Raw genomic sequence first — 71,456 nt, forward strand, 5'->3', positions numbered from 1 at the left:
TTTTAGGCCTCCGCGAAGTTCCATATGATAGATCGATTGAGTAATTTCCACTGGTATATGTGTCTCGAACGGGCAATGTCCTCCCCCCATCCTTCTACTCGAGGTTGTCAGAATCGCGGTTCTACCTAAAATCGGTCGAAAGTCGTGAAATCGTAAATCGTAAGATTTTACATGTAAATAAAAAATAATATATATATATATACGTATTATACTTTACTGAGCGCGTGCGCATTACTTAAATTCGGTAGCACCTTTTTCTTTTATTGGGGAAGTTCAAGACACAAAAAAGCTTTTCATTGAACCACTATTTTTTTTTTTGGCTGTCGATGGTGTCCTGCGCCGTAACAATCGACTAGTCTACCAGGCAGTGTATTGTATGGCCTGAGACCCGCCAATTAAACCCCAAATGCCGACCCCAAGAGAATCGAACCCAAAACCTGACCTACTATTTATTGTCAGTTTACTAGCGGGTCCAACCCCTAGTTGGTAACCACTATTCTTCTCTTGATTGATCACAACTGAGCTACTTGCCTTCCCAATGTTCCCAAAGGAAGCCCTCTTCGTGTCAGGATCCTAGGCTCCTTTACTGTTGCTGTCGGCACAGTCTCACCGGGCTTTTGAGGCTCCTCCACGGGAGCACGGGCACTAGCATCCTGAGGCAAGGGAGACTGAATGACAACCTTGAAACCTTCCCCTGCCTTCCTCTTCATCCCAGGCGAAACCCTCTTTCGTGTCCCTATCCTGCGGGACCTTACTGTAGTCATTGGCACAGTTTCCTCTGGCTTTTGAGGCTCCTCTGCAGGAGCATCCTGAGCAAGGGACACTCAATAAAAACCTCGGAACCTTCCCTTGCCTTCGTTTTCATCCCAGGAGAAGCCCTCTTCCGAGTCCTGATCCTGTGCTGCCTTAGTGTCGGGGTCGGCACAGTCTCCTTTGGCTTCCCAGGCTCCTATGTAGGAGCACGTGGAGCATCATCCTGGGGCAAGGGAGACTTGATAACAACCTCAAGACCTTCCCTTGCCTTCCTCTTCTTCCCTATCTCACTGTCCCTTTCGAAATGCTCCGGCCTCTTGCAGAAGTAGGATGCCTCCTTCTTGAGGAAGCTCGAGGAAACTCGAAGAAGTCGGAATAAAGCACGAAGAAGTAAACAATCGGAGGTTAGGGCAAAGAGTGAGTCGATTGAACTGAAGAACAACAGTAAGAAGAGAGTCCACTGAAGACTTCAGCCTGAAGTGAAGAAGAAGGGGAAAAAAATAAAAAATAAAAAGGGTTGGGTTGGGCTGCTCTGGGCTAGGCTTTGGCCCGACTTTGGGCTGAATCAAGCCCGGCTTCGGCTTGAAACCAGCCCGGCTTTGGGCTGACCTGAAATCGTGGAATCGGCCTGATTATACGATTATGCGATTTTGAATCCAATTCAGCCACTATTTTCCCTTCCTGATTCATGGCATGGAATCTGAATCAGTGTCCACTCCTTGAATCGTAAAATCGTACGATTCTATGAGTCGAATCGCGATTCTAACAATCATGCTTCCACTGCTACATAAGTAGAACAAGGATCCCCAGCAATATTGCATCCTCACTTGATTTGGCAAATAGAAGAACCTCAATCGATTGCGAACGGGACTTAAGGGCTAGCTGTTGAATTTCTTGGGAGGACCGACCGATGACTAGCTACTTCAATATGGCAGTTGGGGTTCTTGTTCTTTTGTTCATGGCCTTGTTTGGCTCTCTAGATCATCATCATCAATCTGCTCACGCAGCAGAATTCATTAATCCAAGTTCGATCGACACTGTTAGGCGCAAGTACAAAGAGCAGCAGCTTGATGGAATTATTAATAAGGCATCGATCGAGAATGGAATTGTTAATGAGGTGATCGAGGAGGTACGTACCTAATTTTTCTACCGCATGCATGCATACTTCCATTTGCATGCAAGTCCCATGCATAATTTATTTATTTATTTCCATGATTATGATCGCAGTCGCCCCGTTGAACTCAGAAAAAATTACAAATTTTTCATATATCCTAATAAGCTTGTTAATATTTTCATATGAAATTGTCAGATCTTGCCCCCCTAATTTATGATTTTATTTTTCCTTTACCTTCTCTTTAATTTCGCCTCTTGAACTTTGTTTTTAGATCCGTCCTTGCCCTCGAGGAACAATACCTGTGATATAGAAGACTCAAGAAAGACATGATGATCAAAGTGCTGTTGAAACAGCTCAGCTTATCGCAGAATCAGCTCAGATTATAGCTGCTATTGCAGAATTAAGCGCTGCAGCGAGATTTAATTAAGCGTGTCTTTGTTTCAACTTATTATTATTATTATTATTATTATTATGTGATACTTAATTTCTGAGTATTTAATTAATAAAATAAGTGCTTAATAAAATTGAATTGATGGAATGATTACACTTCTGAACTTTTTTTGAAGGAATTAATGTTCATTCCATCAAGTCAAGTTGAAAGGAAATGATCATCGCTATGTAATGACCATTCCAATATTTATAAGTGCAATTAAGTGATGGAATGGAGTGAAAGGATAAATTGTTGATTCTTTACATTCCATTCAATTCCACCATATAAACGGGGCCTAAGAGTTAATTAACTTTCATTTTACAGAGCTTCAATTCAGTCAGCTGCCCACCGACGGATCACAGGACGCTGTTTTACAAAACTGGCTGGAATCGAACTGGACTGGGTGGTTCAAGTGGGAAATGGGCATATGATCTGTTGGGTTTCCCTATCTGCACTGGACTATGCCATGTTTTTTGCAGAATGCTTGGAGTGTTGGACTATTTTGCCCATTTTAATGATCAGAAATTCACTGAGACGGGAGTCTTGTTGGTGATCTGTTGAGAGTACAGCAGCTGCAACCCTCCATACGAATATCATTTGCTTAGTTATTCACTTAGATCAGGATGTTAATTTAATTGAGAACTTGATATTTTTTGTGTATGTGGGTCTCGACTATTTGTTTATTGGATGATGAGAATGAGTTTGGGCAGTGCAGTAGATTTTTATGTACTCGTTGACAACAATAGATGCCATATGTGGCTTTTGTCTTGGTAGAAATCCAGTCGGTATCAGGTTGGCTATCATGTTGATAATTTCCACTGACTTCCATCATGTATCACTTATTATTTTCAGTTTTTGCATCTTGTGGCTGCGGGAGTATTTCCATTTATTTTGCTAGACATGAATAATATTGGGGGTAGGATTCTTGTTACGTGCATACATAGACAAGTACATGGTAAGATGAGGAAGGTGCTTGAAATCATCGTAAGTAAAACTTCCATGGCTGTGGAAGAGATGTATTTGGTAAGGTGGGACTTAGGACTAGGATTCTTGTCCATAGATAGATGCAAAGTATATAGTAAAACGAGTAATATCCTTGAAATAATTGTAAATTTCAATGAAAGACGGTTTAAGGCAGTAGCGCGTGCACTCGTCTAGTAATCAAGAGGTTTGGGATCCAATACTCTGGTGGGACTACTCGTACTCTTTTATTTAGCTATTAGGATTTCTTTTACTATAATAGGCCCATAAGCCTCCCTTGTAACAAAAAAAAAATTTATTAAAGTTCTATGAGAGGAAACGATTTACAAGTAAAATTCCAGAGTATTTTCTATATAGAACACTGTCTATTGAGAACAGAAACATCTTCATCTTCATTTGTGAGAGAGAGATCTTCACATCACATAAGAGAGAAGTGTCCCATTATTAAAAAAAAAATTACTGCATGGATAATGGAACAGAATTTAGAACATACCATTAATGACAAGAAGGATGGTAGTCTTCTCGAAAATGCTAACCTTCACTAAACTTCATTCAATCTATTGTTTTGTTTTGTTTGGGGAATGAGTCACGCACAAATATATATAATATAAATTCGAGTTGTGATGGGCGCGGTCAGATAGCCTCAGATTGCCGAGATCTTGAATGAAAATTTCTTAGATTATAGAATGTTTTAATTTTATAATAATTTTAATAATTTTTTAAAACAAGTCTTAATAGATATTTTATGATAAGAGTCAAATAAAACAGAATAATTTTTAAATTTCATGGTGAGATATTGTTGGTTACATAATGATTTCTTTTAAAAAAATTTAGATTGAATGAATATTTTTAATAAGATATCGGTAAAACATAATATATTTGAATTTTTTTTGAAGATTTTATTACCTATATATATATTATTCAATAATCTTGAAATCCTTTTAAAGATAAAGATTAATATCAAATCACATAAATATGAATATTAAAAAATATATATTAAAGTAAATACATATTAAAATAAATAAATAAATTTATAAAATTGAATATATGTATCTCTTCTAATAATAATATATGCTTGTGTGAGCATTAATATAGTTTTTAATTGAACTTTTGAATTTTTTAAATTGATGAACATATTTTATAAAATATCAATATAAAAAATTGAAACTTTTTCGGAAATCGGCCAATAAAACTTTTTAAGATAATTCTATTATCTACATATATAATCCATAATGCATATAGTAAAGCAGGAATTTGCATATTTATTATCCATTTAATATTTCAAATTTAAAATATTCTTAAATGAATATTTGTAGAATTAAAATTAATCAATTTTAAAATTATGCTTTATAAAATAATTCATATAAATATTGTGAAACTTTTTCATTATTCATTAAAGGGATGTTCTTGAGTCCCATGACTGAATTTTCAGTCATGATTCAAGTACAAGACCATAACTCTTAAACTTTTTGTATATTTTGTTTTTGTACAAAAGTGAAAACTCTCGCACGATAAAGAGTTTTGCTTTTGTACTTGACTCTAACTGAAAATTCAGTTAGGAACCCAACAAAGGCCCCTCATTAAAATTATGTTGTTTGTTGCAATCTAATTGCGTTTTTTCTCACGCAAGATAGGATTACCGAACCATGTCTCTTTTGTTACTGCCTTTGAAGGCTGCAGCATCAATCACAATTGCGGGAAGTTCAATATAATCCATATAGCAACCAAATTCTAGATTCCGACTTATTCAAATCGAGCCTAATCGACCCACTAAAAATATAATATTCTTTTAACCGTGAAATTTCTCTGTTTCACGGGTCTCAGGAACAAAGCGCCGAACCACAAAGTTGGTCATCACTCGCATGTCAACATTAGCAGTGGCCAGTGGCTGCAGATTTCCTGTACTCTTCCTTCACTGATGGAAGCTTCGTCTTTCAGTTCTGAGGATTCCACTCGCAAACTCCTTCACATCATCATCATCACCATGATCATTGCTGTCGTACCCATTGGCGAGGAGTCTCTCATCAGCTCAGCAGCACCTTTGCAGCTTCAGCGGAAGCAGCGGACCTACGAGGAACAGCTCAGCACCGAGAGACAAGACTGACTGAGTGGTGATTGGCGCCAGAGTGTTTGGGCTTGCCGTGGTGAGGCAGCTAGGTCTAGGCCGGCCTAGATGTTCTGGTGCACGACTCCACCACGACCTTCGGCACTGGCACGAGCTCCAGCAACAGCTAAGTGATCCACGCCAGCATTTACTATCCGGCAGTTCTCTCAAGGTGTCAACGCTTCCTCTCTTAGATTTCGTTCCAATTATCAGAATCTAATTTGCTTCGACATTCGATCATGATGATCAATTCGAAATTGGCTAAGTCTTGCTAACTGGAGGTAGTAGCTGCGGTAGAATCATTGAAAAAACAAAGGCCAATGAAGTTAAAATGAGAATCTGCTGCGGGCAGTTCTTTGCGTGAGGGGAAGGGAATTGCTGTACAACTACTGCTCTCAGAATGAAATTCCGCATAAGCTCATAGTTGCCACGGGGCCGTTGGAGGTTCCGAAGCTGACCGATATCATGACGGATTTGAATTTCGGAGGAAAACATGAACCAACGCCATATCCATAATCATCAAATCAAACTCCTTGAGTTATCATCATCATCTTAAAATAACTAAAACCGTTGTTTTTGTCCATAGCAAGGAAAAAGAAGACACTTGTCCTTCATTTTCCTTTTTTTTAAAAAAAAAAAATTATTTTTACCCTTTCCTTTCTCATTTTTGACATTTTTATATAAACTTCTTTGTTCATTTTAAAATTATAATCTAAGTCTATTCAACTCAATTCAACTCTTTCATAAATTCAATAATATAATAATAAATGTTTTGTCTTTTTCTTCCATTTAATAATACTTTCTTACTCATACTTTTTCTTAATAATTTTTAAACTTTTATTTCATAATATTTTCTCACTCATACTTTTTAATAACCATTTTAAAAATCATCTTTAATAATAAATTTCTTATATACTTTCACATCTATAAATACATACATATATATATATATATTCTCATACATCAATATATTTGTCAACACTTACAATCATTGCATAAAATCAAGTTGAGTTGGATCAGTTATCCAACTCGAAAACCAAACGTAAGATAAAGATATAGTTTTTCATCTTTATCACTTACTTTGATTTCTTCATACATCCTTCAAAAAACTTCAAATTTAACATATTTTATCACTTCTTGCAAAAGTAGACTAGAATATCATTTTGATACTCGCGTGCATATTTATTTTTCTCAAAATAATACAGGGTGTAAGTTTTATTTATATAAAATTAATGGAGAATGAAACAATGAATTTGGTGTTATTAAAGTGTTATAATATTTTTCAACTATAACGTCTCTAGCTCTAACTAATCCTGCAATTCTTTCTTCTATATTTTTCTTTTTTTAAGTAAAATTTAATAGCATTAAGTCCTTCTCCCTACTTCAGTACTTTGTATATTAAACAGCTTCATAAGTAACAAATCTATAAGATCTCAACTAATCAATCCTAAAAAAAGAAGAATAATATTATGAAATCAATTAATTTCATTAAGTTTAATGATGACCTAAAGCTCTACATATTTTGGACCAACACTGTCAAAGTAATTCGGTTCTGTACGTACATTTTCGGTAATTTATATAGTAGCATTGATGTTTGGCAAAAACATTATAGTGTATTCAAGAAATGTAAATTTATAAATAGCATACTTGATACAAAATATTTGTGACTGGAATAAAGATGATAAGATATTAACATTACGAAATATATATATATATATAAAGTCCATAGTTCCTTTCTTTTCTCTTCCCTTTCTCTAACTCATTTTCTATATTTATTTTAAATCCTTCTACCTCCCAATATATAAAGCGTAAGAAATTAAATCAGATTTCCACCCCAATACTTAAAAACACAAAATAGTCATATTTTTACTGTTCAAATTTCGTTTATGTATATAAATATATTTTAATATTTCATATTTCATATATTATTTAGTCATTGGAAATTTTATTTAATAAACTAAAGTATCATATTCAAAACTAATAGAAAGTGTTGAATTATTTTTTTATTTCAGGGAGATTTAATATTTTGTGCTTAACAAAATATAATAGTGTTTAACAAAAACAATGTAATATAATCATACTAGAAATAATAATACAAATATATAATACACCTATTGTAACTGGCCTACCGCAGCAAATCGCGGCTCTACCCCTAGTTTTATGTGGTTTCTCTTACCCACTTATTTTTCCTTCTTCGTGCTGAGAGGTAGAATATTTTTATAACTGAGAAAAGGCATTTGGACTCGAAGAATAGTAGAACTGATGAACGATTACGATATGGTAGGTCCGACCGTCCAAGCACCAGTGCCAGTAGCAAAGACAAATAGGGATTCGATGCACATTGGTGCCCTCACACACGAACAGATCGAACAGAAGCTGCATCAAGGTGGGAGTTGTAGGGACGATGTGGGAGATGACAACTGGAAGAGACAATGCGACTGGAGCCACGAACTTATATGAACTCTTGGTCACAGAGCACACTCAAACATGCACAAAAGGGGGAATTAATTAAGTACCAAGGGATGCACAAATGTTCGCTTTTTTAAGAGACTATTTACCCCACATAAAGTTACTATCAAGTATCAGCAAAGAACTCTTGAGATATAATGGAACTAAAATTCTAGAATTATATATAGCAAAATCCAAAAACTCTCTTGTTCTCTCTCACAAATTTATCGGCTGGAATTGTTCCATTCGATAAGTGTCTTTTGGCACTAAACCAGTTTTTATATAGATCAGAGGGGCACTTGGTTCGTGTCTTTAGATTAGAGTTGGGACATGTCCCTAATAGCACCATGCATATATAGAAGTACAGTCCATTGTGAAGGTTTGATCCAACACCGGGAAACTGAATGCGCTAGGAACCATTATATATATATACATATATATTGTGATATCGAGTAATAGGAGGGCAATCGTGAATTCACCACCAAAAATCTTTCAGCCAAATCTGTAAAGAAATAACATAAATGGGTATATAAATAATAATAATGGATTCTTTCCCCAGTTCAGAAATGCAGTTTTCATCTTGTCAATTAATGTTAGGATTTATTTGGTCAGAGGGTATTAAGGGTGTTTGTCATTTTATTTTAGGATTAGTCGAAGTTCTATTGGATTTTCGGATATCGGGGTGTACGCCCAAAAAATAAAATTGAGTATCTCAACAAATGAAAGGTATAATAGTTTTAACAAGTAATGATTGATTATCATATGTCCTAATAAGAGCAAAGGTTAGAAATTAAAATCCTAGCTAGGCATAGCTACTGGCTTTTTACTACTGGTTCGACTGACTGTCTAGCTAATCACGGCTTATCAGGGTCTGAGATTGAGGAGAGCGTTGGCAGGTTAGATGATTGAACAATTAATGTTTTGGGATCTAATATTTGCTAGCTAGCTATAACTAGAAAATTAGAATAAACCGGCATGCATGCATGCTAGCTTATCATAATCATAATGATGAGGAGCCCAAATGGCAAAGTTCAATATGGTATATCGATCGAGTAATGTCCATTAGTATGAATCCTGAACGGGCATTTCTGCCGCTACATGAGCAGAATGAAGAGATACCCTGCAATGCATCATCCTCTCAGCACTTGATTTGGCAGATCTAGAAGAACCTCGATCGCAATCGGGAAGGGCTAGCTTTTGCATCTCTAGAGAGGATCAACGACTTCGCTACATCAATATGGCAGTTGGGGTTCTTGTTCTTTTGTTAACGGCCTTGTTTGGCACTCTAGATCATCATGATCAATCTGTTCAGGCAAGGTACATTATTCCGGCTTCGATTGACACAGCTATGGAGATCAAAGTCAAAGAGCAGGAGCTTAAGGCGATCATTCAGCAAAAAAAAAAAAAAAAAAAAAAAACAGGAGCTTAAGGCGATCGAGGAGGCACTAGAAGATCATCATCATCAATCTTCTCGCGCAGAATTCATTAATCCATTGGATTCGATCGCCGCACTTGCTCCTGAGCCCAAAGAGCAGCAGCTTGTTGGAATTGTTAATAAGGCGACGAAGGAGGTACATCGTATATACGCAATTTTTCTACTGCATTTATGCTTCCTTTTAAATGCATTACCATGCATAATTGATTTATATATATATATATATATACATATATATTTATTTATTTCCACGATGACGACCCTTTTATTTTACTCTCACTTTGTTGTGAGCTGGTCATTCATTGATTAATTCTCTAGTGAATTTCACTTTTATCCCATCAATCGATTGAAAAAAAAAAAGAGAAGAAAAATAGCGTTAGTTTCTTGGCCCCCAATTTAATTTCCGTCAGCCATTTTCTCGTTGTTGATGTACAGATTAACTTGTCCAGATTTTTATTTATATGCTTTTTTTTTATTTAGTTGAATCCCGACGAACAGATGAAGCCTAGCGCATTACTGTACCCGAGCGAAACGAAATTGGTGAGCCATCAATCTTCCCACGTTCAGACCTGCAGGTTAAATGGGGAGTGCCCTCAAGGGGCAGTACTTGTGAATGTGATACGGGGAAGACTCGAGGCCGAAGCCGTACGTGCCGTCGAAAGAGCTCAGCGTATTTCAGAATTAACTCAGGTTATAGCTGCTTTTGAAAGCAGCAGCAAGATTTAATTAAAAGTTTGAGGGTGTATTCGTTACAACTTATTATTAAGTACTTAAATAATAAAAAAATAAGTGCTTAATAAAATTGAATCGATGGAGTAAACGCTTCTTAGCTTTTATTTTGAAGGAATGCTCACTCCATCAAGTTCAAAGAAAATGATCATCCTTATATAATGAACACTCATAAATTCTGATTACATCAATTGAGTCTTTGATTGGTCAATTCAACCCTTTGCTACGTCAATTTCATTCCTCACGTACACCAATTTGATCATTCCGCTAGCCACTATTAGTTTTTAATGGAAAATCATAAAACATAAAATACGTCTTTTTTTTTCTTTATTAAAAATTCTTTCATTCTTTTTTATTTTACTAATAAAATACGTCCGCTTGGCATAAGTGAGATGGAATAGGTGTGGGAGAGCCACCCCTTGAGGGCTCTGTCGCCGGCGGTCTCCCAGACCTCGGGCGACATCTCCAGTGGGGGAGGCAACCCGACGAGGAGCTTCCTAAACTCCCTATTTTTCCCCTATCACTTGGATTGTAATTCGAAAGGAAAGAAAAAAAAAATCGATTTATTTGATGATAAAAAATATTGGAACAGTTAAACGGATTTGTGATAGTAAACACTATATTGATGCGTCTCATAAATTTAGAATGACCAAATGAATCTCCTAATTGATGGAACAAAGGACTGCATTAATATTAACCGATAATCAAATTGATGTGATCAAGAGCCCGATTGATGCAACTCGTCCATCCCGGAACGAAATTGCCATGTTACTCCCGAACCACAACGTTGGTCAATCACACATGTCGCCATTAGCAGTGGACAGTAGCTGCAAGCGGGCGGCTGACGAAGGAGAAGATGCGTCGGTGTTCAATTCTGAGGATTCTACTCGCAAGCTCCTTCACATTATCATCATCACCGCCGTCGTACCCCTTGTCGAGGAATCTCTCATCAGCTCAGCGGCACCGCCGCAGCTTCGCCGGAAGCAGCGAAGCTATGAGGAACAGCTGCTCAGCGCCCAGAGAGAGCGCTGACTGCGTGGTGATAGGCGCCGGCGTGGTTGGGCTCGCCGTGGCGAGGCAGCTGGCGATCGCCGGCCGAGATGTTCTGGTGCTCGACTCCGCCCCGACCTTCGGCACCGGCACGAGCTCCCGCAACAGCGAAGTGATCCACGCCGGCATTTACTATCCCCGCGGTTCTCTCAAGGTGTCAAGGCTTCCTCTCTTCCACTTCATTCCGATTACCAAAATCTAATTCATGATTGCTTCGACATTCGATCACGATGATCAATACGAAAATCAGCTCAGTCTTGCTAATTGGAGGTAGGGCTCCGGTAGATAGGATGATTGAACTGAAAGAAAATCAAAATGGGAATTCTTTGCAGCCAGAGTTTTGCGTGAGGGGGAGGGAATTGCTGTACAAATACTGCTCTCAGCACAAAATTCCGCATAAGCAAATAGGGAAGCTCATAGTTGCTACGGGGCCATCGGAGGTTCCGAAGCTGACCGATATCATGAACCGGGGAATACAAAACGGGGTTTATGGACTCAGGTTGATGGATGGCTCTGAAGCCACGAGAATGGAACCCGAGCTGTGGTGCGAGAAGGCCGTGTTTTCCCCTGTTACCGGGATTATCGATACTCATTCTCTGATGCTAACGCTAATGGTATGCTATTCTGCTTCTTGTGCCCATTAAATTGCAGGTTCTTTTTAGATTGATAATATGCCCGAAAAGCGAAAATTTGTATATCAAGTTCTGCAAGTACTGTCCCGTGCAATTATCTTTTGGTGAGTTTGGTGCTGCAAATTGACAGGTATAACACCTCAATGTGAGTCCAGGGGGAAGCTGAAAATCACGGAACGACCTTCTCATTTAATACAGTTGTTACTGGTGCACATATTGAAGAGAATTCCATTCATCTTCGTATTTCTGATACCAAACATCTCGAGAGCTGCAATGAGAAAATTCCACCAAATCCAGATCTTATACTGGTGCCCAAGTTCGTTGTCAACTCAGCAGGCTTAAGTGCTCCTCTCCTTGCAAAGAGAATTCATGGCCTAGATATGCAAGTAGTTCCTCCTACGTATTTTGCTCGCGGCTGCTACTTCACCCTATCAAGCACCAAGAAATCTCCATTTGAACGTCTTATATACCCATTACCTGAGGACGGTGGTATTGGAGTGCATGTCACCCTGGATTTGAATGGGCAGGTGAAATTTGGGCCAGATGTTGAATGGATCAATGGTGTGGATGATGTTTCAAGCTTCTTGAATAGGTACTTGTTTATTTCCATTTCCAGGTTTGGTTTCAGGGTCAAATGTGGCTTTTATTCGCCAGTCACTTGATTGATATGCAGATCTACAATTCAATTGCATATTGAATATTATCTTTCACACTGAAAATATTGGACTGCTGTAAGAGTGAAATTAGAAGCCCGACAAATCCGTTCCTTTTATATGTTGTTGACTGGTGTTATTCGTAGCAGGAATTCCTCGGGAGATATGATGAACTCTTTTTTGAAATTGAAATCTTGTATGGTAGGATGAAAGTGAACATTGTTATTTTACAAAAAGCAAGCGTTGCAGTGGGTATTAATTAAGTTATATGTTAATCTTAGTTGGAAACTTTGCATAAGATGTATCTTCGATGAATTTGTGTTGAATTTGTGAAGAATTTATTCAATAAAAGCTTTTGTGAATGGTAGTATGAAGAACCAAATATCATGTCCTAATGCTGTCAAAGCCATCATCCTCAGGTTTGATTACTCTGTATCTGCCAGTCGTGCGGAGAGATTCTATCCAGCCATACGAAAATACTATCCAAATCTCAAGGATGGGTCCTTGGAACCAGGATATGCAGGGATTCGGCCAAAACTTTCTGGTCCCCAGCAGTCTCCAAAGGATTTCGTGGTGCAGGTCCGTCATCTTATAGTTTCATTCTACGTGAACTGCCTTCTTTCTGGGCGTTATATAATCGGGCTTAAAAGGTGTACTTTATCATATGATCTGCAAAATCTTCAATTGCTTCTGACAAAGTTTGAATAGTAGATTACTAGCATTTATAAGATTTACTGCATAATTAATCCATTAATGGCCCGTAATATTATTATCAAGAAACTGACTCTAAATGCTGTCTGAGGCTTTCACGATTAGAAGTGCTGCTAGGACACTGGTAGTATTCTTACGAGCACTAAAAGAATGGTTAGCATGTAAATCTGAAGTTCTAAGGTGGAACTTGAGAGATTTTAACATTGCCTACTTCTGAAGATGCTGTTGACCGATTTCTTGCAAAAAATTAGGATTCTTTATTAATGCATTTGGATGATGCTCAGACATATGAAGAGCCATGATTCAATGTTGAGCCTGATGTTGTCTGAACTTTGAACTATTGGCATCGACTATGAGCTCAATACGCTGTGATTATTCTCCTGTATGTAGCACATATGACTGGTTTTTACATTCACACATCGTTTCTCTTCCTGTTCTAATTTTCATCTTCAAGTTTAATCTATTTTACTTGATCATGGGATGAATTATTAATCTACAAGTATTGACAACTCTATCCCAACGCATTGCTACTTATCCTGCAGGGGGAAGACATTCATGGGATTTCTGGTCTTGTAAGCTTATTTGGAATTGAGTCACCTGGTCTAACATCAAGCATGGCAATTGCAGAATATGTCGTCTCAAGGTACTTGAATGTGCAATAAGATCGCACGAATTGGTTCGTCTGTGGTTTCAGATTTAAGATATGATTGAGCGAGACGACTTACATGCTATCATTAGCATATGAAAGATCCAGAGGACATAGAGCTGGTAGTTCTTGTAAAACGATGCCATTGCATTAATCCTGCCAATGCTCTCCCCATATCCATGCCTCATTTTCTTTAGTTTTCCATCTCAAAACTTGAAAAGAGGAGAATCGGGTCTCTTTTCGTGCCCTTTGATGGATTAATAACCCAGACAAAGAGAATATTACAAGAGACCCGTCTGCACTGTGACCGAGAGAAGCTGACAGACACTATGTCCCACGAATTTGAGGTCTACAGGACGCAACGAATTTGGGAAAGTCTGTGATATGACATCAAAATTGAATTTGGGAAAGTCTCTGATATAGCATCAAAATTTCAACTTGCAGCTGCAAAGATAATTTCTCAACCAAATATTAACTAGAAGATCCTCTAATCTGGTGAACCATTATAAGCCGAAACAATACAGATAATAGTCGTCCATCTTCAGCGCTTCCGTTCCGTTCGCCACTTGTATACAGGTTTTGATGTTGGGCAGACGATTTCATCCTCGCGAAGTTTCCGCTTCCTACCCTTCTTCTGCTCATTGGCAGCAGATTTCATACACGTATGTTAAAAAAACTGAACAAAATTATATATCTAATAAAAAGAAGAGAAGTTCGAAAAATTACCTGTAGTTCCTTCTGCATTGCCATATCCATGTAGATTTTCTCCAATTCATTTACTCTACTTGTTCTAGCCTCTAGTTCTCTGTACGAAGCAGCTGTTTTCCTGCTCATCATTCAAACCAACACTGTTTAGGCCACCTATTCTGTCAAATGAGATATTTAGGGAGCTGAAATGAATTCGATAATGAGGGAAGCTCTGTCTCCGATCAAAAACTCTAGAAATGAAGCAACAGAGCTATAATTTTCACCAGCTTCAGACACACTTCTGACTGCAAACAATTCCATAGCCACTTGGAGATTTGTCAACACAAACTCAGGACTAATAAAAATTTCATAGCCTTAGATTTCCATGTGACTGCCTAATGGGTATCTTTTACCGTCAAAACCAAGGTTCATGAGCTTGATCAGCCCTCCCAGCACCCAAAACAATTAATTGCAGACAATGAAACCACAGCAAAGGGAAGTAAAGAAAAATCATAAAACCGAAAGTCACCTTTTGATATGATTCGGAATGTCCTCTGAAGCGGGCAATACCCCACTTTTAGAAGATCGAGACTGTATTTCTTTAGCCTCCTCCCTGAAGTGAGTTGAAAAAGTCGTGAAATAACCCAAGCCAAAAGAAGGTCACTCTGGATATGTAGACAGATCGAGCAGGATAAACAAAGCATAGAAGACATTCGAATTTGATGGAACTCAACAGAACGGTTCTGTCATAAGCTGAGAAGGAAAGCACAAGTTTCAGCGAATGCCTGTTTTATAAGATATAAAGGGACTTCATAATCTAATTTCTATGCTGTCTACGCATGAACTGGCGTGTTTCATTTTTTATAATGTACTTGACTCAGATGATCGAATAATAACATTATGACATTGTATCAAGCTGACAAACAGAAAGGCAATAGCCTATTAGGAACAAACCTATCCTCGGCATAGTAAACATGTCTGCTTGATGATTGATTATCGAGAGAGTGCAAAGTTGCAGTGAGTTTCTCAATTTTCTGCAGGAAACCAAATATTCAACCCTATCAGTTCTCCTTTTAATTCTCAGTAACCTGATCAGATGATTCGGGAACACGGCACCTAATGTAGGAACACAAGCTCAAACCCGACTAACCTTCTTCTCGCTCTGCACTTTCTGAAGAATATACCCGATGTCCTGAGTCTTCATAAGCATCAGCTCCTCAGGAGTATACTTATTTGCCTCGCTCCTACATTTTCACATTACATAATTAAAACTTCAAGGTGACAAAGGAACAAGGAACTAATCGATGCTAAACTCGATGAACTAATGACGACAATGGCAGCGGCTCCTTACTGGGGTCTATGGACTCCGTCGACCGTTCGGGTCTTACTCATCTTAAAGTAGAACTCATCGGGATTTCTGAAAGCCGCCTTCTCCCAGAGCTTCCGCAGGGTCTCCTCCTTCTTGTGGAAGGCCTTCGCTCGGACGACGTAGTCCTTGTGCTTCTCTAGCAGCCCAAACTTCTTCCTCGCTTGCCTGGAAGTGGAACCCGATCACGAAAATCACATCAAACCGAAGGAGGGAATATGCAGAGCTCGAAGAAGGTGGGGAGAGGATACTTACGGCTGAGACCGCTCCTTGTGAGCCCTTCTTGGGATGGCGTTCCTCAGGGAAGACATGTTCGGTTTGACAACTAAAAATTGGAGCTTTTCTCCTGCAATTGAATCAAATACTATCAAAACCCTAGATCAAGAACCCTCTCACGGGCCTCGCCTGGTTCACTTCAGCTGGGCAACGACGGAGAAAGCGGAAGAAGAAGTTGCAGAAGGCAGATGATCGGATGTCGGCTGTGAACGACGGACAGGCGAGAGAAGGAGAAGAGAGGCGGCGGAAGCAACCAATTAAGTCCCGAATCAACCGGAGCGACACAGGTGTCCAATAGTAAACCCGAACCGAACCAGCCCGATATTTCCGGGTAAAAAAAAATACCGAAGTTACAATAAGGGCCCGTTTGGTTCGACTTCCAGAAACGAAAACGGAATGAGGCGAACTGTGACGAAATTGAAAACGGAATGACAAATTTTCATTTTTGTTTGGTTAAGCCTTCATCATCAAGCTGACCCATCGAGATTAGATTAAGGCGAATTTCTAGAACATGCCTCACCTTCTTCAAAAACAACGTGCAGCCAAGCTCGGTCTTTAGACAGACATCACCAGTACTGACAATCTCGTATGACTATCCATTTCTCATTTTCACATAACCATAGTTTCCGCTAGTGTAAGATGAGACCAATGAGGAGTAACATGAAATGAGGCACATGTATCTGCAACCCAGGTAGAGTCCTGACACGTGAGATTCACATCGACTTCATCACAAACAATGTAGGTCTCTCCATCAGATGCCACTGTTGCAGTGCCGTCTTCCTTCTTACTCTTACCGTTGCCATTATGATTCCTCTTTAGAGCTTTGCACTCCCTTTAGTAGTGTCCCGCTTTGCCACAGTAATTGCAAGTGACTCCTTTCATCGTCTTCGACTTTGATCTACCACTCAATTTGTCACATGAGTTACCATGCCTGGAAGATGGATTTCTGCTTTAACTTCTCCCCTGTTGTTCAATAAACAATGTTTCAGACAGAATGAAAATCCCAGAGTCTTTCATTCTAGTCTCCTCATTAAATAAATATCTATCACTGTGGCCAACGATAGTTTCCCATTTGGTGCAAAATTGCTCAATGCAACCACAAGTGTGTCCCAATTATCCGGTAGAGTCCCTAAAAGTAGACAAGCGTACAACTCATCGGGTCGTATTATCTCCAAGTTTGTCAACTAGTTAAAAATATCCTAGAAATCACTCATGTGCACAGCCATATTACTTCAATCCTGGTAATGGAGATGAACAAACTTCTTCACGAGAAATGCCTCATTTTGCAATGTTTTCCTCATATAGAGATTTGTCAATTTATCCCGCAAAACTTTTGCATTTGTCTTCTGAGTAACATGATGATAAATACTATTGTCTATCAATTACCAAATCATAGTAATAGTCTTTCGATTTGCGCATTCCCAAGCCTTGTCATTCTTTTCTTTTAGTTTCGCCGAATTCCCTTCAATGGGATCATACAAGTCATTGCAAAATAGAAAATACTCCATTCGAGACTTCCATATATAGTAGTTGGTTGCATTCAACTTGAACATAGATCCCGTAGACTCATCCATCTCAAAAACACCGAAAACCTCAAACTTCTCTAACCCGAGACTTTGATTTAACTTGTTTAGAAGGGTGTGCTCGGCCACAACAGCACATAGAGAGCTCGAATAAGTATTTTGACCATTCAGAGCCTATCCCCACATGTGGTGATGTCGCTGCCAACGTTTCGTCCCAATCGGAGTTTGTTTGACTTCCCGATCGAGGCTTGATCTAGCTGTGGTCGCACAGAAAAATATGTTATGTTGCTTCTTTGTTCTCTGTTATGCCGCTACTTCTTTGCTGATTCTTGTCACTCATCACTCCACTCTTTGCTCAGCTCTTTCGCTGAAATTAACCCTCCCAAAGGTAGGTCCTTGGGGCCTATTAAAAGCCGATGAAAGCTCAACATGATTTGAGCCCAATTTCCTCCAAATTGGAGGGATACCCAACAGATTTTATGTTCTGATGATTGCATTTCTTCGCTGTTGAAGGTCTGATATGAATGGTGCGCAACATCTCCATGCATTTCGCCCATTCACAACCCCAATGGTCATTGGTATTGGCTTGGACTCTGAAATGTGTGATCGATCATTCTGCCATCGATTATGGCCTGGGTTCGACATTCAAATAAATATGAAGGAACTTATCTCGGTTTTGTATAATGTAGAATAGCAAGTTAGTCAGTTTGGATGCATTCTGTAACAGGGGATGTCTCCCTGCTGAAATTGTTAATCAGAATGGGGCAACGAGAAAAGCGACAAACTTGTGAACAGTACATTAATCAAAGCCAGACGGATCTGATTTCTTGCAAAACAAGGTCGATCACTTCTGATAAAGAACCCTTTTACCTTGCAGTGAGTTATATGTGTAACAATTGGAACAAAAAGCATGGCTTTTTATGAGTTTTTGTTCCGGTTAGCCGAATGTTCATGGAGACTCGAAGGAACAGCTATCGAACATAGGTGCTTTAAACATCAAAGATGCATCCCGCCAATATCATTTAACTCCATCCATCAATCACCCGTTAAAAGGATCACTCATATCGTAGCAAAATTACTTTGGTCTCTTAAGAGTGCTGTGCTGATGTGACTGCTTGATTTAGGCTTTGGCTACGTCTGGGGTTGACTAAAGGAAAGGAAGGAGCAAAGAATGCGAATGGGTGATTGACCGAAGCCATGAAAGTTTTCTTGGGAACCTTATTCGAGGTTACCTGATCTCGAGCCCAACTCAGATGAGCCTATTGAAGCTTGAGTTTGGTCGTGCGCGATATGCTGCAAATTGTGCCCACTCGAGCCCAAGCTCGAATATCTCATTTATTTGATGAGCCCAAGGACGTCGAGATCAAGCTTTGAAGCTTGATTGAGCGGATTATGCTTTTGCATACACTGCGCTCACACCATGCCAAACCAGTGTAGAGGGCGGATATTTAGGGTTGTGTGTCCAATTGACATGTAAAGGTGCAACAATGTAAAAGAGCATATGTCTAATTGACATATGAGAGAGTTGTTGAAGAGAAATTTAAGTCCACATTGTCCGATTGACACGTGATTGAGATGTTTAGAGTGATTTAAGCCCATGTATGACTTCACATGAGACCATGAGTGTTGAGAGTGGTTTAAGTCCACATGTCTTACTGACATGTGAGGGCGGATGTTGAGAATTGGTTGTTCCAACAATATATGGGGGAAAATCACATTGGGGATCATGCTCATTCTTTAAATTGGACGGCCACCAACAATATGAAAGTGAATGTCGCCATATGAGGATTTTATTAAAACTTTAATCATTACGTACTCATCCTAGGATTTTATTAACACTTCCATTGCTTCTTGACAAGAACTTTGTTGGACCCCGTCTCCACATACATTTGCTTTGCCCGTGATTTAATTTAAGGGAAAAAGTTGTAAAATCCAAAAAATTTACACGAAAAAATAGATAAATACATATGAATTTTCATATAAATTAGAAATATTCAGAAAATTACAAATTCCATCGGACGAGTGAAAATGCCGATAAAATGCCATAGTTTCACCACCATTTTGACCTGTAAAACAACTAAGAATATATTTTGTGAGTGAGCTTGACGCCCAATGAATAACCACATCTTAAACTAGCTGAATCATAGTACGTGTTCAGTTATATCATAAAATATCGTCGAGATCTCCATAACTCAGATAATCCCTGTGTCATTCCCAGCTCCTGATTGCATTATCGACTCCACATTGGCAGCCTTTCTGCTCCAAGCAGTCCTTTCCTACTGCTCGGCTTACGACTAATTCCCATTAATCTCAGTTATACAACTCAAAACCTCACTACTTATTTTCAAATAATGTAATTGATCGTCTAAAAATACATGTATGATCCGTAACAATAACATGGCCATGACAATGTACTTATAAAAATATTAATTAAAGATAATAAAAGTATTAGTTTAAGAATATGTTACTCATCTTGACGAGTCCCCCGAACATCAAAATACCGAAATAGGTTGTTCCCTATTTTTCTAAAAGTTTCTCCCACGTTGCTCTCGGCTTTTCTCTCATCGCTAAAACTTGAAATTGAATGAAGTGGCCAGTTGAACAAGCAGCAAATTTATATGGAAGAAGAGAATGGCGGTGGAAATTGATTCATCTTAGTGGCCCGCGTGGAAAGTAAGGGATTGAAAGAAAATGGACACATGGAAAGGAAATTGTAAGCTTATCTCAGTGAAACAAGAATTATACTATAAATCAATTAATAAATTTAGTGTGAAATTGCAAAAAATAGAAATTGCACGTGAATGAACATTGAAAATTTGGGATGTTACAATTCATTTTCGGTCCTCAATCTTTGCTCACTTTTTTATTTTTGTCCTAAATCTATTTTTTTTGTTCGATTCTATCTTAAACGTTACATAATATGTTCAAAAAACTATTTTTCGGTCCAAAATATTTTTAAAATATAATACTTTATTACAAATAAATTTTGAAAATACAAAAAAGAAAAAGAAAAAGAAAAAGAAAAAGAAAAAAAGGAAATGAGTAGATCCCAGTTCGATTAGAATCTCCCGATTACGGGGGAAGGTCTCCCGATTTCCTCTTTTTTTTATTCTTCAAAATTAATTTACAATAAAATAGTATATTTAAAAATATTTTGGACGAAAAAATTAACGGTAGGACTATAATGAACAAATTATGTAACGTTTAGGAGGATCGAACAAAAAAAATAGATTTAGAATGAAAACGAAAAAGTAAGTAATGATTTGCTTACATCGTGCACTGATGATCAACATAAGCTTGCATTATGTTTAGCATAGAAACACGTAAAGATGTAGTCCTAGTATTTTTTTTTTTTGGTGTCATTCCGGTTCCTGAAAACCCAATGGACCCTCGACTAATTTAGTCAAAGTATGGCAACCTTGCCATCTCCTGCTACGCAATGTTCAGACTCTCAATCGCAAACATATTAGATGATTTGAACAATTAGCATAAACACTGATCCCGTCAACGTAGCACCACCGAAGACCTAATATAGTTATGTATAGAGGAAATTCGAACTCGGGACCTTGAGATGACTAAATCACATGGGAGTAAACTTCTAACCAGTAAGCATTGGCCCCCTTAACGTAGCACCACCAAAGACCTAATATAGTTATGCGGGGATTCGAACTCGGAACCTTGAGACGACTAAATCACATGCATTTTCATTTTCATTGGATTGAGTGTATACACATTGCCCATATACATGAGAGGTGAGTGCATGTACATTGCCAATTGAGGATTTGCTATGTTGATATGTTAGGTTTTTCGATGAAGTATCACTTTAAGACTCTTAATTTGGTGAGGATAATTTGTTTATGAAAATTTATTCTCTTGGACAACTTGATTTATCTCTTGCTTTCAGTATGTGTGGTTCATAAATATTTTTGGGCGATGGTAATGCATTATTTCTTAAGCATGAGTAAGTAATGAAAGGAATTAGATCATTAATGTGGATGCAGTCATTTCTGAGAACTCTAAGGGATTTATTCATAGCGATTGATTTGGGTTAAGCTGAGGATTGTTTGCTTTGCTTAGTTTTAGTGTGTTTTGCTCGAGGACTAGCAAAAGTTAGGTTCGAGGGTGTGATAACTCCATGAAACTAGAGTTAAAAGGTCATATTTACTTGCTTAATTGATGGTAGATGTTCTCGTTTAAGTTTATTTTAGGTGTTTTTAAGTTGTTTTAGGTTAGGTTAGTCTAATTTAGTCTTAGTTTTATATAGGTTAGTCTAATTTAGTCTTAGTTTTATTTTTAGTAGGTTTTTAATTGATTTTAGCTCGATATCTATGTGATTGTCCTCTAAATTCATGTTATTTTTGGCAGGAAACACTCGAGAAAACTGTGCAAAATTGATGTCTACAGATAGGTTAACGAGTGAGGAAGCTAGCGGGTCAAACGGAACGTGAATCGGAGTTTAAATGAAAAAGTTATTGGCAGCCAAAGTGACATAGTCAAGGAGACCGCGGTTAGTTCGTAGGAGACTGAGGTGAAAGAATGCTGTTCAAGATTTCGATATATTTTTCCCCCGAGCCAGTGTGATGTCGACTTTGTGTTTTTAAATTGGAATATTTGTAGCTAAGGGGTATATTTGATATTTAGGAAGGTCTATCTGTAGAGATTTGGCAGATATTCTATCTGTTATTTATTTTAGGCAAGATTTTATAGTATCTTTTGGAGGGTAATATATAGATTTGGAGGCTGCACAATATTAGAAGAGGCTGGAGCATGAATTTTGGGAGAAACTTCAAGCCAAGGAACAAGAGAAAGATCAAGAAGACGTTCATGGATTTGAGTCGGCGGACCGCATTTGTTCTTCTTTGATCCTATCTTAGTTTATTGTTTCAAAACTATGTCTTTGATTAATTCGATGTTGCTTTTGATGAACATGAGGAGCTAAATTTCTTTTTCTAGGGTTATCAATGGAACCTAAGTTCGATGTGTGTTGGAAAATAGAATTGATTCGCGAGGAGGATTGGAATATACCCGATCACCTTAGGTAACTGAATAGGGTTGATTCTTAATGGGTTCCCACTTGTTAATTGCTTGGGAATAAAGTAATTAATTCGATACATGGGAATACATCCTTATGACATTCGGAAGGTGCTTAAGGAGAGATTAGGACCCTAGGTTAACACATAATCATTCAATAGATAGAAAGAGAGGAAGCCAATTTGGATAGGTGCTAGGGGAAGTTGTATACCCTAGGTTTGTGTTCATTGATTGCTTTAGTTAATTATTAGTTTTCTTAATTTTCTGAAATCACTCGAATTTGATTGTTTGGATAAAGAAGTAGGCTGCTAATTTTAGTAGTTAGTGAAAGTTTAGAATAGGCTCTGAGGGAACGATACTTATACTTATCACTATATTACTTGTTCGATAACGTGCACTTGTGTCGACCTTATTTTATCGCAACAACTGACAACACCCATATTCCAAATAGCAACTTTATCAAGCATAGTAAGCTTGTTTTAAATAGCCAACCAACTAATAAAGCTATGTCTTGAAAATACAGGACCCTTCCACACAAGATTATGCCATTGCACCCGAGCTTCCTTGTGTCTCAATACATTCCAAGCCCTTGCAATTGAGAATCTCCCTTTATTATCCCCTTGCCAAACTACCTTGTCAATCCTATTAGTCAGGGTAGAGCCAGAGATGATGTTATTAATGTTCTGCCTTCTTAAGCTTCTGCAATGCCTCATGTAAATCCAAAATAATTTATACTATAAAAATCAATAAATACAGATGAATTTTCATACAAATTAGGAATATTCAGAGAATTACAAATTCAATTGGATGAGTAAAAATTCCGATAAAATTCTACGAATCCACCGCCATTTTGACCTGTAAAACAATTGAGAGAATATATTTGGAGGGGTGAGCTTGACGTTTAGTGAATAACCACAACCTAAACTAGTCGGATCATAGCACTGGTTCAGTAATATCATAAAAATATCGTCGAGACCTCCAGAACTCAGATTGTCCCTATGTCCATTTCCAGCTCCTGACCACAATGGTGGCTCCACACTGGTAGCCTCTCTGCTCCAGGCAGCCTTTTCCTACTGCTCAGCTTATGACTGACTTAAGGTGCCATAGGATTCACCAACTCTCATCAATCTCATACGACTCAATACCTCACTTTTCATTTCCAAATATCGTGATCGATCATATAAAAATACATGGATGATCCGTAACACTGACATGGCCATAACAATGTAGTTCTAAAAATACTATTATAACGATAATAAAAATACTAGTTTAAGAATAGGTTACTCACCTTGATAAGCCCTAATACTCTAAAACATCGAAGAACAATCGAATTGCTAATTTTCTATAATAATAATATTTTTTCCCACTCAAAGCTCTCTGCTCCTCTCCATCTCTCGACCTCTCTCTCAAATCTCAATTTTTAAGAATGGCTTGAAATGAATGAAACGAATGAATGAGGTCAATTTAAAGAGCACAAAAGTCTGGTGGTGAAATATGCTGATGAGGTGATGATTTTAAAAGCAATTCAACACCTGTAAAGTTAAACATCACGTCTATCTCATTAATCTTAATGATAAATACAAACTAATTCTTTTAAATTGAATTATGTAATAAATTCATATGTGTTCAAATAATAATTTTCATGAAACAATATCTTTACAAAGTCATATTATATAAGGAAATTTGGGATGTTACACCTCAGCTCCTGACCTTTAACAAGAAGAACCTCAAGACATTGTAGAATAGGAAGGAAATCCAAATCTCTGCCCATTTGTGTGCCTTATGAGGGGAGATTCTGAAGTCCAATTATTATACCAAAAGAGAATAGACTTGCCATCACCCAACTCCCGCTTAAAAAGAGAATAAACTCGTACTCTAAGCTTTAGCAATTTCCTCCAAGCATACGAGTAGTTGCCAGAATCCTTGAGTGACCATAAGCTTCTACCTTTGATGATATTAACATTTAACCAAGCAATCCATATTGAACCTGATTTGCTCAACAAGAGCCAAATCAATATAAGGTTACAAACTGAATTCCATAAACACGTGTCTTTAACCCCTAGCCCCCTTCTTTCTTGGGTAAGCATACAGAATCCCACTTGACCTTAGCTCCCCTATCATCTGTTCTGTATATTACTCTTTATCTCATTTATTTCTAGCCCAACGGCCTCCCTGATCGCAGGTGTTCCAGCTTCAAATCTAATCAAGTTCTGCATATTAAGCTACATGGTGAATTAATGTAACGTACATAAATGGAATAAGCTGATGCGGGATGCACGATAGACACTAGAGCCAATGCTTAACTAGCCAGACTTCGAGTAAAAATTTGCTAGCCCTTTTGCTGCGTGTACATTCCTCAATCGATCTATAAATGAAAGACAATATCAAGAAAACTGTCAGGAGACGATATAAATCAACTCCACTCCTCCTGGTCTAACCTATTCAGAGCCAACATATACCAATGGCAGTTCAGTATAAAAAGTTTCCCCACCCACAACATTAGACCCATGGTGAACGACAATGAGTTTGGCCTTCTTTGATACCATTTATGTTAGTTGTCTTACATCAATCAGCTCATTCTGATCCAAATCCACAAACTCCGAAACAGCTCCAGTCTTTCAGGCCACAATTTGCCAAGGAACAATGGCACCACGGTGCTCCACAACAGTAAGTATAGTCTGAGAGAAAAATTGAAAAGCCGTAAGTACCTCGAAGTAGTACAAATTGACACTGCAATCATCAATGATCATAGTCAAACAGCATGTCAACATAAACAACTGCAAGCTGAGCACGAAATCAAGAAAATCACAGATGCACTGATGTAGCAATTTCATCTACTCATAAGATCCAATTAGCAGGTGGTAAATAACTCCGAGAATGTATCAAGAACACAGAGATTCTGTATCAAGATCATGGTGTTTTATGATGTAAAACAGCTTGATGAAGGAAATGATTTGGAAATATAAACTAGGTATGATGAGTAAGTGAGGGAAAAAAAGAAGAAGAAAGAAACGAAGAAAGAAAGAAAGAAGCCAAAGGGTATGGATGCTTTTAATAAGGAGATGCATGTACCAACCTCATCCCCAGGCTTCAATTTGGTGAGGCCCCACGAGTTCGCCACTAGGTTGCTTTATTGGAGCTATTCAAATTTTACTTGTGGTTTCTGATGTTGCTCGTATTGAGTATAATCGTTGTTGATTTGTCAGTGTTTTCGTACAAATGAATGGGGTTATCCTGGTTTATCAAAAAGACATCTAAAGCTTATAAGCAGTTTTTTCGACCACTCAATTCAGGTGCGTTTAATCCTCTTCTTCCGCGCACATCTTTACTTAGTCACTGAGGTTATTCTGTAAATGGATTTGACATAACTTCAATTGATGCAGTGTTATTTTTTTGTCAAGTTGAAGGGAATCAGATATGAACCTTATTAATTACCATGCATCAATGGCATTTCAGGCAAACCACTGCATAAACTCCATGGGGGAAGCTTGGGTCCAGCTGCTTTAAATAGTAATAATAATGCTGATCGTAGGTTTCTATCCTGACGTTTATTTCCTTCGGCTGCTACAATATTGTTCTAAAAAGTATTTGGGTTTATCTTAGGTGCGAGGATGCATTCATTAAGGTTAAATTTGGACATCCTCAAGGTCTCTCTCAGGTTCTGGGACAGAAACCTATACCAATTCCTGGAAAGACCTTCAGCAGAGCAACTTCTCGAGCTTCTTTTGCCTATACCAGTGTTAGGACGAGGAGAATGAGTCCAAGTTCCATGGATTGAAATGATACTTCCGGCTGCCTCTCTGCCTAATAAAAGAATTTCTCTCTAAGAGAGATCAGATAGAGAAATTATATTGGGGTTGGGGAGATAATATATTGGAAGAACGAGGAAATACATAGTAAGGCCACAGACACATTCTCCTTTTCTTTCCTTCATTTCTTTAACATGTACATCTGCAAGCAATCTTAATTACTGTAACAGGCAGATCATCAAAATTGAAGCAGACGTGCTCAAAATCCTACGCAATGCATAGTTAACTATGATCAGAGAAGGAAGAACTTATTAGAACACAAATGATAATTTTTTATTACAAGGATTACTATACTAAACCAACTCTCATTTAAGTGATAAGCCGATGGTAAACTTATTCGCGTGTGTATTGTGTTGACAATGTCATGTGTGATCAGCTCATTCAGCTCTACGCAAAATAATTTGGGCGCCATGCTGGGGATGGAGAGTGAGGAATGCTGTTGGGGCATGTGCATAAGAAGGAGAAAGCCCAAATGAGAACCGTTGCAGTATCATCGCCATTGCCATCTTCGCTTCAATCAATGCAAAGTTCATGCCAATGCAGATTCGAGGGCCCCAACCGAACGGTAAATACACAACTTGGTTCCTGGTCGCCTTTGAGATTCCTTCAGAGAACCTTTCAGGCTTGAATTCCTTGGCGTCCTCTCCCCAGTGCTCTTTATCGTGGTGGACAAGTAATATGGGCACCGACAGTTCTACCCCTGCCGGTATAGTTAGTTTTCCAAGTTTCATTTCCTTGCGGTTGAAGCGGTTGATCATTGTCACTGGTGGGTATAGCCTCATAACCTCGTACAAGATCATCGTAACCTGTGAACAAAATGTATAAGAAATCAGCTTAAAGTCAGAAATCATTCCGCTTACTTGCCCCTGTAGAGAGAAATTTCAACATACAATCTTAAGGCGATTCAGCCCATCTAAGTCAGGTTTTCCATCTCTTCCAAATACTTGCAAAACCTCCTCTCTTGCTCGGTCTTGCCACTGAGGATGAGTACTCAGTAATATCACCGTCCAGACAAGGAGGATTGAGGTAGTCTCTTGCCCGGCAAAATAAAAAAGCTTACATTCCTCGATCACATCTTGAATACTCATCCCTGTGTACTTGTTTCCTCTGTTTTCATGTTGTTCCTTCATGTTCGACTCCAGCAACAGTCCCAAAAGATCAGCAGTAGCAGCCTCCTCTGCCCTTATCGATTTGTCTCTTCTGCTGATGATCCTGCGAAGCAAGGAGTGCACTTCTTCAGTCAAGTGCTTCATCCTCCTGTTCATTTTCGTGGGGACAAACCTACAAGCACAAGGAACAAGATGAATATGTACACTACTCATCATACTTATGCATTATCATTCCTCGAAAATCGTAGGAATTCAAGAGACTTATCACGCTGAGCTCCTCATTTACCTCCATCCTGGGATGTAGATTGTCTGCATGTATTGGATGGCGAGCTCAACTTGTTCTATTTGAAGCTCGAAAATTCTCTTCCCTTCTTCATAGCTACTCCCAAATGCTGTTCGAGAAATCACATCACAGGTCAGATTCTGCAGGTCAGGCCATGCATTGAGCTCGACTGATTCCTCAGTGGATATCAACTTCTCCCATCTTTTCACCATCTCGTCGCAGCTTAAATAACAGGCAGGCAACATGAGCTGCCACATAAGAAGATGAAAGAAATTAGTCTGGATAGTGGATCCATTAGAAGGATGAAATTTTATTTTGGTTCGTGGAGATTACTTTGAGTTTCTCTAAGTGGAAGGCAGGGTTGATGATTTTTCTGTGAGTTGCCCATTTCTCGCCCTCATGGTTTGTAAGTCCATTCGCTATTAACACGACTAGTGGATTCGGGGTCGACTTTTCAAAGTCATATATCTTTGAGAAAATACCCTTGATATGGTCAGGGTTCATGATGTTCAGTCTTGGAGTCGGTCCCATCCATTTGAAAAAATCCTTACCTGCAATTCTCACGTGAAACTCAGTGATTTTAGAAATAAAAGAAAAAAAGTTCAACCAAAACGCATAAAGACCAAAAAAGGGGGGGAAAAAAAAGAGCATACATAAAAGGAAGGACGAATAAACAGACAAGCTGATTAGACCTAACAAAAAATTTTCATTGTACTAGACCTTGTGCCTCCTTTGTAACCGGAAAAAAAAAATTCAGCAATACTTGACTTGAGTCATCAAAGGAGGGTTTCATTCAATAACAAAAACAATCGACCCTACTGGCTGTCCTCAGATCTCTAAGGATATTTCTGACTTACCATAGGTGTTTACAGATTGAAGGACGAAGGGGTGGATACGAGGCACTGGATCATCCGAGAGTCCGATGGGTCTAGACTTCGACTCTTTTATCATCTTCGCGCTCTCTTTCAGGTCTCCATTCAGGAATTTGTACGGATTCCCCTTGAAGCCTTGCTCCCTAAGAAGCCTCTCGAGCTTCTTCGGCCTCAGCCACAACCAGTTCAGGACCCTCCATGCCAATGCCACCGCTAGAGCAAGGATGGCTAGTCCTATACCAATGTTCATAGCAGACATTACCTCTTCTTTTCCTCTCCGTTTGTGTTTGTGTGGTTAGTGGGAGTGAGAGTTAATGTTGAGGCCTTTTATGGGGACAGAATGATTAAAAAAGGGTTGAGGATTGGCATGGAAAGCTCCTCGATAAATGTCCAATTACTTTTCTCTCCTTTTCCAATTACTTTTTCAATTTTTCTTAAAGTAGGATTGATCTTTCATGTAGGGTCTCCTTGGAAGGGGGAATTCACATAGACCAAAGGGAGATCACCTCGTCGTAGTGTATCAGTTGACGAATGCTGTTTTTTTATTATTTAACAAAAAAATTAATATTTTTAATAAGATAATACATTGTTTTTATAAGAAACGTATTAGTCCGAGGCATCCTTAAAATTACACTTTTAAGGATGCTCCTTACTTTAGCTAGCAACATTCTTTAAATAATCCGAACCTCTTTAAACACTTGAAAAATCTTTGTGATGACAGTTCATTCCTGGAGATTTACGAGCCTACGAAAACTGGACTGTTGTGAATAGTCCACCCAAAAATTATTCTGCAGAGCTCAGTGGATAATATACTTAACAGCACATGGAAATTAAGGACAGTTTCCTGCTACTTGCCCTGCCCAACAAGCAGTAGGGATATTCATGTGATTGACGCTTTGACGGAAGCATGAGTTTAGTAATAGTTAAGAACACGACTTTAATTAATATAAGGAGTTTAACCTCATAGTAGACATAGTTACAGAAGCAAATCAAACCCGGTAAAAGAAAAAGGTTGTGCAGTACAGGTAAAACCTTAGATTACATTACTTGGGGAAGAGTTTTTGCACTAAGCTACAAGCCAATGAGATCAGCTATGACGCTTTTTGCTAAAGACTGTAGTCATTACCAGAGGATCACATGAGGAGGAAGGAAAATAAGAATTAGAATTTGGACTAAACAATGGGTGATTGGGACCAAAAGTCCAATGTCGTCTGGACTTCCATGCCCTCTATATTTCTAGAAACCAGGAACTCTTACTCTGCAAGCAGCGTCATTATCGGTTTTATTAGTCCATATTCGGCATGTGCTTTACATTCAAATTTCAAAATCTGGGTAAAATGAAACGCCATATTGTTACGACCTAAAATTTCAGCAGAGTTTTCCCTAAGTTTTCTCGATATCCATTATCACATAAATTATTCACATAAAAACCTGCTTTCCATTATTCCCAACAATATATAACCAATCCAGCAAGCGCTCACACATATATATACATTCTAAAATAGCGACATCACTAAACCAACTAAAAAAAAAAATTCAGGTAGTAACATATTCAAATATATTCTATACAAAAAGAATACATAACAAATAATTAAGGTCCCTACATAGTCCTCCGAGTTGATTCCTGATGTCCAAAAAGTTCTCACGTGCAGCTAGAAGCTTATTTGAAAAAATATATGCATGGTGTGAGTTACATCTCAGTGAGCACAAAATTTCAAAGTGAAATAAACTATTATTAACCAAAAATATATTTTTAAATGAACAAAGATAATATTACCATATCCAAGACTGTCATTTAATTCACGAACACGACATAATATACATTATACACAAATAATTACTAGATTGATTCTTATACAATCAGTCATCTTTATAATCATAAAATAATAGTCGAATTAACCATTAACTCAACACCACCTAACATTCATACACTGACTAAATCAAGCTCTAGCAAACAACATGACTTTCACAAAACAACTTCAGACAACCTCAACAATCATCACATTTATAGCAATCAGACCGAACAAACAATATACAGCATAACCAAACAATATAGTCATAGGGGCGCATTTCTTCGCAACCGCGATATAACTGATACAATGACCATGCACGTCAGCTTAAATCTCCATTACTCACCTTACCACTTCTCATAACCCAGGGCCACCCATTATCAAACCTCCAACCACACTTCCATTTCATATCCTGCCGGATCTGTGATCCAGGCATCCATTTTATATCCCGCCGGATCAGTAGTCTAAACGTCCATTCTATATCCCACCGGATCAGTAGCCTAGACGTCCATTTTATATCCCGCGCGAATCAGCGGTCTAGGCATCCATTTTATATCCCACCGGTTCAATGGTCTAAACGTCCATTTTATATTCCGTCAGATCAGCGGTCTAGACGTCCATTTTATATCCCGCGCGAATCAGCGGTTTAGGCATCCATTTTATATCCCGTCAGTTCAGCGATCTAGATGTCTATTTTATATCTTGCCGGATCAGCGATCTAGGCATCCATTTTATATCCCGCCGGTCAGTTGTCAACCACACCCCCAATCCTATTCCGACGGGTCTAACAGTCCAATGGCTATAACAATTAAACAATATCAATATATACAATCACAATCACAATCCTATTACAATTATATCATATTATCATCACATATCTCATACACAGTCACATCCCATATCTTAAGTCAAAATGAAATATAAGATGGCAATATCTCTTAAATCATTTCCACACATCATAGCAGAACGATTTCTTAATATCTAACTATCACAATATTCTTCTTAAATAATTTATATAACTATAATACATCATTTTACAATGGAATGAAGTACTCACCGAACTCCTGAGATATAGTCCATCGAATCGAGTCTCCCGAATGCCAGTATGCAACTTCCTCAGTCCCTAGTAGAACTAACATAACGAGGAACCCAAACTTACAAACATATCGTAACCTCATATCATTCAATATAGATCTCTTACCAACAACTCTTTCCTCCAAATAATTAAATAATAAGCAGCATCTTTGGTCTTTCGCATGAATAAATTATTAACAGAATTTCCTTAACATATAAGTATTCGAACCTTGTACCCACTAAAGATTTCTAATGAGAAATTTATACTGCGTTTGGTTTTAAAGTATGATTTTAAAATCAGATTTTGATTTTGAAAAAGAGTGGTATAAATGTGGCACACCTTTTGATTTTGTATGAGTTATTTTGTTTTGTTGTGAAAAAAAATGGTATAAATGGGACCCATTCTTTGACTTTGTATGAATTATTTTGTTTTATTGTGAGAAGAATTAGGTTAAAGTTGTGATTTTAAAATCACATTTGCAAACCAAACAAACCATTAAACCCAACTCCAGCGGGTACAAACCAAATACTCAATATATTCCTTCTCACAGAATCGCAAGAACAGCCTTATATAAACTGGTATAATAATAATAAAACTTGATTCCAAGATTCATTATGTTATTTCACTCAGCTCAGTAAGTAAGATGATCCCTATAATCTTCAATAGCCTAAGAAAAATGTAACTGAAATTTACTTTAATTATTATCCATTGGAATCCCCGTCTCCTAGACCTCATTCCATCAAAATCTTCGCTCTTAAGATCAATCATTCTTCACTATAAAGAAAACGTGTTTCTTCTTGTCAACTACCCGGAAAATAAGAATTTGTAAGGCACATCGATGCTACAGTAAGACCTTAAAATTTGAGCTTATATACACCAATTTATGAAGGAAAATTCCAATCATGGTAGAAAGAATACGATCCAACAATCCCCTCTTGTGATGCATCCATTCAAAACGTTTCCATATTATCACTACAAACACCACCATCTGCTCTCAGTTTTACACATCATCTATTTTCTTCCATCCATTCCAAATTAATAAATATCTCATTGACTCAACACCTCCAAATTGCAAAATAGTACAATAAGAATAAGAAAGCTCAAGAGGGTGCAATTAATCGCAGACCTAACTTGCTCATAACTTAGTTAAGTGAAACTACATCCATTGAAATGATTTCCTACTTCCAACTCGAACACACTCTTGGCCTACTCTATTATGTCCGGTCCCCTCCGTCTTCCTCGACTAATCTATCCTTCACAGCTCTCCCTGCCCTTTCATCTCCATCTTCTCCTTCAAAATATGCACATCACCTCTCCCTCAATTCTCCTCTCAATCTTTTCTCCAATGATCACTCTTGATACTCTGTTCCATAATTATAAATAAATCCAATTGACCTAACACACTCTAAATTCACATAACAATGTAATCAGAGAAATGGAATTACATACCTGACATGCCCGTAATCTAATTAACTACAAACTACTTCCCATTAGAATTACCTATAGCCCCGCGCTCACCCTCCATGTTTGCTCGTTCCTCTCGATTCCTCGAGCTCTGGCGCTCACTCTTTCTTCCTGTCGCTCTCTGTCTCTTCAACCCCTCTCTCTCTCTGTTTCTGCCTTCGTTCCCCAAGCTATTCTCTCTCTCTGCTATGAGCTTCCATCCGAGCTTCCGTCACAGTCTCTAGCTCTCTCACTATTTTCTTTCTTTTGATCCAAACCTCCCCCTGTCCTCCTCTCTTGCTCGCTGCCCATCTCAATCTCTCAACGTCTATCTCTCTCTCTCTCTCTCTTTCTCTGTTTCTTCTTTATGCCCGAACAGGGAAGCTTCTAGATCAAAAACAAAATAACAATGCTGAAATGAAGGAGGCGGTGGAAATTATGGGCTCAAGGGAAGTTATTTGGGCCATGTGAGCTCCAATTGTTTTTTTTCAAGCCCATAATTAACAATCTGCACAATAGTTATATATGTGTGTGTATATATATATATATATATATATATTAGAGTATATATACTTCCGACTGTCATTGTGCCATCAACATATACACACTATATGTATACACACACACTATATGCACGAGTATGTGAAAATGCCGGATGTCACACATGTTGAGGTTGAAGATATCGAGATGGTCAAAATGGGGACCTTGTGCATAGTAAGATGGAGAGAGCTCGAAGGCGAGCTGTGGCAGCATCATCTGGATTGCCATCTTTCACTTCTATTTTTTCGAAGTTCTCTCCGAGACGGATCCTCACCTGCCAAGCCAAATGGCATGAACGAGATTTGGATAAATGGTTCCCGATTTGTTAGAAAAAATCTACAGGCCTTGTGCGCACCCGAATTTCATCTCGTCGGGGCACGCATGTGCGTGCCTAAATGCAACGCGGCTTAGGAGTATCCACCTTCCCGGGGACGCGCGACGGACGCACGTGAGAAGGAGTCGCCACTTGCCATTTTACGACCCGAAGGTCGGGGGCCGGCAAGTTACCCGGGTCTAGGGGTACGGGGTACACCTAATTGCTAAGGCATATGGTCTGCGAAACCCGAGGTTCCGAATTCGGAGGTTCTGTTACATGCGAGCCTATATCTCGCATGCCCTATCGGTACTCTAGCTTGTCTAGGCTTGCCATTTTTATTTAATTACCGCTTAATTAAGTTCTGCTCATCTTACGCGTTTTGACACCGTAAATTCGAAGAAACACTCCGACCGTCTGCTCTCCGACCGGGATTCTTACATTAATAAAACATACAACATAAATCCTCACATTGTTCTCTCAAATAAATAAAATACAAATTATAACAATTGGATCCCGGTCGGTTCGCATTTCGGTAATTATTCCACTCGTGCTCGCCGTGTAGTTTGAAAAGACTGAAATTGAAATTAAAGTGTGCTCTCGATGTATAAGGGCATTGGACCCATGATCGTCGGTTATGGGCGTTGGACCCAATGTGAATCGAGTCCTAAAGGATCGGGCTCGATCCGTAATACAATCAAGTGCAAAAGATGTAACAAGTAGGTTCAAATAAACAATCAATGGGGTTTTATTATCACCAAATTTACGTGGATTAATTGATTATTAACCGAGGAATCTTGGCATACAAATCCTACCCTAAAACAAGTAAAAAGCAAGACGGAAATGGCATGTAGCATTCAGCATCATTTACCGGACCTGACAGACTGTGTGTGTCCGTGATCAAGTCTCGAATGTGTGGGTTGATTTTAAAATGTTATGTATCGTGACACTTTGATTATGATAGGTTATTATAGAATGTGGATTTTTGACACGAGAATCCTACAGCCTAGTGCCTAGCCCGCTATTCCCATTCTGTTTTCTATTAGGCCGAGTATGCGAATAAGTCAAATGTTGGTATCTTAAACCGTTATTCCCGATCTAACTACCCGAGATCATGCATAGATAACAATAAATTGTAAATACGCCTTTTTGCCTTTGTATAGAAAATTTATTTTTGAAAAGAGAAAGACTACGCAATGCGGGCCACCTCGGCCTGTGACCGGCGCTGACTGATTCCCTGATTCTTCTAGGGTTATACGAGAACCCCAAAAAGTCAAAGAAACGGTCAATCTATCCGGAAGTGATCTAAAAAGAACTTCCACACCCCGACTTGAGTTACCTAAAATTAGGAGGCCTCGAGTCAAAACATGCAAGTTCTTCCCAGACGTCCATGTCACATCGGATCACGAGTCTCAGATTTTAGTATGAAATTTGCGAATTTTGAAAAGAAGGCGTCAACACGTATTTGCAATTTATCGACGCGTATTTCCGATTAATTACCAATTCATGCAAAATTATTAAGGTCGAGTGAATTAATTAGTCAAATGAACGTCCCGTTTACCCGATTGGTGAAATCATTAAGTTTAATTAAAATCTGCTGAATGCTTTATTTTATTTTTTGGATTTCGAGCCGTCGAAACGATCAATAATAGATCGCCTGATAAACTCTAATTTCCAGTTATCTCGAAAAATTTGCAATAAGATCGAACAACATAACGTAGAATAATAAGGACTAATAAAGCAACAGAAAAAAAAAAAAAATAAAAAAATTTCAAGGACTAAACTGAAACAAATCAAAAAATTTGGAGAATGATTTTTTTTCTAAATTCTATAAAATTTGGAGAATGTCCGGGAAAGTATAAAATGGGCTAGGGTTATTTGAAATTAATTTTTTTGAAATTCAGGGTTTTTTTTTTTTTAAAAAAAAAATGAATAAATGTTGCAGGGACTAAATTGAAACAAATCGAAAAGTTTATCGGAGCGATTTTAAATTCTAAAAAATTCGGAGGATGTGCTAGAAATAATGAAATAGCCCAGAGTATGTTTGAAATGAATTTTTAAATTTAGGGCTGATTTTAAAAAATAATAAATACTCCAGGGAATGAATTGAAACAAATGTAAAAGTTTTCTGGAGCAGTATTTGATTCTGAAAAAAATTAGGGATGTGATGGAAATATCGAAAATGCCATGGAACTGGTTTAAAATTGATTTGGGAATTTGGGCAGGATTGAAAAAAATGAAAATTCGTTGCAGGACTAGAATGGAACAAATCAGAAAATTAGAATAATCGGATTCGGTATAATTTTGATAATCTATGCAAACAACAAGCAATTATTTCATGTCATCATCATTCAAGTAAGCATGATATTTAATATAAAGCCCTAAACATGCCGCTAAGTTGAGATTTTTACCTAACCCAAAAGTTTGGGGGCGTTTCTGTAATATGCGAAGATTGTCGGACGGACGGTCGGGTCGGATCGGATCGGTCAGCCTATCCGAAGGAGGAAGCCGCCCGGAGAGATCTTGGGCTGGACTGGATTTAGGATCGGGTTGGGCTGGATTTAGGATCGGGCTGGGCTTGGGCCGCGGAAAGCTTTAGGCCGCGGCTGACGGGCTGACGGGCTGGACCTGCAACAAGGAAATAGTGGGCCAAAGCCCGTCAGTGAGGAGCTCCGAAGGAAGGTGGTGCTGGCGGCGCCGATCGGCCGCGAGCGGCGGTTCCGGCTGTTGGACGCCGCGACGACGACGCGAAAAGGATCGGGTGAGGGGTCTGAGCACCGCCTGGGTCGCGCCGGCTCCGATCTGGGCTTCGCTGATGGCTGGGATGGTCGGAATCAAGGCAATTTCACCGTTTTCCGGCGTTATTCCGATCGGGCAACGATTTGCCAAATTTCCCCAATCCGAGAGGAATCTTACGATTTCTTTCTGTGGGTTCCTTTGTGTCCCGCCGAATTAGGTTTTCCCCCCTTTAATTGCAATTTTCGGTCGAGATTTCAGCCGATTTGGGGAGGAAATCGCGAAATCCGCGATTTCCTATTCTGGGCGGCCGGCCAGATCGCGGGCAGCCGGTTGCCGCTGCCCGGCCTACCCGGACTGCCCAGAACAATTTTTTTTTTTTTTTTGAATTAGGGCCGGCGGGTCACGGGCAGCCGGTCAATGCTGCCCGGCCTTGCCCGGCCCTGCCCGAGACTTTTCTTTCCTTTCTTTTTTTTTTTTTAAAATTATTATATATATATATATATTATTATTAATTAATTAATTAATTAATTAATTTTTTATTTTTTTTTATTATTTTTTTTAAAAAAAAAAGAGTGATAAATAGAAAATGACAATTTTACCCCCTGGAGCCGATGGACCGAAATTGGGTGCTGACAGCTTGCCCCTCTTTGGTTGCGTGCTCGGATAGAGGATGCAGCCAAAGACTATGAGAAGCACCCGGTTTGGTCCCGGCGATCGTCTGGCCATTCTCCTCGTTTGTGCTAACATGTAAGCCTGTTGTAAAATGGTAAAAAAACATAAATTAGTAAATGTAGACGCATACTTGAAAGACATTAAGTGATGACACGAAGTCCAAAAAGTAGTAAATGCGGACACGAAGTCCGGAATGCAATGAATGTGGACACAAAGTCCAAAATGCAATAGATGCGGACGCGAAGTCCAAAATGTAGTGAATGCGGATACGAAGTCCGAAAAGCAGTAAATGATGACACGAAATCCGGAATGCAATGAATGTGGACACGAAGTCCAAATGCAATAGACACGGACACGAAGTTCAGAAAGCAGAAAATGAAGACACAAAGTCCGGAATGCAGTAGATACAGACACGAAGTCCGGAATGCAATGAATGTGGACACGAAGTCCAAAATGCAATAGATGCAGACGCGAAGTCCAAAATGCAATGAATGCGGACACGAAGTCCGGAAAGCAATAAATGAGGACCCGAAGTCCGGAATGCAGTAGACACGGACACGAAGTCCGAAATGCAATGAATGTGGACACGAAGTCCAAAATGCAGTAAAGATGCGGACGCGAAGTCCAAAATGCAATAAAGATGGACACGGGATCTTGGACACGAAGTCCGAAAAAGCAGTAAAGATGGGCACGAAGTCCTGGAGCGAAGTCTGAAAAGCAGTAAATGTGGACACGAAGTCCTGGACGCGAAGTCCGAAAAGCGATAAAGATGGACACGAAGTCCGAAAAGCAGTAAGGCAGACACGAAGTCCTGGACGCGAAGTCCGAAAAGTAGTAAATGTGGACGCGAAGTCCTGGACGCGAAGTCCGAAAAGCGATAAAGATGGACGCGAAGTCCTGGACGCGAAGTCCGAAAAGCAGTAAAGGTGGACACGAAGTCATGGACGCGAAGTCCGAAAAGCAGTAAATGTGGACACGAAGTCCTGGACGCGAAGTCCGAAAAGCAGTAAATGTGGACACGAAATCCTGGACGCGAAGTCCGAAAAGCGATAAAGATGGACACGAAGTCCTGGACGCGAAGTCCGAAAAGCGATAAAGATGGACACGAAGTCCTGGACGCGAAGTCCGAAAAGCGATAAAGATGGACACGAAGTCCTGGACGCGAAGTCCGAAAAGCAATAAAGGTGGACACGAAGTCCTGGACGCGAAGTCCGTAAAGCAGTAAAGGTGGACACGAAGTCCTGGACGCGAAGTCCGAAAAGCAATAAAGGTGGACACGAAGTCCCGGACGCGAAGTCCGAAAAGCAGTAAATGTGGACACGAAGTCCTGGACGCGAAGTCCGAAAAGCAGTAAATGTGGACACGAAGTCCTGGACGCGAAGTCCGAAAAGCGATAAAGATGGACACGAAGTCCTGGACGCGAAATCCGAAAAGCGATAAAGATGGACACGAAGTCCTGGACGCGAAGTCCGAAAAGCAATAAAGGTGGACACGAAGTCCTGGACGCGAAGTCCGTAAGCAGTAAAGGTGGACACGAAGTCCTGGACGCGAAGTCCGAAAAGCAGTAAAGTGGACACGAAGTCCTGGACGCGAAGTCCGAAAAGCAGTAAATGTGGACACGAAGTCCTGGACGCGAAGTCCGAAAGCGATAAAGATAGACACGAAGTCCGAGAAGCGTTAAATATGGACACGAAGTCCTGGACGCGAAGTCCGAAAAGCAGTAAATGTGGACACGAAGTCCAGAATGCAGTAGATGCGGACACAAAGTCCGGAAAGCAATAAATAAGGACACGAAGTCCAAAGAACGGTGAATGCAAGAGTAAGAATCACTGTTACGAGGTAACGTAGGGCTATCTGTTCGGTGTTAAGCCGGTATTGTGCTGAAATAACGCAGGGATAACTGCGCCCTGTCGCTGGTCGTACGCCCATGGGTTTGTCTGGCGGAGTTGACGTGTGCTCCTTTTTGGGTCCTTCACCCGAATAGGGACTGCGGCTTGTCGAACAAGACAGACATACGCCCGCTCGGGGGACACCTCTCGGGATCTGTACACTCAGACCTGTATGCAGAAAACGATAACCAACGATCGTTGTCAGTCGGGCAAAACTTGCTGAAATTGCGATATGTAAAGAAATCTATGTAATGATATTCCGGGAATTTAGGTTCAGTGACCGTTTAAGGGGTGACCGCGTCCCCGAGTATGACATGTATTTGACTTGAAGGAATGGTCTTTGCAAGACGGGCATGACCCGCAGAGTTTTTGCATGAAGGTAAAAGGAAGGATTTTTAGGAATCCTCTAAATCAAGGATACGACGATTCGAACTCATTTCGAGGTATGTCTTGAACCCGTAGAGTCGAAGAGAGTTTGCTTGCGCTGAAAACCGCTAAACCACTACTGTAATAGCTCCACACGAGGTGTCGCAGCTCTTTCGTGGTTGAACCGACAATTTCCCCTAATTTTTGCCCAGGTCGCAAAACGCGCAACGACCTGACGGGGTATTTTATTTTGACTTTTCTCTCATGAATGCTCTCCTTTTGCTACGACTGCCCAAGATAGGGTCCGATCGCACCTCTCGGTTCCTTTAACTTTTGCCTAGACCGCCCTTTATGGGTTTTCAGCCTAGCAAGGATATAACTCATGCTCTCCTTTTGCCACGGCTCCCCTTTGCGGGATTTTAAGTCGTGCCCCTCATTCCCTAATTTTTGCCTAGGCCGCCTCGAGGAGGTTTTCAACCTAGCGGGAAAATTATTCTTTTTCTCTCAGAGATATTCTTATATAGAAGGATTGGAAGGACATGGCATAAATGCTGATAATAGAAAAATGTGTTGAAGTAAAACGGGCGCGCAGCCTGAAGAATACGGAAGAAGGCAAGCGTTGGAAGTGTGAGTTGCAGCTGCGGGGACATGCAGTGACTGTCGAACGACGAAGCACCCAATTAGGGGTAGTACTTCTTGAGGGCATCGGCGTTGACTGGGAGTGCATTTTCAGTCCCGTCCATGTCGCTTAAAATAATTGCCCCTCCGGAGAAGACTTCCTTGACGACAAAGGCCCGTCGTACTTGTATGCGAACTTGCCCTGAGAATCAGGTGTAATATGTAAGACTTTCCGCAGGACGAGGTCACCGGGTTTGAACTCGCGATGGCGGACTCTCGCATTGAAAGCTCGGGCCATTCTCTGTTGGTAGCATTGGCCGTGACAGAGTGCCGTTAGCCGCTTCTCGTCAATGAGATTGAGCTGTTCACAACGTTGCTTCGCCCATTCTGCTTCTTCAAGTTCGGTCTCGGCGAGGACCCTCATAGAAGGAATCTCCACTTCGATTGGGAGGACGGCCTCCATGCCGTAGACTAAAGAATACGGGGTTGCCCCGGTTGAAGAGCGGATAGATGTTCGGTATGCCAAGAGCGCGAAAGGAAGTATCTCGTGCCAATCTCTGTAAGTCACCGTCATTTTCTCGATGATCTTCTTGATATTTTTGTTTGCAGCCTCCACTGCACCATTCATTTGGGGACGGTATGGAGTGGAGTTGCGGTGATGCACTTTGAATCGCTCACAAAGCTCGTCAATGACCCTGTTGTTCAGGTTCTTGGCATTGTCGGTGATGATCGTCTCGGGAACTCCGTATCGGGCAATGATGTCACGCTTGAGAAAACGTGCCACGGCATTTGCTGTAACTGAAGCAAGCGTTACGGCCTCGATCCACTTGGTAAAATAGTCTATCGCCACCAAAATGAATTGGTGTCCGTTGGATGCCTTGGGGTTGATGGGACCGATCACGTCGATACCCCACATTGAAAAGGGCCATGGGGCAGCCATCGGGCGTAACTCGTTAGGCGGTGCTTTGATCTGGTCGGCATACACTTGGCACAAGTGGCAGTGCTTGACGTGCTTGACGCAATCGGCTTCCATGGTGGACCAAAAGTAACCTAAACGCATGAGTTTCTTGGCAAGCATAAGCCCGCTCATGTGGGGTCCGCAGCTCCCTTCGTGTATTTCTCCCATGAGACGTTGTGCCTCGACTTCGTCAACACACCGGAGTAGTGTGGCGTCGAAAGAACGGCGATAGAGAGTTTCTCCACTCAGGAAATAATGTGCTGCGAGTCGCCGAAGTGTTTTTCGATCGCGACGGTTAGCGAATGTAGGATATTGACCGGTTTGCAAGAAATGCTTAATGTCTTCGTACCATGGCTGCTCATCGGTCGCCTCGATTGTGTCGCAATGAGCAGGGCCTTTGGCGATCTCAATCTCGAGAGGTTCAATGAGGTTTTCTTTCGTGATGCTCACCATGGATGCGAGCGTCGCGAGTGCATCTGCAAATTGATTCTTGTGGCGCGGCATGTATGTGAATGAGACTTTCTCGAAGTTCTCCGCTAACTCCTCGAGATACTCGTGATATGGCACTAATTTCTCGTCCTTCGTCTTCCATTGCCCCAGAGTCTGGAAGATTGTAAGCATAGAATCTCCGAATACTTCCAATTCCTTCACCTTGAAGTCGATCGCCGCTTGCAGGCCAAGGATGCATGCCTCGTATTCGGCCACGTTGTTGGTGCAAGGAAAATCGACTTTTGCTGCGATCGGATAATAACGTCCGTCAGGGGATATCAGCACTGCGCCGATACCAGAACCGGTGGAATTCACTGCGCCGTCGAAATACATCTTCCATGCGAATTTGTTCTCCTCCCTATCCACCTGGAGAATCCCTTCGTCCGGAAAATTAGAGTTGATTGGCGTATCGTCTTCGATTGGGAACTCCGCTAAGTGATCTGCAATTGCCTGCCCCTTTACCGATGTACGGGGCACATATTCAATGTCGTATTCTGTCAGCTGACATCGCCACTTTGAAATGTTCTTCATGGAAGATGGACTATCGAGCAAGTACTTCAGGGGATCCGCCTTTGACAATAAGCGGATAGTGTGGTAGAGCGTGTATTGTCGAAGTCTCTGCATGACCCACACTAGCGCGCAACATATCTTCTCAATCTCCGGGTAGTTAGACTCCCCTTCGGTAAACTTCTTGCTCAAATAATAAATGGCGTGTTCTGTGCGCGTGGACTCGTCTTCTTGCCCTAACATGCATCCTAGGGATTGCCGGCGCACTGTCAAGTAAAGGATCAGCGGACGATCTGGTGTCGGCGGAACTAGCACTGGTGGCTGAGCCAAATATGCCTTGATAGTATCGAAGGCTTTCTGACATTCCTCATCCCACTCAATTGCCGCATTTTTACGAAGCAGACGAAAGAGTGGTTGACATTTGTCTGTCAGGTTTGCGATAAATCTTGCAATGTAATTCAGCCGTCCCAAGAAACCTCGTACTTCGCGGGCCGTCGATGGCGGACGTAGCTCCCTGATTGCCTTTACCTTGTCCGGATCAACCTCAATGCCTCGCTCACTGACCACAAATCCTAACAGTTTCCCTGACTTAGCGCCGAATGTGCACTTCGCCGGGTTGAGTCTGAGCTTGTACCTCTTGAGGCGGTCAAAAAGGCGTTTTAAATTAACCAGGTGGTCCTCTCCTTCTTTGGATTTGGCAATCATGTCGTCAACGTAGACCTCGATTTCTTTGTGCATCATGTCGTGGAATAGCGTGACCATCGCCCTTTGATATGTTGCCCCGGCGTTTTTGAGGCCGAAGGGCATGACTCGGTAACAGAAAGTGCCCCACATTGTGATGAACGTCGTCTTGATCTTGTCCTCTTCGGCCATCCGAATCTGGTTATACCCGGAGAAGCCATCCATGAAGGAAAACAACGTGTGGCGAGCTGTGTTGTCGACTAAGACGTCAATGTGAGGTAGGGGAAAGTTATCTTTGGGGCTGGCTTTGTTGAGATCTCGGTAGTCGACGCAGACTCTAACTCTTCCATCCTTCTTCTCCACGGGCACGATGTTCGCTACCCACTCAGAATAATTGCAAACTTCCAGAAACCCTGCATTGATCTGTTTAATGATCTCCTCTTTGATGCGGAGGAGAAGGCCGGCACGTTGCCGCCGTAAGTGCTGTCGCTTGGGTGGAAACCTCTCTGTATCAAGTGGTAGGAAGTGCTTGACTATCGACGGATCTAAGCCCGGCATGTCGGCGTAGGACCAAGCAAAGACCTCTTGGTAGTCGGTTAAAAATTCTATCATCTTGGCTCGTTGTGTAGGGTCGAGACCCGTCCCGATCTTTAATATGCGAGGTTCTTCTTCGGTACCCACATTGATCTCCTCTGTCGGCTCTACGGAAGTGAGTTGGCGGTTCTCAAGGCGGCGCAAACTCTCTTCTATCTCGGGCACTCGACCATCCTCGTCGAGTCCTTCCCCGAAGTATATGGGTCGGGACTCTTCAAGGAGTTCCTCGGATAAGTTCGAATCGACGCGTCGAAGACTCAGATTCGAGTGGAGCCTGGCGATTTAAATAAATTGTCTTAGAAAATTTAAAGTGCTGCGAATAAGTGAGAGGGAAAGAAAGAAGACAAGAGAATTCTGAAAAATGCATGTAGGGATTTTATTAATGATGAGGGCGGAATGCCATAACAAGAATCCCTCTTCCGTCGTGTGACTTATGGCTATGCCGACACGCGGGGAATATCAAAACATAGATGGCCTTACACATCGGCGATTACAGCCGAGTAACGCGGGACTGAGGTCCAGTTGTTGAGTTCCTCATTTTCCTGCGCGAGGCGGATGTAAGCCCCTGGAGTTGTCTCCTCGATGACGGCGCATATGTTTGGCAGGTCAACAGGCTCGCTGTTTGAATCCGAGTGGGGACCGTCAAGAGTACCTCCGACGATGTGTGGAGGCTCAGGAAAGAAGTAGGAGAGTGGCTGAACCGGGATGCCCCTGTTGATCTTCCCATAGCGTGCAGCGAGGCGGTGAAGGTGCTTGCCCCTGCGAGCCTCAATAATCTCGTGACAAGAAGGGCGAAAACCGAGTCCCCTCCTGTTCTTGTACTCTTCGATCTCGATGGGGCGGTTGATCCCCTGCCCATGTGCTCCGAGTCCGGTGCCGGGGATGTAATTGTGGCGCAGCAAAACCTTCCCCACCATGCGGTCAGCGCGGGTTGGACCGATCTCTCCGTAGTCTCGAATGACGGAGATTGTTTCAAATGAATGGAAGGGGAGGTTTTGATCGTCCCCGATACTGATGTAGGGGACAGCTGTCTCCTTGTAAATGGCGTAATCCTCCTCACCCTTGACCGTGATAAGTCGATCTTCTGCGATGAATTTGATCCTTTGGTGTAGGGACGAAGGAACGGCGCCAGCTGCATGGATCCACGGTCTCCCGAGCAACAAGCTGAAAGCATTCGGAATGTCTAGGACTTGGAACGTAACAGCGAATGAGCAGGGACCCACCTCGATCACCAGGTCGATCTCTCCATTTACTTCCCTTCGCGAGCCATCGAAGGCTCGAACTGCAGTCTTGCTCGGACGGATGCGGTTAAAGTCCACGTTCATCTGCTTCAGCGTGGAAACCGGGCAAACATTGAGTGCCGAGCCATTATCGATCATGACCCGACCGATGATAAAGTTATTGCACTTGCAGACAATGTGTAGTGCCCGTGAATGTGCCCACCCTTCTGAGGGAAGTTCATCATCCGAGAATGAAATGTTGTTGGAGAAGATCGAACTGATAGTCTCCTCAATCCGCTCCGGAGCCGTCTCTTTGGGGATCTGCGCTGCTGTCAGGACCCTTAGAAGCGCTTCACGATGTGGCTCTGAACCCAAGAGGAGGGCGAGTAGCGAAATATGGGCCGGAGACTTGGCCATTTGCTCTACCACCTTATACTCGCTCGCCTTAATTATCTTCATGAAGGCCTCAGCTTCTTCTTCGGTCACCTTCTTCTGGGGAATGGACGAGGCTTCCGGGGTGACTTCGGGCATTGCCAGGGCTTTCTCTTTGTTTGCGACCTTCGGATTCTCATAGACTCGACCCGAGCGCGTCACGCCCATGACGCTAAATTGACTCTCGAGGTTCCCAACACTTCCTTCGTAGGTCCACGGGACCCTGCTGTCTTGATATGGCTCACGTGCCGGGACTTCTATCACGAATGGGGCGGGCGTGGCATCAAACCCTGCATACCCTACACCAGCTTCTGCAGGAACATATTCGATCACAAACGGGGCCGGTGCCTCCTGTCCGGTCTCGTACTCTCCCATAGCGCAAACACCGATCATGTTAATGCTGGGTCCCGAGCTCGACCCGTGATCGGGAAGAGGATTTGATTGCACGTTTGGGGGTTTGACGGCGTTGAACGTGAGTTGCTTGTCATCAATCAACTGTTGGATCCTCTCCCGTAGTTTCCAACAATTGTCAGTGGTGTGACCGGGTGCGCCCTGGTGGTACTCGCAGCGCCGACTCTGATCTTGGATGGTTGGGTCAAAATCAGGGTTAGGTGCTATCGATCGGATCTTGTTACCCGCGAGGAGTTGCCGGTATATGTAGGAGAGCGGAGCCGGCAGAGGCGTGAACTGTTTACGCTGCCGATTTTGCGTTGCGCCACCTTGCTGACCTTGTGGGGCTGGGGCCTGTTGTGTCGGCTGAGGAGTTCTCGAAGCCGGAGGCCTGTATTGCGGGGCCTGAGGAGGAGCAGAAGCATGATTATGGGCGTATTGCTGCGGGACTGGCAATGGAAAGGAAGCCGTGGGGCGGAATAGTAAACTTGCTGCGCTGGGGGTTGTGGTTGATAATGTATCGAAGGCGGAGCATATGCTTGAGCGGCTGGTGGTGCGGGCGTGTAGCTTATAGAATATTGCTGGGGGGCCTGGCGCCCTGAGTTGACAGCATTGACGGACGTGTCTTTCCCTCTCCTGTTTCCCGCTGTCCCAGTGGCGGCCCTCTTCGAGGACTCTCCTTCCTTTTTCTCGACCGGACCTTCTATCTTGCCGAGCTTGATGCCGATGTCGAGCTTCTTTCCGGCGTCGATAAGGTTAGAGAATGAAGACGTGTGGGCCAACAAGTGCAAGTAGTATGCCCCTTTAAGAGTGGAGTGGAATAATTGGATCTGCTGTGCCTCACTGATCGAAGGGACGTGCTTCGCCGCTCTAGCTCGCCACTTCACCGCATAGGCCTCGAAGCCCTGGTCCTCGGTCATCTCCATCGTGCTGAGCTCCAGCAGAGTCGGGGGCGTCTCCGCACAGTACCTGTACTGGTCGATGAATTTGTTTGAGAATTCTGCCCACGTGGGGATATCTGCAGCTTTCAGTGACATGTACCAATCCAGAGCCGCTCCTGCCAAACTATCCTGGAATGTATGGATGACAAACTCTTCGTAGTCCCAGTACTGCAGCATTTTCCCCGGTAGTGACGGAGATGGTGACGAGGGTCGGTCGTGCCGTAGTACCTCTGGAATTCAGGCACCTTAATCTTTGGGGGTAGCTGCATGCTTGGGAAAAGACTCCAATCGCCGTCGCCGGCATCAAGGCGGGAGCCGCCTGATTGTAGGGCTTGGATATTCTCTTCCAACTTCTTCAATCTCTGCTCCTGTTCAGTCTCCGTTTCCGGGAGAAAATTTGTGGGTGGAGCTCTAGGGGCCGTGTGGTTCGGCGTGCCCGGTTCAGAGTAGGCTATATTTAGGGGAGGTGGAGCTTGGTAAGAAAGGCCGATATGGGGTTGTGGAGCTTGGTACGGGGGAGGTTCGGCAGTGTGAGCAGGAACCTGGGCAGTTGTAGGCAGGATATGATCGGCGGTGGGACAGCGGAAGTCGGAGCTGGGACCGACGCAGAGACCGGAACTGGGACTGATGTGGAGATCGGTGGAGATACTAGCATAGGCGGTTCCAACACTGTCGCTGAAGCCGGTGGTGCTGGAAGATTGTTAACCGGATGGGCTGCCGGCACATTCACTATCGTTGGGGCAAACGTATCTCCATTATCGGGGATCAAGGTCGGCTGGGCCCATGGGCTTGGATCGACCGCTGGCCCGTACCCAGGAGGTGGGGTGAAGCTCGAAGAAGCACGATTTGGGCCTTTGAGTAGGGCCATGAGCTCGGCCATATTGGTGGCCATGGTGGCAGCCAGTTGATTGACCGTGCTCTCAAGTACTGCAATACGTGCACGATCATCAGCTGCGGAAGATGGTTGTCCTCCAGAATATGCCGGGTGTGGGCCCGAAGATACAGGTGGCGGAAGATGAGTCGGGGAAGCTCCCCGATGTGCTGGTGGCACGCCTATAGGAGACACGTGTGGTGGTGGCGCATGCATAGTCGGCGCTTGAGAATGAATTGGAGTGATAGGCGTATCTTCCTCAAAGACAGCTAATTGATTTTCTTCTGCCATTCTTTGCTGGAAACGAGTAGGATATCGATGAGGTGCCGCCAGTTGTTAACACCTAAATTCCATAAGTGTGTGAGTTTAATGTAAGAAATTATCTCTAAAATAACATGCAAAGCAATGAATAAGAGCAGAAATGCATGAGATGCATGAATTTTCAAAACTAATGCTGTCATTCATATTAACTTTGAATGGTTCAAAGTGCAATACAAATTTTGAAAAGATAGTCCTAAATCGGTCTTCCAACGTGCCCGAGGTGCAAGCGACCATCACCATGGAAAGCACCGGTGAGGGCCTGGTTGAGGTGTCTATCCTAGGATGTGCATGGACCTACACGGGCCCTCTTCCCGACCCCTTCCAAGGCAGCGTTCGCTTGCGCCAACTCCTGGTCACGCTTCTGGAGTTGGGCGCGGGTCTGTGCAAGTTCCTTCTGTAGTTGGTGCCGATCACTCAGCTGCTCGTTTTTCTCGGCGATCTCTCGGCGGAGGCGATCCCTTTCAGCCCTGAGATTGGCGAGCTCGGCTTGGATGGCCATGTCCGGTACCGGTGCCCCGGATGATGCGGTACTTTCTACCGGAGGGGAATCTGTGAAATCATCATTCTCTGATGCATCCCATCGATAAAAGCGGAGGATATATTCCTCCGTGGCTTGAAAGTCTCGTTCGTCTTGGGTCGGGTGCTCGGGGAAGTAAAGATGTTCGATGACCGTAGTCCGCCACGCGGTCATAACCCGTTCGATTTCACTTTGGCGATCTATGGACGTCTGGTCCTCCCGCCAAGTATGTTCAAATTCGGTTCGCGCCGTACCTTTGGGAACTGTCTGTAAGCCACCTAACTGCCTCACTACTCGCGCCGGAAAATAGGTGGTGGACCCCGCATGGCTCACGAGTGGCACTCCGTTAAAATCAGGACATTTAATGGTCATGGGTCCGGGTGGCATCCACGCGGCGCGCCATTTAAAGCCCTTTGGTGCTATTTCGCGAAAAATTTTGATCCACTCGGAGACCTTGCGTTCTTCCACACGCAACAGAGGTAGTAACCGCGAAATGATAGACTCCGGACGTGTGAAAACATAACCGGACGAACAAGGCCAAAGGGGTTTGCATGGCTTTGGAGCCAAACTTGCAAAAGGATTGGGGACCCTCTCAACCTTCGATCGGTCTTTCTTGTAACGCGATCAAGGGACCATATGGTCTCGGCCAACAAGGCCACCTCGTATTCGCGGCCTCCCATCACTTGGAGGACAACGCTAGCTAAGGCTGCGTCAATGTGACCGGCCGAGCGAGGGAATAATAGAGTCCCGAAAATTAAAAATAAGATTGCATGACAAAAATTCTTTTGTAAAAGATCCCCTTGAACCTCGCGCGTTCGTATCTTAATAAAATGGAGTAGTTTCGCGGTGGCTATCTCTGTGCCACCGGAATATGCAAGTTCGGCTTGTAGCTGAGACCTATGCACCCCGAGTAGACGCGATACCAAAACAAGTCGGGTGGTGTGGAAGTTAGGTTCCACAATGTCGCGGGTGGCTGCAACTCTTCCGACGAGAATGCGATATTCCTCGATGGTAAGTGTGAGCTCAGTACCTTGGATGTTGAAAACGGCGTGGACTGGGTCCCAAAATGTTACCGCTGCTCCCAAGAAGTTCCAATCCACTCGGCACATAGCTAGCATTGGTATATCCCCAACAAAGGTACTGATGTAGTCGCGGTTGACCTGATGTAGATGAGCCCAGATGTGACTGATTTCCTCAAGTGGTGGCGTGACCCTGTCGAGGTGTGGAAAGGAGACCGAGCGCGCCATCTCTTACCAAGATGAAAGGAAAACCGATTTAGGACTAGTTAATGTAAATGACGCCTAATTTTGAAATTAGATGATGCATGGGTACAGAAAATAAATGCCCACGGCTTAATGTATACAACGTACATCTCTCTCAAAAACAGAAAAGGACTCAAATGGCGCGCAGGCCGACTCGATGGACTATTACTGAAGTCGGGTTGGAATATGGCGTGGAGCTCCTGCAGTATGCATGGTTTTGGCACTACAAGGACCGTGCTACCTAAGGATGGGGGCCCACGACTCAAGGGTGTCAATTCCTTGAAATCGAGCGGGATTCTTTTCAAGGCCTAAGCGACAGTCGAACTGCGCGCCGTACCCCTACTTCGAACCCCTATCTAACCTATGCTCCTATAACCGGTCGTGGGATGCGACCCATAGGTACCTAGAAGCTAGTATGTTATGCAATGCGTGTGCGGGAAATAAAAATACATAAAGTAGATAAGCGAAAAAAAAAAAAAAAATTGCGGAGAGCGATAAATAAACAAGCAAACAAAGCAAGCGGAAACGAGCCCGAACCCTCTAAGTGTCCCCAGTGGAGTCGCCAAGCTGTGCGCACCCGAATTTCATCTCGTCGGGGCACGCATGCGCGTGCCTAAATGCAACGCGGCTTAGGAGTATCCACCTTCCCGGGGACGCGCGACGGACGCACGTGAGAAGGAGTCGCCACTTGCCATTTTACGACCCGAAGGTCGAGGGCCGGCAAGTTACCCGGGTCTAGGGGTACGGGGTACACCTAATTGCTAAGGCATATGGTCTGCGAAACCCGAGGTTCCGAATTCGGAGGTTCTGTTACATGCGAGCCTATATCTCGCATGCCCTATCGGTACTCTAGCTTGTCTAGGCTTGCCATTTTTATTTAATTACCGCTTAATTAAGTTCTGCTCATCTTACGCGTTTTGACACCGTAAATTCGAAGAAACACTCCGACCGTCTGCTCTCCGACCGGGATTCTTACATTAATAAAACATACAACATAAATCCTCACATTGTTCTCTCAAATAAATAAAATACAAATTATAACAATTGGATCCGGTCGGTTCGCATTTCGGTAATTATTCCACTCGTGCTCGCCGTGTAGTTTGAAAAGACTGAAATTGAAATTAAAGTGTGCTCTCGATGTATAAGGGCATTGGACCCATGATCGTCGGTTATGGGCGTTGGACCCAATGTGAATCGAGTCCTAAAGGATCGGGCTCGATCCGCAATACAATCAAGTGCAAAAGATGTAACAAGTAGGTTCAAATAAACAATCAATGGGGTTTTATTATCACCAAATTTACGTGGATTAATTGATTATTAACCGAGGAATCTTGGCATACAAATCCTACCCTAAAACAAGTAAAAAGCAAGACGGAAAATGGCATGTAGCATTCAGCATCATTTACCGGACCTGACAGACTGTGTGTGTCCGTGATCAAGTCTCGAATGTGTGGGTTGATTTTAAAATGTTATGTATCGTGACACTTTGATTATGATAGGTTATTATAGAATGTGGATTTTTGACACGAGAATCCTACAGCCTAGTGCCTAGCCCGCTATTCCCATTCTGTTTTCTATTAGGCCGAGTATGCGAATAAGTCAAATGTTGGTATCTTAAACCGTTATTCCCGATCTAACTACCCGAGATCATGCATAGATAACAATAAATTGTAAATACGCCTTTTTGCCTTTGTATAGAAAATTTATTTTTGAAAAGAGAAAGACTACGCAATGCGGGCCACCTCGGCCTGTGACCGGCGCTGACTGATTCCCTGATTCTTCTAGGGTTATACGAGAACCCCAAAAAGTCAAAGAAACGGTCAATCTATCCGGAAGTGATCTAAAAAGAACTTCCACACCCCGACTTGAGTTACCTAAAATTAGGAGGCCTCGAGTCAAAACATGCAAGTTCTTCCCAGACGTCCATGTCACATCGGATTACGAGTCTCAGATTTTAGTATGAAATTTGCGAATTTTGAAAAGAAGGCGTCAACATGTATTTGCAATTTATCGACGCGTATTTCCGATTAATTACCAATTCATGCAAAATTATTAAGGTCGAGTGAATTAATTAGTCAAATGAACGTCCCGTTTACCCGATTGGTGAAATCATTAAGTTTAATTAAAATCTGCTGAATGCTTTATTTTATTTTTTTGGATTTCGAGCCGTCGAAACGATCAATAATAGATCGCCTGATAAACTCTAATTTCCAGTTATCTCGAAAAATTTGCAATAAGATCGAACAACATAACGTAGAATAATAAGGACTAATAAAGCAACAGAAAAAAAAAAATTTCAAGGACTAAACTGAAACAAATCAAAAAATTTGGAGAATGATTTTTTTCTAAATTCTATAAAATTTGGAGAATGTCCGGGAAAGTATAAAATGGGCTAGGGTTATTTGAAATTAATTTTTTTGAAATTCAGGGTTTTTTTTTTTTTTTTTTAAAAAAAAAAAATGAATAAATGTTGCAGGGACTAAATTGAAACAAATCGAAAAGTTTATCGGAGCGATTTTAAATTCTAAAAAATTCGGAGGATGTGCTAGAAATAATGAAATAGCCCAGAGTATGTTTGAAATGAATTTTTAAATTTAGGGCTGATTTTAAAAAATAATAAATACTCCAGGGAATGAATTGAAACAAATGTAAAAGTTTTCTGGAGCAGTATTTGATTCTGAAAAAAATTAGGGATGTGATGGAAATATCGAAAATGCCATGGAACTGGTTTAAAATTGATTTGGGAATTTGGGCAGGATTGAAAAAAATGAAAATTCGTTGCAGGACTAGAATGGAACAAATCAGAAAATTAGAATAATCGGATTCGGTATAATTTTGATAATCTATGCAAACAACAAGCAATTATTTCATGTCATCATCATTCAAGTAAGCATGATATTTAATATAAAGCCCTAAACATGCCGCTAAGTTGAGATTTTTACCTAACCCAAAAGTTTGGGGGCGTTTCTGTAATATGCGAAGATTGTCGGACGGACGGGTCGGGTCGGATCGGATCGGTCAGCCTATCCGAAGGAGGAAGCCGCCCGGAGAGATCTTGGGCTGGACTGGATTTAGGATCGGGTTGGGCTGGATTTAGGATCGGGCTGGGCTTGGGCCGCGGAAAGCTTTAGGCCGCGGCTGACGGGCTGACGGGCTGGACCTGCAACAAGGAAATAGTGGGCCAAAGCCCGTCAGTGAGGAGCTCCGAAGGAAGGTGGTGCTGGCGGCGCCGATCGGCCGCGAGCGGCGGTTCCGGCTGTTGGACGCCGCGACGACGACGCGAAAAGGATCGGGTGAGGGGTCTGAGCACCGCCTGGGTCGCGCCGGCTCCGATCTGGGCTTCGCTGATGGCTGGGATGGTCGGAATCAAGGCAATTTCACCGTTTTCCGGCGTTATTCCGATCGGGCAACGATTTGCCAAATTTCCCCAATCCGAGAGGAATCTTACGATTTCTTTCTGTGGGTTCCTTTGTGTCCTCGCCGAATTAGGTTTTCCCCCCCTTTAATTGCAATTTTCGGTCGAGATTTCAGCCGATTTGGGGAGGAAATCGCGAAATCCGCGATTTCCTATTCTGGGCGGCCGGCCAGATCGCGGGCAGCCGGTTGCCGCTGCCCGGCCTACCCGGACTGCCCAGAACAATTTTTTTTTTTTTTTTGAATTAGGGCCGGCGGGTCACGGGCAGCCGGTCAATGCTGCCCGGCCTTGCCCGGCCCTGCCCGAGACTTTTCTTTCCTTTCCTTTTTTTTTTTTTTTTTTTTTAAATTATATATATATATATTATTAATTAATTAATTAATTAATTAATTTTTTTATTTTTTTATTATTATTATTTTTTTTTAAAAAAAAGAGTGATAAATAGAAAAATGACAATTTTACCCCCTTGGAGTCGATGGACCGAAATTGGGTGCTGACAGGCCTATTTCGGACTCGGGTCCATCCGCAACTCAAAAGCTTAAGCTTATGAATTGTTAGACCATTGTCCCTTATAAATATATGGATTTCCTCTCAATTTTTTCAAGTGGGACTACTTCCAACACCTACCCTCACCATTCTCCATATATGAGAGAAACCGTCCTAACAATTCTCCCCATTCTCGACTATGTGGAGTACTTCGAGCCGGACTTCCACTTCCGGACTCGGATACCAATTATTAGGCCCTTCACTAGCCACGAGTTCCACACTTAGGCATGTTGTGGTGTGGACTTTTCCAATATCGTTACCTTAGACTCCGATACCATTTGTTAGGAAAAATTCATAGGTCTATTTCGGACTTGGATCTATTCGCAATCCAAAAAACAATGGTCTAGCAACCCATTCGCTTAAACTTTTGAGTTGCGGATGGACCTGATTCCGAAGTAGGCCAGTGAATTTTTCCTAATACGATTCACTTTTGAGATGCCTTAGGATAACCTCTCCGACTTAAATCCCTTGAAGCCTTTGCCCCACGGTGGGTGAATAAGATGGGCAATGTCAGTTCAGTTCTCTCCTCGCTAGCTTGTTTCCCGACTTTCGTTGCATTGTGAAAGACGCAAACAATCATTGGAACTGGTGACTATAGGCTCAGAATTTTCGTAGTAAATCATCATAACTTGGAATACATGAGTCAAATAAACAACAGTTTTGCAGCTAGGAAAAAGTTTTCTAACTTATATTAAGATAAGGTAGACTTTCAGGGGGTATAAAATGGAGGAATCACGATCACCGGATACCTGGAGTCTACCCGTGAGTGAACAGAACGAATCAAGGAGACCTCGGTGGTAACAAGTTAATTGTGGACAGCAGCCTATTTATACGAGAGAGAGAACAGGCCATGGAGAATTTGTGTGTAGTGCCAATTGGAAACCTGGGAATTTCCAGGATTATGTCTTATTTTTCGTGAATTGAGAAAAGTTCTTATTTTTTGTGAAAACTCTTAAAGTTTATTCACCATTCTCAATATAAAAATTAAGTATCTTAATTTCGTTAAGAATAACATAATAAAAAAATTGAAAGAATTTTGAAAGCTAAGATCCGGTTTATTTTTTGAAAATTCATTCTCATTTTCATATCTATTTTTTCTCCTTTTTTAAATCTACTTCTCCATGACGAAGGAAATTTGGTGCCATGGCACAAGTCGCCAACCGAAACCATGAAGTCTCAGGTTTGATCCTCGTTAGTGGGACTTTTGTTCCCATTTATTTAGTTTTGCTCTTTTTATTCTTGTAGTAGATCATAAACCTTCCTTATAATCGAAAAATATATTTCTCCACATAAAAGTATAAGATTTCGTTTACAAATGTTAAGGTGAAACCTTTTTTTAATGTGAGAATAATCGAAATAATCACATTTAAAACAGATTAAACGGGACGTGAATTAGAGTTTAAATGAAGAAGTTATGGGCAACCAAAGTGACAAAGTCAGAAACACCGCGATCAGTTCGTAAGAGCCTCAGTGACAAAACGCTATGCAAGATTTCGATATATTTCCCCCCGAGCAAGTGTGATGTCGACTTTGTGTTTTTAAATAGGAATCTTTATAGCTAAGGGGGTATATTTGACATTTAAGAAGTTTATCTATAGAGATTTGGTAGATATTCTTTCTGTTATTTAGTTTAGGCAAAATTTGTGTATCGTAGGGGGTAATATATAGATTTGGAGGCTGCACAATATTAGAAGACGCTGGAGCATGAATTTTGCGAGAAAGTTCAAGGCAAAGAACGAGAGAAAGATCAAGAAGATGTTTGTGGATTTGAGTTGGCGAACCGGATTTGTTCTTCTTCTTCTTTGATTCTATCTTAGTTTATTGTTGAGAAAATTACGCCATATATCATATAGTTTCATCGAATTTTCAAATATATCATATGCTTTAAAAATTACCAAAAATATCTCATGATTTACATTTTGTTCTAAATCTATCCCGTCATTTTATCTTTTGTCAACATTTAACTATATTGCTGATGTGAAACGTAAATGGACCCATTCTTGCCACTGTGGCAATTTACTCGAGATAAATTTGAGAAAAAATTAAAATCATGGGATAGGTTTGAAGTCTTTTGTCATGACTCGAAAATTCAACATAATTTCCTCTGTATTTCCTCAATATCCAATATCACATAAACTATTTATATAAAACATGCTTCCCACATCTTCCAAAAACATAGGACCAATCCAACAAGTTCTAATAAATATATACATCTTAACAAAGTATTTTCTTTTCAACTACATATCTAAACCAATAAACAAAAATTTCAGGTCATAACATGATCATAGCATTCTACAAGAACTTACTACATATACCATGAGTGGGCCTAACTGCAAAAATCGTCCACACTGATCCCCGTTGTCCAAAAAGTTATCATGTGCGGCTAATCTAGCTCCTAACTCATCTGAATATATATATATATGTGTGTGTGTGTGTGTGTGTGTGTTTGTGTAGGGAGTGAGCTGCATCAGTGAGTATTAAATTTCACAATAAAATGAAGTATTAAACTTGTGTATACACTCACATCAACAATTACAGTCATATCATTTACTTCAAAATTTCTAATGATATATGTATACCTACTTTTCAGCCTTGAACCTTTCTCCTATTAGCCAAATCAATATTATATAACTCAAGCAATCATTCTTAAGGAACAAATAATAGTAGCCATAAGGTTGCAATCTTCGTAACAGATTTTCGACGATACCGTGACACCGCATTCATATCCACAAATTCCTCATTTCATTTCTCATAAGCGAGGGCTGCCCATTATCCTCCGACAACAGTAATCTAGACGTCCATTTTATATCCCGTCGGATCAACGGTTTAAGCGTCCCTTTTTATATCCCGCCGAATCAGTGGTCTAGGCGTCCCTTTTTGTATCCCGCCGGATCAACAGTCTAGGAGTCCCTTTTTATATACCGTCGGATCAGTGATCTAGGCGTCCTTTTTTATATCCCGCCGGATCAGCGATCTAGGAGTCCCTTTTTATATACCGCCGGATCAGCAGTCCCATGGCTATAAACAATAGTATCACCACACCGCAATTAAGCGAATTCATTTAGAATAAATCCTCAAAATTCTCATACTATCTTCATTCAACTTATCTCATTTAAATAAGCATTTATATAATTATTAAAGATTAAATTTCATTTTATAGTGGAATAAAAATACTCACCGAACTCCAAGATATAGTCCATCGAATCGAGCCTTTCAAATGCCGAGATTCAATCTCCTCGGTCCCTAGTCAAGTATAAGCATAATAAGGACTAAATTATACATACATGATACATTACAATATCAAACCACCTAGCACACCCGTTTACTGATTAACTATTTCTTTTTAGAATTAAATCACAAGCATAGCCTCTTTGGCCTCAATAAGAACAGATCATATATTATAACTAGACAATATAATCACTATACTTATTGGTGCTAATTGATCTCTCTTCCACTTCGAAAATACTTCCATCATCAAGTTCACCTCTATCCTGTCTATACTTCCCATCAGCCCCATCCAGTATTTTATTCACACACAAATCACTACGACTTACCCTTATCTACATATAATTCAATTCATCCACTCCATACACTTATTTCCAAGATAAAGCTCCTAAATTCATCACACGCCTCTTAAAATCACACACATTCCAGCAAACAAATTATATCACAAGATGCAATATCTCCAAATGTTGTTAGGCTTCCAATTCCGATTAATTAAATCATCTCCACAATTCTTTTAATAAATAAATATATACATATATTTATAACTTATATATGTCATTCCACAATGGTATATAGCACTCACCGATGATTCCCAAAATAATATATAATTCATCGAATTGGCCTTCAAAATGCATAATATCAATCTCCTCCATCCCAATCGATTTCAAGCATAACCGAACGAGTTATATATCATTACCATTCCCATGACAGGCCATATTCCAAATTGACCTTAAAAATAAAATATAATCATTTAGACCCCAATGGACAGGAAGGCATATGCAATTGAATATTTTCAAGTATCGGTCATACAACTAAAATTTATATACAGTAGCAGCCGCATTCTTCTTCACAAGATAACCAGCCTCATTTCGTAACATAATACCCCTAAATCCTATAAATTTACCTAAGCTGAAATAATAATAATAATAATAATAATAATAATAATAATAATAATCCAAGGCTTAATAGTGCAACTAAAATAGCTCTGAAGAAATACTTTCCTATCAGTTTTTCTCGTGTAAACTGACCTAAAAATAACTAACTGCCACTATAAATATTTCTTCCCTCTAATTAGCTTGCAATGTTTCCTTCACTCATTGCTTTCTCAAATTCCTATAATCTTAAAACAGCTAGATTGAGCTATCACCCAAAATTCCTTCAACCTAATAACCCAACTAATCATAACTCTTAACTTACCAATTGAAGAATGCAACAGAATTCAAACAACAGAAAGAATTTGAAATAGGAAATTCACGTACCTAAAGATACCCACAACTAAATTGGGTTCCCTAGTTCCTCACACCTGAGTCAACTAGCTGTTAGGCTTTGCTCCCATCTTCCTTGAACCTTTTCTCATATCTCAGAGCAGTTCTCCGTCTTCCCCCATCCTCCTCCCTCATCCTCGAGCTCAACCTCAAGCTCTGGTGCCCACTCTCTCTTCAACCCCTCTCTCTCTCTGTTTCTTCCTTCGTTCCTCAAGCTATTCTCCCTCTCTGCTTCGAGCTTCCATCACAGTCTCTAGCTCTCTCCGTTTCCTTTCTTTTGATCCGAACCTCCCTCTGTACTCCTCTCTTGGTCGCTGCCCATCTCGATCTCTCAACGTCTCTCTCTCTCTCTCTCTCTCTCTCTCTCTCTCTCTCCCCCCTCTGTTTCTTCTTTTTGGGCCATGTGGGCTCTAACATTTTTGTTTTTTTTTTCAAGCCCATGTTTTTCAGGCCCATATTTAACAATTTGCACCATAAATATATATACATAGTATATATACTTCCGACTCTTATAGTGTCATCAACATAGAAACTATATATATATATATATATACACACACTATATGCATGAGTGTGTGAAAATGCCGGGTCTCACACCTATTACGTTTCATTAACGGATAAATTGACGGCGGAAAAATCTGGAATCAAATGTAAAACCATGAGATATTTTGGATAACTTTTAAAGCATATGATAAATTTGAGAATCCGGTGAAATCATAGGATATATGGGGTATTATTGTTTCGAAACTATGTCTTTGATTAATTCGATGTTGCTTTTGATGAACATGAGGAGCTAAATTTCTTTTTCTAGGGTTATCAATGGAATCTAGCATTCGATTCTAGATTTTGTGACTTCTCTTTTATTCTATTGAATGAATTATATGTGTTTATGCTTATCTCGTGTTTAATGCTTTTCGATTGCTTGGCCACCTGTTGAATTGATTAGGTAACCTAGTTGAACTCAGAAGAGGAATTCTAGGTTTAGCCATAGATAGCATAACCTAAGTTCGATTTGTGTTGGAAAATAGAATTGATTCGTGAGGAAGATAGGAATATACCCAATCATCTTAGGTAACCGATTAAGGTTGATTCTTAATAGGTTCCCACTAGTTAATTGTCTAGGAGTAGAGTAATTTATTCGATACATAAGAATACGTCTTTATGACATTAGGAAGGTGCTTAAGGAGAGATTAGAACCCTAGGTTAACACACAATCATTTAATAGATAGAAAGTGAGGACGCAAATTTGGATAGGTGCTAGGGGAAGTTGTATACTCTAGGTTTGTGTTCATTAATTGTCTACCAGTTGAATTTCGTTGTTTGCTTTAGTTAATTATTAATTTTCTTAATTTTCTGAAATCATTCGAATTTGATCTTTTGGATAAAAGTAGGTTGCTAATTTTTGTAGTTAGTGGAAGTTTAGGATAGTCTCTGAGAGAACGATACTTATACTTATCACTATATTACTTGTTCGATAACGTACATTTGCATTGATCTTATTTTTTCGCAACAAGTTTTTGGCGCGATTGTTATGGATTGTTTCTTTACTTTCTACTAATATTAATACCAAGTAGTTCACTTTTAGTTCAAACTTTTATTCTGATTTATGCACTTTCTTTTTCCTAATTTTCTATTTAGGCGATGGCACCGAGTAATTATCATTGGCTAGCGGGGTCGATGTGGCTCAGCTCAGAAGCAACTGAAGTTGAGTTTGAGAGGACGTTTATAAGTTGTGGGAAGGAAGATTGCGGTCTGAGAAAAAAAATCACAGTCTCCAGGAACCGATTTATTTTAATTGGCGGTCAAGGCATTGAAACCTTAACCCCTAAATTCAATCTCAAAGTTCCATTGAGGATAGAGTAATTAATTCGATACATGGGAATACGTCCTTATGACCGGAGGGTAATTACGGAGAGATTAAAACCCGAGGTTAACACATAATCATTCAATAGATAGAAAGAGAGGAATCAAATTTAGATAGGTGCTAGGAGAAGTTGTATACCTTGTGTTTATTGATTGTTTACCAGTTGAATTTCATTACTTGCTTTAGTTAATTATTAATTTTCTGAAATCACTGGAATTCGATCATTTGGATAAAAGTAGGCTGCTAATTTAGTAGTTAGTGGAAGTTTATAATAGTTTATGAGGGAACCATACTTATACTTATTATTTGTTCGATAACGTGCACTTGCATTGATCTTATTTTATCGCGACAAGTGACAACACCCATATTCCAAATAGCAAATTTATCAAGCATAGTAAGCTTGTTTTAAATAGCCAACCAACTAATAAAGCTATGTCTTGAAATTACAGGACCCTTCCACACAAGATTATGCCATTGCACCCGATCGTCCTTGTGTCTCAATACATTCCACGCACTTGCAACTGAGAATCTCCCTTTATTATCCCCTTGCCAAACTACCTTGTCAATCCTATCAGTCAGGGTAGAGCCAGAGATGATTTTATTAATGTTCTGCCTTCTTAAGCCTATGCAATGCCTCAGCTGCTGACCTTTAACAAGAAGAACCTCAGACATTGTAGAATAGGAAGGAATTCCAAATCTCTGCCCATTTGTGTGCCTTATGAGAGGAGATTCTGAAGTCCAGTTATCATACCAAAAGAGAATAGATTTGCCATCACCCAACTCCCACTTAAAAAGAGAAAAACTCGTACTCTAAGCTTTAGTACTTTCCTCCAAGCATATGAGTAGTTGCCCGAATCCTTGAGTGGCCATAAGCTTCTATCTTTGATGATATTAACATTTAACCAAGAAATCCATATTAAGCCTGATTTTCTCAAAAAGAGCCAAATCAATTTAAGGTTACAAACTGAATTCCATGAACACGTGTCTTTAACCCCTAGCCCCCTTCTTTCTTGGGTAAGAATACCTTAGCTCCCCTAGCATCTGTTCTGTATATTACTCTTATCTCATATATTTCTAACCCAACGGCCTCCCCAATTGCAGGTGTTCCAGCTTCAAATCTAATCAAGTTACATATTAAGCTACATGGTGAATTAATGTAACATACATAAATGGAATAAGATGATGCGGATGCTCAATAGACACTAGAGCCAATGCTTAACTAGCCGGACTGCGAGTAAAAATTTGCTAGCCCTTTTGCTGCATGTTCTTTCCTCAATCGATCCACAGATGAAATACAATATCAAGAAAACTGTCAGGAGACGATATAAATCAACTCCACTCCTCCTGGTCTAACCTATTCAGAGCCAACATATACCAATGGCAGTTCAGTATAAAAAGTTTCCCTACCCACAACATTAGACACATGGTGAAAGACAATGTGTTTGGTCTCCTTTGATACCATTTCTATTAGTTGTCTTACATCAATCAGCTCATTCTGATCCAAATCCACAGTCTCCGAAACAGCTCCAGTCTTTTGGGCCACAATTTGACAAGGAACAATGGCACCACGGTGCTCCACAATTGTAAGTATAGTCTGAGACAAAAATTGAAAAGCCGTAAGTACCTTGAAGTAGTACAAATTTACACTGCAATCATCAATGATCATAGTCAAACAGCATGTCAACATAAACAACTGCAAGCTGAGCACGAAATCAAGAAAATCACAGATGCACTGATGTAGCAATTTCATCTACTCATAAGATCCAATTAGCAGGTGGTAAATAACTCCGAGAATGTATCAAGATTACGAGATTCTGTATCAAGATCATGGTGTTTTATGATGTAAAACAGCTTGATGAAGGAAATGATTTGGAAATATAAACTAGGTATGATGCGTAAATGAGGGGGAAAAAAAAAAGGAAGAAAGAAAGAAAGAAGTCCAAGGGTACGGATGCTTTTCATGAGGAGATGCATGTACCAACCTCATTCCCTGGCTTCAATTTGGAGAGGCCCCACGAGTTCGCCACTAGGTTTGCTTTATTGGAGCTATTCAAATTTTACTTGCGGTTTCTGATGTTGCTCGTATCGAGAATAACTGTAGTTGATTTGTCAGTGTTTTCTTACAAATGAATGGGGTTATCCATGTTTATCAAAAAGACATCAAAAGCTTATAAGCGGGTTTTTCGACCACTCAATTCAGGTGCGTTTAATCCTCTTCTTCCGCGCACATCTTTAAGTAGTCACTGAGGTTCTTCTGTAAATGGATTTGACATAACTTCAATTGATGCAGTGTTGACTTTTTTTCAAGTTGAAGGAAAAGATCAGATATGAACCTTACTAATTACAATGCATCAATGTCCTTTCAGGCAAACCACTGCATAAACTCCACGGGGGAAGCTGCTTTAAATAGTAAAAATAATGCTGATCGTAGGTTTCTATCCTGACGTTTATTTCCTTCTGCTGCTACAATATTGTTCTAAACAATATTAGTGTTTATCCCAGGTGTGCAGATGCATTCATTAAAGTTATATTTGGACATCCTCGAGGTCTCTCCCAGGCTCCGGGACAGAAACCTATACCAATTCCTGGAAAGACCTTCAGCAGAGCAACTTCTCGAGCTTCTTTGGTCTAAACTACGCCCAGCTAAGAAGACCTTTTGCCCATGCCAGTGTTAGGACGAGGAGCATGAGTCCTAGTTCCATTGATGGAAATCATACTTCCCGCTGCCTCTCTGCCTAATAAAAGAATTTCTGTCTAAGAGAGATCAGACAGAGAAGTTATATTGGGGTTGGGGAGATAATATGTTGGAAGAACGAGGAAATACATAGTAAGGCCACAGACACATTCTCGTTCTTTTCTTTCGTTCATTTCTTTAACATGTACATCTGCAACCAACCTTAGTTACTGTAACACGCAGGTCGTCAATATTGAAGCAGACGTGCTCAAAATCCTACACAATGCATAGTTAACTATGACCAGAGAAGGAAGAACTTATTAGAGCACAAAAGAACTGAACACAAATGATAATTTTTTATTACAAGGATTACTATACTAAACCGACTCGCATTAAGTGATAAGCCGATGGTAAACCTATTCGTGTGTATTGTGTTGACAATAACACATGTGATCAGCTCATTCAGCTCTACGCAAAATGATTTGAGCGCCATGCTGGGGATGGAGAGTGAGGAATGTTGTTGGGGAATGAGCATAAGAAGGAGAAAGCCCAAATGAGAACCTTTGCAGTATCATAGCCATCGCCATCTTTGCTTCAATCAATGCAAAGTTCATGCCAATGCAGATTCGAGGGCCCCAACCGAACGGTAAATACACAACTTGGTTCTTGGTCGCCTTTGAGATTCCTTCGGAGAATCTTTCGGGCTTGAATTCCTCGGCGTCCTCTCCCCAGTGCTCTTTATCGTGGTGTACAAGTAGTATGGGCACCGACAGTTCTACCCCTGCTGGTATAGTTAGTTTTCCAAGTTTCATTTCCTTGTGGGTGAAGCGGTTGATCATTATCCCTGGTGGGTATAGCCTCATAACCTCGTACAAGATCATCGTAACCTGTGAACAAAATGTATAAGAAGTCAGCTTAAAGTCGGAAATCATCCCGCACACTTGCCCCTGTAGAGAGAAATTTCAACGTACAATCTTAAGGCGATTCAGCCCATCTAAGTCAGGTTTTCCATCTCTTCCAAATACTTGCAAAACCTCCTCTCTTGCTCGGTCTTGCCACTGAGGATGAATACTCAGTAATATCACCGTCCAGACAAGGAGGATTGAAGTAGTCTCTTGCCCGGCAAAATAAAAAAGCTTACATTCCTCGATCACATCTTGAATGCTCATCCCTGTGTACTTGTTTCCTCTGTTTTCATGTTGTTCCTTCATGTTCGACTCCAGCAACAGTCCTAAAAGATCACCAGTAGCAGCCTCCCCTGCCCTTATCGATTTTTCTCTTCTACCGATGATCCCACGAAGCAAGGAGTGCACTTCTTCAGTCAAGTACTTCATCCTCCTGTTCGTTTTCGTGGGGACAAACCTACAAGCAAAAGGAACAAGATGAATATGTACACCGTTCATCTTACTTATGCATTATCATTCCTCGAAAATATTAGGAATTCAAGAGACTTATCACGCCGAGCTCCTCATTTACCTCCATCCTGGGATGTAGACTGTCTGCATGTATTGGATGGCGAGCTCAACTTGTTCTATTTGAAGCTCGAAAATTCTCTTCCCTTCTTCATAGCTACTCCCAAATGCTGTTCGAGAAATCACATCACGGGTCAGATTCCGCAGGTCAGGCCATGCATTGAGCTCGACTGATTCCTCAGTGGATGTCAACTTCTCCCATCTTGTCACCATCTCGTTGCAGCTTAAATAACAGGCAGGCAACATGAGCTGCCACATAAGAAGATGAAAGAAATTAGTCTGGATAGTGGATCCATTAGAAGGACGAGATTTTATTTTGGTTCATGGAGATTACTTTGAGTTTCTCTAAGTGGAAGGCAGGGTTGATGATTTTTCTGTGAGTTGTCCATTTCTCGCCCTCATGGTTTGCAAGTCCATTCGCTATTAACAGGACTAGTGGATTCTGAGACGGCTTTTCAAAGTCATATATCTTTGAGAAAATATCCTTGATATGGTCAGGGTTCATGATGTTCAGTCTTGGAGTCGGTCCCATCCAGTTGAAAAAATCCTTGCCTGCAATTCTCACGTGAAACCCAGAGGCCATTGCATATAACTTTCGTGGAAGCATGTCTTTTAGACCATTATATAGATGCAGCTTATGGTCGATCTTGGCTTTATGCTTGGTTAGGGAGTGATTTTAGAAATGAAAGAAAAACAGGAAGTTCACCCAAAACGCATAAAGACCTAAGGGGGGGTGGGGGGGGGGGGGGGGTGGAAAGCATATCGAATAGGAAGGACAAATAAACAGACAAGCTGATTAGGCCTAACACAAAAATTTGGTTGTACTAGACTTGAGCCTCCTTTCTAACCGGAAAAAAAATTCAGCAATTCTTGACTCTGGTCATCAAAGAAGGGTATCATTCAATAACAAAAAAATCGACCCTACTGGTTGTCCTCAGATCTCTAAGGATACATCTGACTTACCATAGGTGTTTACGGATTGAAGGACGAAGGGATCGATACGAGGCACTGGATCATCCGAGAGTCCGATGGGTCTAGACTTCGACTCTTTTATCATCTTTGCGCTCTCTTTCAGGTCTCCATACAGGAATTTGTATGGATTCCCCTTAAAGCCTTGTTCCCTAAGAAGCCTCTCGAGCTTCTTCGGCCTCAGCCACACCCAGTTCAGGACCCTCCATGCCCATGCCACCGCTAGAGCAAGGATGGCTAGTCCTATACCAATGTTCATAGCAGACGTTACCTCTTCTTTTCCTCTCTGTTTGTGTTTGTGTTGTTCGTGGGAGTGAGAATTAACGTCGAGGCCTTTTAAAGGGACAGAATGATTAAAAAAAGGTTGAGGATTGGGATGGAAAGCTCCTTCAGAAATGTCCAAATGTTTGAGGTCCATATCAGCTTGGGGTGCAAGAAAAATAAAAATCTTGACTATTCTCCCTCTGCCTCTTCTTCTTATCTTATCTTTTCTCTCCTTTTCCAATTACTTTTTAATTTTTTTTTAAATAGGATTGATCTTTCATGTAGGGTCTCCTTGGAAGGAGGAATTCACATAGACCAAACGGATATCACCATGTTGTAGTGTGTGACTGTTGCTTTTTATTATTTAACAAGAAATTTATTATTTTTAATAAAATAATGCATTGTTTTTATAATAAATGTATTAGTTTGAAACATCCTTGAAATTACACTTTTAAGAATGCTCCTTAAACTAACTAGCAACATTTTTTAAAATATCTAAACCTTTTTAAACACTTGAAAAATCTTCGCGATGAAAAATCTTTAAAAAACCTTAGATTACATTATCTTGGAAGAATCTTTGCGCTAAGCTACAAATGAATGAGATCAGCTATGACGCTTTTTTCTCAATGCTAAAGTAATTATCGGAAGAGCACATGAGGAGGCAGGAAAATAAGAAAAATAAGAATTAGAATTTGGACTAAACAATGGGTGATTGGGAGGAAAAGTCCAATGTCGTCTGGACTTCCATGCCCTCAATATTTCCAGAAACCAGCATCCTTTTCCTTATTCCTTAAGATTATTGTCGTCTCTATCTGATGCTACTGCAACTCTTACTCTTCAAGCAACGTCATTATCGGTTTTATTAATCCTTATTTGGCATGGGCTTTACATTCAAATTTCAAAATCTGTGTAAAATGAAACGCCATGTTGAGGTTGAAGATATCGAGATGGTCAAAATGGGAACCTTGTGCATAGTAAGATGGACAGAGCTCGAAGGCGAGCTGTGGCAGCATCATTCGGATTGCCATCTTTCACTTCTATTTTTTCGAAGTTCTGTCCGAGAAGGATCCTCGCCTGCCTTGCCAAATGGCATGAACAAGATTTGTTTAAATGGTTCCCACCTCGCTTTTCAGATGCCTCGGGATGACCTCTCCGACTTAAATCCCTTGGCGTCTTTGCCCCGTGGTGGGTGAATAAGATGGCAATGTCAGTTCAGTTCTCTCCTCGCTAGTTAGTTCCCCGAGTTTCGTTGCATTGTGAAAGACACAACCAATCATCGGAATTGATGACTATAGGCTCAGAATTTTTGTAGTAAATCATCGTAACTTGGAATACACGAGCTAAATAAATAGTAGTTTTGCAGCTAGGAAAAAGTTTTCCAACTTATATTAAGATCTAGTGGACTTTCAGGGTATAAAATGGAAGAATCGCTATCACCGGATACCCCGTGAATGAACAGAAGGAATCAAGGAGACTTCGGTGGTAACAAGCTAATTGTGGACAGCAGCCTATTTATACAAGAGAAAGAACAGGCCATGGAGAATTTGTGCAGTGCCAATTGGAAATGAGGGAATTTCCAGGATTGTGTCTTATTTTTCGTGAATTCAGAAAAGTTCTTATTTTTGTGAAAACTCTTAAAGTTTATTCATCATTCGCAATATAAATATTATCTTAATTTCGTTAAGAATAACATAATAAAAAAAATGGAAGAATTTGAAAGCTAAGATCCAGTTTATTTTTAGAAAATTCATTCTCATTTTTCATCTCCATTTTTTCTCCTTTTTTAAATGTATTTCTCCATGAGGAAGGAGATTTGGTGCTGTGACACAAGTCGCCATCTGACACCAAGAGGTATCAGGTTTGATTTCGTCAGTGGGACTTCCGTACCCGTTTATTTAGCTTTGCCCTTTCCATTCTTGTATTAGGCCATAGGCCTCCCTTATAACCAAAAATGTATTTCTCCACAGAAAAATATAAGATTTCGTTTACAAATGTTAGGGTGAAAACTTTTTTTTATGTGAGAATAATTGAAGTAATCACCATTAAAAAAATGATAAGTAAATGACTCAATAAAGTATGAATTTTACTCATTTCTAACGCCGAATTTCTAATTACACTCCCATATTTCCATTTTCTACGGGAGAAAATTAAGAAATAAAAGACATGTAACGAAATAATTAGCATAATCGCTAATCAGAAAAATCATAGAAAAGAAATAGTATGTCTCTGTAATTGAGGAGAAAAAAAGATCCAATGTATATTGGATTTCCATATATATACTAGGATAGGGACCCTTGCATTGCTGCGGGTCTTCAAAAAATTTTCAATCAATAATATTTCATATGATAAAAGTGCAATAAATGATATTAATATTATTGAAAAGCATAAAATAGTAACAAATTAATAAGCGTGACTTATGTTAAAATTAAACATATAGACGTGGAGAAAAAAATGAGAAGTTCAATTACATTATATGAAAAGGAAAAATTTTATATGAAATATTAAAGAAAATGATTAAATAATATTTAGGATGATTAGATTAATTTCAAGTGCACGTGTCACATATTGATTGGAGGAATGAAGAGCGGTGTCATATCATATAACTATACATACGGGTGATACATGGATGCCACAGCATTCACAACCCCATTTGTTATATTATATTACCCAACTTGGTGTCTTCCATTATCATATTCATATTAACTTGTTCTCTCTTAATATTATATGTATGAATTAACCCAACTTGTTCTTCTAGTGGATAAGCAAGTGGGATTGGATGTCAGAGGAATAGGGTGAGCTGATAGTATACAAGGAGGGCGTTATGCCTCATCAAGAGGCAGGCCGATTAGAGTGAAAGACAAAAATGAGAACGGCCAATTGAAGAGAGGCAGAGACCTCGCTAAAGAGAAGGTCTCCAAAGAAGAAAAGAGAGAAACCCCTGGATAAATCTCATCAATGAAAGACACACTTCTCAATGATCGTAAGGAAGCAGAGGGAAGGAAGGAGCACAAGAGGTTGCTCCTAAATAGGAGAGGGTACTCCAAATATTCTTGAAGAGATGTACTCGGTGTATGTAATATCGAAGCCCAATTTATGTATCAACAATCTACATAAAAAGGAGAGAACTATATATGTTAAAAATATAATTAATTGTATGAAAATTAAAATATTAATTTATATCAATTTGTATTACACATAAAATTGTCACTATATGTATTAGTATATAATTCTAGCTAATTCCTCTACATTAGGTATATCATTTTTTTATGTGTTACCGTTATAGCTTGTCCTTGCTGGAATATACTTCATTTGATTCCATTACCTTTTTGACTCATAATGTCAGTGTAGGATATACTCAAATATTACGAGGATTCTTTTATTTAGTATAAAAAGCAAAAATATATGGGGGAAGTAGCAGAGCGAAATGAGAGGGCTCCGTGGAGCTCATGGGAGAGGAAGATGGGATCAAAGGGGGCTTAGAGATGGAACAACGAGCATAGAGCTCGGAATAGAGCTGAAACAAGGAGGAGGAAGGAAGAATCGAGAGGAAGGCAGGAGATCAGGTTATGGGCATAATTAGGTTTGTAGCTGAGGTTTACTTCTTCCATCTTCCTTTGTTGATCGTGTTCTGCTCGTGAATTGGAATATGTTAGGTTAGTGGTATTATTTAAAATGGCACAGAGCATGGAGAGAAGGGAATGGATAAAAGATTGAGAGGACAACAGAAGAGATTAAGTTTATAATCAGTGATATGCTTGAGTATGAGATGCTGAGTTTAAATTGATTGAGCTTCTTTTACTTTTAACCTTGCTTTTCTTGGATGAGTTGAGAAGCTGTTTGTTTTCACGAGTTCCACGGTTGAAATCAATTCTTTTATTAATTTAAGTATCTTGTTAATAATCGAAATGCATATTTTTCTCCATTTAATTGCTTAAGACGAGTGTGGAGGTTAAACATCATTAAGTGGTGATTCTAGAAAGATCTAAAGGTAGGTAGCGATTTGAATTAATATTGTTACATGATTAAGTTATTCTGATTAAGTTACATGTTGATAAGGGCTGATAGGTAATATAGGGTAAAATAGAGATGGGAATGATTATGGAAGTATCAATGTGGCTTTTTCCTATCAGGAGGGATACTTACCCGCACCAATATGTATGGTCGTATTATTATGTTGTTCCTAATTTAGTTTTATACTTCACATGATAGGCAATAAAGGAGACCAAAATCATGCACCCGGAATGCTTGACTCGTTGAAATAATTTTGGCGAGTTTTGTGAGTACACTATTCCCTTATAAAACGATGTACGATAATTATATAAACATTCAAGAAGAATGTTGTGATAGTTAAGGATTAAGAAATCTGCCTTCCTATGTTGTGTGAAAGGATTTGAATGATATTGCCCTCTTATGTTTCATTTTGACTTGGAGTAATCTCACAATTTGCCCGTCGAGAGATTGATGTTACATCAAATTAGACCTCAGGAAATTTTTTACATCAAATTGGACATTGACAGATCAAGTGTACATCAGATGACCCATTCCGTCTGCTTGTAATCCAATAGTAAATAGAAACATCTGATGGACATTATTTCTTTTTTTTTACATCAATTTTGACATTGACCCATTAAATTTACATCATATTACCCCTTCCATTAGAGGGTTCCGTCGAGTTTTTAACAGCAGATAGACGGAATGGGTAATATAATGTACATTTAATAGGTCAATGTCAAAATTAATGTAATTTTTTTTTAAGATCAGAATTGATGTAACATCGATCTCTTGAAGATTAAATTTTTAGTTTACTCTTTTGACTTGAGATATATGGTGTGATTGTGTGTGTTGATTGTGTATGAGATGTGTGACGTTAATATGATACCATTGTAATGTGATTTGGGTTGTACTTATTTATACTAATATTTCTTGATAGTTATAGTCATGGGACTGTTGGACTCGACGGAATGGGATTTGGGGTGTGGTTGACTGCTGATCTGGCGGAATATAAAATGGACGCCTAAACTACTGAACTGACGGGATATAAAAAGGACGCCTAAACCACTAATCCGACATGATACAAAAAGGACTCCTACACCGTTAATCTGGGGGGATACAAAAAGGACATCTAGACCACTAATCCAGCGATGTACAAAAAAAGGATATCTAGACCGCCGATCCAGTGGGATATAAAGCGAACGCCTAGACCGCCAATTCGGCGGGATATAAAATGAACGCATAAACTCCTACTAGCGAAGGATAATAGGCATCCCCCGTTTACGAGAGATATAGTTGAGGATCATGTGGTTCAACTGTTCGGGGTTACGATACTGTCGTAACTCTGTCGCGAGGATTGCAACCCTATGGCTATATTGTTGATTATGTTATATAATGTCCGATAGTGGAAAGCTTGTGATCGTTAGTGGAGCCTTGTAAAGTTATTCCGGTACTGCTAAATGTGTTGTGTTGAGTACTTGCTTGACGCATGTGATATTGGATCATGTGTAATGGTTGCAAGAATTGAAATTCGTAAATTGCTATTTATAAGATATAAAATGTGGATCTTGATATATCATATGGTTTGATAGATGATTGCAAATTGGATGATATTGGCCGGGTATGTTTTGTTCATATATATATATATATATATTTACATTGGGCTATTCGAAAATCTATATTTATTTATATTGTTCATTTTACTATGGAATCATATAATCATTAAGATGCATTCACTCTCTGCATATTATTTTTTAGAAAAGTTAGAGACTGTGTGAGAGAATCATTTGATATCGGAGTTTGGCATGGAAGACAATTAGCTAGAACATTATATTTTACAGCTATGTGTAATAAGTTACCACCCAAAAGATTTTGTTTAACTGCTCATGGAATGTGTAAGAAATATACTATATTTATTATTTTAAATATCTACGATTTCCTATATATATTTTATGGCTGATAATGAAGGGAATATTATAATTTACTTAGCACATTAATATTTGGGGAAAACCTATTGTGGTTTGGGGTCCGGACAAATCGTATCATGTTTTTTTGTTTGGGATAATTAGCTCCCATATGATTTGCTCCGTTAGAGATAAGGGGTTACGATGTTGATTTTTTTTTCATTTTCAGTCATCAATCTTTAGCCTTTTAATCATTTTGGTTCTAAATCTTTTTCTTTTATCATTTATATCCTCAACTTTCCATTTTGTTTCATTTTAGTCCTATAAAGAAAATTGAAAGGGAAGGAGGGGTCGGGGTTGCCAATCGAGTAAGTCAATTTTTTTCTCATGATTTACAAGTGTTTAGCTTATAAGTCTATTTATTAAATTATCTCCTTCAATCCATTTTCATCATTCCTTTTATACGTTGTTATATTTCAATATATTTACCTATTTATGTCTAGCAAAAAATTTGCTCTATACCAATATGTTTTACCTAATATACAATTTTAGTGTCGTATGTATGATACATATGAAAGAAGTTGTATTGTTATTAGAA

General features: G+C 40.4%; 4 protein-coding genes and 2 long non-coding RNA genes across 12 annotated transcripts; 1 reads left to right on the forward strand and 5 right to left on the reverse strand.

Annotated features, from left to right (window-relative positions):
- The first annotated feature begins 10,726 nt into the window (after nt 1–10,726).
- Nucleotides 10,727–13,860, forward strand: LOC116205228 (L-2-hydroxyglutarate dehydrogenase, mitochondrial). The gene is made up of 5 exons (XM_031537752.1): nt 10,727–11,198; nt 11,377–11,658; nt 11,832–12,268; nt 12,749–12,908; nt 13,583–13,860. Exons 1-5 carry the CDS (start codon nt 10,851–10,853, stop codon nt 13,700–13,702), a joined length of 1,347 nt encoding a protein of 448 aa, XP_031393612.1. The 5' UTR covers nt 10,727–10,850; the 3' UTR covers nt 13,703–13,860.
- A 192-nt stretch (nt 13,861–14,052) lies between these two features.
- Nucleotides 14,053–16,273, reverse strand: LOC116205229 (probable U3 small nucleolar RNA-associated protein 11). Its single transcript, XM_031537753.1, has 7 exons — nt 15,995–16,273; nt 15,725–15,907; nt 15,524–15,617; nt 15,328–15,407; nt 14,903–14,986; nt 14,413–14,512; nt 14,053–14,320 (listed from the first exon to the last, which is right to left on the reverse strand). Exons 1-7 carry the CDS (start codon nt 16,048–16,050, stop codon nt 14,228–14,230), a joined length of 690 nt encoding a protein of 229 aa, XP_031393613.1. The 5' UTR covers nt 16,051–16,273; the 3' UTR covers nt 14,053–14,227.
- Nucleotides 16,274–24,497: 8,224 nt separating this feature from the next.
- Nucleotides 24,498–25,601, reverse strand: LOC116203343. The gene is made up of 2 exons (XR_004156245.1): nt 25,379–25,601; nt 24,498–25,247 (listed from the first exon to the last, which is right to left on the reverse strand). It is a non-coding gene; the product is annotated as an uncharacterized LOC116203343 (long non-coding RNA).
- Nucleotides 25,602–26,459: 858 nt separating this feature from the next.
- On the reverse strand, nt 26,460–33,327 carry LOC116204438 (cytochrome P450 CYP72A219-like). 6 transcript variants are annotated; one of them, XM_031536518.1, is made up of 7 exons: nt 33,008–33,327; nt 31,490–31,564; nt 28,628–28,876; nt 28,104–28,321; nt 27,774–28,018; nt 27,269–27,659; nt 26,460–27,184 (listed from the first exon to the last, which is right to left on the reverse strand). In XM_031536518.1, the coding sequence occupies exons 1-7, from the start codon at nt 33,030–33,032 to the stop codon at nt 26,756–26,758; spliced, it is 1,632 nt and encodes a 543-aa protein (XP_031392378.1). In that variant the 5' UTR covers nt 33,033–33,327; the 3' UTR covers nt 26,460–26,755. The 6 variants fall into 6 exon arrangements, with proteins under 6 accessions (XP_031392378.1, XP_031392379.1, XP_031392382.1 ...); XM_031536519.1 differs by having other exon boundaries at nt 32,957–33,327; XM_031536522.1 differs by lacking the exon at nt 28,628–28,876 and having other exon boundaries at nt 33,008–33,326.
- Nucleotides 33,328–55,713: 22,386 nt separating this feature from the next.
- On the reverse strand, nt 55,714–58,083 carry LOC116202617. The gene is made up of 3 exons (XR_004156101.1): nt 57,716–58,083; nt 56,410–56,474; nt 55,714–56,249 (listed from the first exon to the last, which is right to left on the reverse strand). It is a non-coding gene; the product is annotated as an uncharacterized LOC116202617 (long non-coding RNA).
- Nucleotides 58,084–62,406: 4,323 nt separating this feature from the next.
- LOC116205500 (cytochrome P450 CYP72A219-like) lies at nt 62,407–65,014 on the reverse strand. Of its 2 annotated transcripts, XM_031538125.1 has the most exons (5): nt 64,695–65,014; nt 64,066–64,283; nt 63,736–63,980; nt 63,231–63,621; nt 62,407–63,146 (listed from the first exon to the last, which is right to left on the reverse strand). In XM_031538125.1, exons 1-5 carry the CDS (start codon nt 64,957–64,959, stop codon nt 62,718–62,720), a joined length of 1,548 nt encoding a protein of 515 aa, XP_031393985.1. In that variant the 5' UTR covers nt 64,960–65,014; the 3' UTR covers nt 62,407–62,717. The 2 variants fall into 2 exon arrangements, with proteins under 2 accessions (XP_031393985.1, XP_031393986.1); XM_031538126.1 differs by lacking the exon at nt 64,066–64,283 and having other exon boundaries at nt 64,695–64,834.
- Between the last annotated feature and the right edge of the window lie 6,442 nt (nt 65,015–71,456).

This window comes from Punica granatum, chromosome 4, assembly GCF_007655135.1.
Source record: "Punica granatum isolate Tunisia-2019 chromosome 4, ASM765513v2, whole genome shotgun sequence".
In the NCBI taxonomy this organism is placed as follows: domain Eukaryota; kingdom Viridiplantae; phylum Streptophyta; class Magnoliopsida; order Myrtales; family Lythraceae; genus Punica; species Punica granatum.

Bases quoted from the DNA above. Each gene is read 5' to 3' on its own strand.
- LOC116205500 (XM_031538125.1), bottom strand. From the start codon at position 64,959: ATGAACATTGGTATAGGACTAGCCATCCTTGCTCTAGCGGTGGCATGG. The intron at 64,284-64,694 runs GTAAGTCAGATG...TGAGAATTGCAG, and splicing joins TCAATCCGTAAACACCTATG to GCAAGGATTTTTTCAACTGG. The intron at 63,147-63,230 runs GTACGTTGAAAT...TTTTGTTCACAG, and splicing joins GGCTGAATCGCCTTAAGATT to GTTACGATGATCTTGTACGA.
- LOC116204438 (XM_031536518.1), bottom strand. From the start codon at position 33,032: ATGGAGGGTGAGCGCGGGGCTATAG. The intron at 28,322-28,627 runs GTAAGTCAGAAA...TGAGAATTGCAG, and splicing joins TCAATCTGTAAACACCTATG to GTAAGGATTTTTTCAAATGG. The intron at 28,019-28,103 runs GTAATCTCCACG...CTTATGTGGCAG, and splicing joins TCCACTTAGAGAAACTCAAA to CTCATGTTGCCTGCCTGTTA.
- LOC116205228 (XM_031537752.1), top strand. From the start codon at position 10,851: ATGCGTCGGTGTTCAATTCTGAGGATTCTACTCGCAAGCTCCTTCACA. The intron at 12,269-12,748 runs GTACTTGTTTAT...CATCATCCTCAG, and splicing joins GTTTCAAGCTTCTTGAATAG to GTTTGATTACTCTGTATCTG. The intron at 12,909-13,582 runs GTCCGTCATCTT...CTTATCCTGCAG, and splicing joins CAAAGGATTTCGTGGTGCAG to GGGGAAGACATTCATGGGAT.
- LOC116205229 (XM_031537753.1), bottom strand. From the start codon at position 16,050: ATGTCTTCCCTGAGGAACGCCATCCCAAGAAGGGCTCACAAGGAGCGG. The intron at 15,408-15,523 runs GTTAGTCGGGTT...GGTTTCCTGCAG, and splicing joins AAGTGCAGAGCGAGAAGAAG to AAAATTGAGAAACTCACTGC. The intron at 14,513-14,902 runs GTGACTTTCGGT...AATGATGAGCAG, and splicing joins ATTCCGAATCATATCAAAAG to GAAAACAGCTGCTTCGTACA.